Raw genomic sequence first — 72,089 nt, forward strand, 5'->3', positions numbered from 1 at the left:
AAATATTTTGTAAAACAACGAAAGGAATAGATAATAAAATTGCAAAAAGGAGAACTAACTAAAAATATTTGATTTTTCTTTTCTCACCCTCGTGGTTTTTCTATCCCCCTATTCAAATTTTAGGATTTAAAATAAGACGACTGAATTTACTTCTAGTATATATACTCCTCTAGAAGCCTATATGATAATGAAACTACTAGCTAATGGCACTAAAAATATATCCTTTGTATTCTTTGCAGAATAGAGTTAGGCACTGTCTTGCAAATTTGCAAGAATAGAATCTATAACTATGGTTTGGATCGATTCTAGACCTAACTATTTGGCTCAGGCGTTCACGACTAAGATTTAATCCCTGCTGCTTAATATATCCTCTTTTACCAGCAAGAAAAATAAGTGTTAGGAAAACAAACAAAAAAAACATGAACTGTTTGTACATCCCCGCTAATTTTCGTGTCTTCCCGCATTTAGAATCCATTCTAGATACTCCCTCTCTCACAGTTTATAAGGCACACGCGTACCCCTAGGTCGTAAATTTGATCAAGTTAGCATTAGTTATATGTTATAAAAATTATATCATTAGAAAGTTCGAATGTTCTATTTTCTAATGATATAATTTTTATATCATATAATTTAAATTATATAGGTTAAATTGGTGACCTAGGGGTACGCGCGCGCCTAATAAACTGTGAAGGAGGAAGTACAATCGATCCAATTTGCGGGAATAAAGCGCAATCGCCAAAGATCGGGCCAGCGCAAGTCCACGTTCAACTCCTCCTCTCAACCGTAGTAGTGATTGTGCGCCAAATCGTGTGTCATATGTGCCTGTCCTCGGTTGTAATTTTTTTTGCAACGGGTCAACTCTCCGCGCTGTTTTTTCTGAAAAAGTAATGGACAGGTTTCTAGCGCAAAAGCGTGTGGGGTGAGGTGTCTTAATCAATAATGCTACTCTTACATAGGTTGTTTTACGAACAATTTGTTATGGACACATCGCGCGACCGTGTAACTTGAAGTTCTCCCGCAGATTGGGAACAACGGTTGGGCCCTAAAATTTGTTCTCGACGAAATCTCATGCATCAGTTTGCGTTTCCTAACAATTTGTTCGTGTGGATATGTATGTAAACGTAGCATTAAATGTATTAGATATGATTTTACGAATTTCAAGATCATATTAGGCCATTCCAACGAATGCCGCAAAAAGGGACCACATTTCAGTTTGTTTCGGTCCGAATGCGACGGTCCACGAACATGAAAAGGCCATGATCCGAATGAGGGTGGTAACGGTCCCAATGAAGACCCGCATTTTCGTGTATCCATATGTCTATGTTCCCGGTTAACAGTCGCAATGGAGGGTGTAGCTGCTAACCGAAGGTTTGAGGCGCGCGGGAAACGGTTGCGTCCGCCGTTTCCCGCTGCGTCCTTCCCTCCCGTACCATCGCTTTCCCGCCTAGACCGTCGTTTTCCGCCACGGCCTTCCCGCCCGCGTAACCGAGTTTGCTGCCTAGGCCGCCATGCTATAAATAAGCTCATTCGGGACTCGGGCATTGCCACATTGCCAGCTCGGCACGTGTGGCAAAATTAGCAAGGCAGGTCTTAAGAGATACCCTCCGAGCCCCGCAGCGAGCGGTGAGGACGAGTGTGGGGGGAGGAGGAGGAGGATGAAGACGTTGGCGAAGACTCTCTTCGTTCCCCCACCACATCGGAGCAACGTGTCCTCTTCGAGTCCTTTTAGAGCGCGCAGAAGCACGCTCTTAAAGGACACGAGGAGCTCTACTCATCGATGCCACCATCATCGAGGTCTCCTTCCGGTCTGCGGCCTTGATAGAGCGCGACCGCCAGTTCATCACATAAGAACGGCAGGCGTTGTACGAGATGGAGGAGAAGCGGACGGCGGACGAGGTCACCGAACTGGCGACAACATGCCACCCTCGCCGCTACGCTGGAGGTGGAAGAGGCCACCCGCACGCAGCCAACCTTTGTCGCCGTGAAGGAAGCGGCAGAGCGCCTCCTCCCAGACAGAGCAGAGATAGCGGCCTGGCAGGCTATCATCCGACGCGGAGGCGACGGACGGCTATCACGGCCGCTCATGTGGCAGTGCAGCGTGTGGCAGCGGCGTGTATGCACCGGGAGGCCATGACCTTCGCGCGTGATGCTAGGAGGGAGACCACCCGTGCTAGGATGTGCGGTGGTGACGAGGGCCAACGTGGCTCCAGTGGTGAGGCGGGGGATGCGTGGAGACCGGCGACAACCAAGGTAGCGCGGGCCAGGCCGGCTACGCGGACGGTCGAGCGAATCCAATGTAGTTTAGCTTAGTTTAGTTTTTAATTATAAGTATGAAGATGTACTAATTAACTATGCTTTATCAGAGAAAAAACTATGTGGCCACTGAATTGTGGGCCAGCGACGGCTGCATCCTCAATCCGCGTGATATCCCAGCTATGGTAAACTTAGCCCAAATTTGAGCAGAGTTTGCTCTAGAACGGATGCGTCCGTGAGGCGCGGTCCAGATATGGCACGCTGTTGGGCCTCGCTTTCAGGCGCAGCGGACCGCGACGGATAGAATATGTCCGTATGCGACTGACCGTTTGGGATGGCCTTACTTCGTAGTATTGTTCTATAGTAATACTAGTGTGGTACTGGCTACTTGTATTATCCGTCAAAAGAGCGGAAATTCGATTGTCGGGTGCATAAACTCTTTTCTACCAAAAAAACATATTTCGAAGTGTTGAAATTTTTGATAACAAATTCTATATGTATATATCTACAATAAGTTTCGCGAAAAAACCGATATCTTTTGTGGTCTATGTAAAAAACAGAAAAAATATCTTGTAAAAAGCCTTATTTTCTAGCACCAATTTACTAGAATCCCTACTTAGTATCATACGCATGATACTTCTACATGATACTATGTATCGTGACTAGTCTAATTGCGAATGGTATGGTGCATGTGGTTATGGTCTGATGTGCTTGAAGAACTTCTGATGCGCCGGCCAATCAATGACGAGACACGTTGGCCGAATTAATTGCCGCACAACTAATTTGGTGTCGTCTACCAGCTGAATGCCCAGACTGCGAGCACACCAAACAACAGCTTCCACACACCATACTAATTTTTTGCCCATCAAGAGAGCACGACTCCATAAAGCAAGTCTCGATGTAGGACAGGCCCGGTCAGATCGACGTGTTGCGTGCTCAGGCGCCATCCGGAAGGCTATTAATTCGCGCCCGACCATGTTGCCACAACTCCAGTAGCAGTTGTCAGTAGCATCAGTAAGCAAGCTACACGTCGTGCGCCATGGCTGCCTCCTCGTCGCCGCTGCCCCGATGGGCGCCCACGCCGAGCCCCTCACGCCCGCTCTGGCGCTGGGGCGGCGGCACGCCTGACGCACGCAACGGCGCCGGCGAAGCAGGCGCGGGCTGGTCACTAGGTCGAATGTTCCCGTGGCAGCGTCGTCCGGCCGTGGCGGGGTTCGACGGCGTGGAGGTAGCGCCGACGAAGGCGCCTGCGCCGGCCCAAAGGGCGGGCACGGACGTCGTCGACGACCCCCGGGTGTTCCTGACGTGGGAGGACGTGTGCGTCACGGTGGCCGCCGGCGCCTACGGGGGCGAGCCGGTGAGCATCCTGCGGGGGATCAGCGGCCACGCGGGGCCGGGGGAGGTGCTCGCCATCATGGGGCCGTCGGGATGCGGCAAGACCACGCTACTGGATTCCCTCGCAGGTTCGCCTTCTAGCTCCATCGTCACCATTCATGCATGCGATCGATGCAATGTTCTTCTTCCTTCTTCTATGTTGTTTTCACCAAAAGTATGAGTATCTCTTAAGTCGATCACCCCTTGATCTGGAGACGATATTCCCCGCATAGGCCCGCTAAACTAGATTAATTTGTTAAAATAATTACAACTAATTTAACCAGTTTTAACTACGAAGCAGCGACTTACAAAAAAAAATCTCCATCCTCGATCATGCACGCAGTGAAGTTTTTTTTTTTTTTTTTTTTGAGAGGCGCAGTGAAGTTCTTTTGTGTTCTTTCTTTTGCTACGAATATACTATGCGGGCTACTGCAGAAATCGATACATCAAATCTTCTCCTTTCTATGAGGGCATGTACGATGCAAGATACCTAGGAGAGGTGCTTAGAGAAAAAACGATTTTTATTTAAACATGGATACTTATTTATACTAGGCAGATGCCTAACTAGCCACCGCGCGCTCATATATAAATAAACCCCGATGCTTGAAAATGCTTGATTTTTTTTTTTGGTAAGTACTCATCTAACCACCTTGCGTTGTAGATGACCTTAGAGTATTAGCTAGCTCTGGCAGGCACGCACTGCCAAGCATCAAGCATGTCTAGCAAAGAAGACATGCAAGATCGATTATATAGCGCACACGACTAAACTGAGCTAAAGATGCTTGCGAGTACTATCAAGGCAAGAATAGCTCATGCCCGCAATTAAGGAGTTAGTAGTTACGTGGTGCAGCACATTGGCGATGGGTCGGAGTGGAGTGGAATATTAGAGTCCATGGAAGCACTAGTAGGAAAAGCCTCATCAGTGGCGCACCAAAAATGGATTCTGTGGCGCATGGGAGGTGCGCCACAGAAACGTCGCCACAAAAATAAGGTTTCTGTGGCGCACCTTCCCATGCGCCACAGAATTAAGGTTTCTGTGGCGCACGTGTTCCTAGGTGCGCCACAGAAAAGCGTGCGCCACAGAATTGGTTTCAGTGCGCCACAGAAATTGCTTGTATTATACTCGATTTTGTGCTGCCTGCTATACACATGCAGTTTATATACCCACAGCAATATACAGAGATACAAGTTATATACAGAACATTCAGATATAATATAAATATCATGTACATTGCACAGATATAACATAGACATCATCATCACATTACTTAGAGCCCGATCGAGATACATATATAGTGGCAATTAAGTGTCAAATGTTTTGCATACAACTCTTAATTCATACAAATTTCACAATTTCGAGATACAAAGTAGTCTTCATCCGGTTCCTCCTTTGCTCCCTCATCTCTACCCACCAGGCTCGCTTGCATCGGGGTCTTCATATCCGAGTTCGTACTACGATGAAAATGGAAGAAAGTGAGACCAGAAAGTGAGACCAACAAGTCCGATGCACAAGAGAAATGGAATAAATGCCTCATACATTGTTGGTCAACACAAATATTAACATTTAGGGATGGCGTAAGTGAGACCAAGTCCGATGCACAAGAGATTGATATTTGTGCTATCTTACCAGGCTCACTTACGCCACCCCCAAGTGTACGGGGACCAAACATTTTAATCATCGGCATTTTGAAAATCTCAAAGCAAATGGAATGACAAAATGGAATAAGTGCCTCATACATTATTGGTCAACACAAATACTATGGTCAGAAACCATAGTTGCAGTATACACCGCAGTATACTTTGCAGAAGGGCCCCCTTTCCCCGGCCGCCGTTCCGTGAACGGGTCCTTAACGACACAACAACACTGATCTGCCTCTCCGGCGCAGAACCACGGCAGTCCCAGCCGCCTCCCTTGTGGCCGCGTCTCCTGCGCTCTTCTGCATGGCCGGACCACGATTGGACTCACCGGGGGAATAATGATAATCGCCATCAACACTATCGCCGGACTCCACGGGAGCATAGCAGTTGCAGCGAGATGCCACTTTTCTTCCCTCGCCGTGCGGTGAACGAGTCTTTGATGCAAAGACCGTGCCGGCCTGCCCGGAGGCCGGCACGGTCTTTGCATCAAGGACTCGTTCAGCGGACGGCGAGAGAAGAAAGCGGCATCTGCCGCAAAGTACTCTACACTGTGGACTCGACGATAGTGGTGATGGCGATTATCGTATTTCCCGGTGAGTCCAATCGTGGTCCGGCCATGGAGAAAGCGCAGAGCCCATTAGACACGGCCACAAGGGAGACGGCTGGGACCGGCGTGGTTCTGCGCCGAAGAGACATGTCGGCGTTGTTGTCTCGTCAAGGACTCGTTCAGCGAACGGCAGCCGGGAAAGGGGGCCCGTCTACAAAGTATATTGCGGCGTATAGGTGACCAAACATTCTAATCATCGGCACTAAAATGGAAGAAAGAGCCAAGTGGTATCTCAACTAGATATCATATGCCTCATACTTTGTTGGTCGAAAGAAATATTAACATTCAGGGATGGGGTCAGCGAGGCTAGGTAGGATGCACAAGAGATTGATATTTGTGCCATCGCACCAGGCTCAGTGGCCCCACCCCAGAGTGTACAAGTGACCAAACAATTTAATCATCGGCACTAGAATGGAAGAAAGGCCAATGCAATTAAGAAGTAGCTAGTATGAACTAAATGGAATGCCTCATACTTTGTTGGTCGAAACAAATATGAACATCCCGGGATGGCGTTAGTGAGGCCAGGTAGGATGCACAAGAGATTGATATTTGTGCCATCACACCAGGCTCACTAGCGACACCCCGGAGTGTACGAGTGATCAACCAACCATCTAATCATCGACAAGTACAAAAACACCACCAAACCAGCAACCATGGTGACATAAGTCAAGATGCTCAAACACACATAGCATGCATGGAGCGAGATGCTCCAAAGGGATTATTCATCACTTGGTATAGACCAACCGATGCTTGGCAAAAGAGAGGCCAATCAAGAACCGGTAAATCCGAGTAAGTGATAGATATGCCTAAACAAGCAACAACACATAGCATATCCCGGCTAACCGGATGAGACAAGTCTTGGTAGCCAACTGAATCACCTAGCACCACCTAGCCTTTTAAAACCATCGAAGCAGTCCTTTTTCTTCAAAGGATACCACGGTGGCATTCATTTACATGATCCCCTACTGTGGATATCTCTATTTTCATCAAAGCCAACAAGAAATAGAAATTTATCATTACTCGAGTTGAGTTCAAAACAAAGGCTGAGGTACCATAAGGGATTATTCATCACTTGGTAGTAACCAAGTGATGTCTGGCAGAGAGAGGCCAAGCCTGAGCTAGTCAATCCGAGTAGAGATGGATATGCATAAGTAAGCAAGAACACATAGCCTATCCAAGTTAACCGAGATAAAACCAACCTTGACGACCAACTTAATAACCTAGCATCACCTAGTCTTTTAAACCATCGAAACCAAGTGAAGCCTGGTACAAATGGCAAGGACCAGGAATTTGACCAACTCAAGTCACCATGGTTATGCCAACCAATTGAATAGTAGCATCTTCCAAATGGAACTAGGAAGGAAACCATCCCGAGATGATTTACCAAGCCAGCGAGTTCATGATCGCAAAGGCCAATTCAACCACCAAACCATCCAAACCACCAAGCCTACACACTTATCATTACCCAACAGGATTCAAAATGAAGCTAGGGTCCCCAACAATAGTTGGCATCCATCTAGCTTAAGTAAATACGATAATAGAATCATTACTGCAAAGTAGTTCATCTCAATTATCTACATTAACAAGATAAAGTTTCACAGATGATCAAGCATCATGCATCCATTCATATGCTTTTCAAAGCATAAGCAACCACCAGTACATGGTGAGAAGCTATACAAATCAAGCAACAACACAGTATATCAAGCAACATGCATAGATAGAGAAAGTAGTAAGTAATTATCAACCAATTGGTGATCAAATGATCACCGGAGCTTGCAAACACAAGCCATAGGGGCAGCGGAGGAGGAATTAAGAGGGAGAGGAGGGGAGGGAGAGAGAGCACCGATGACAGGGGTGGAGGACGAGCTTGAAGATGACGACAGGGGTGGAGGAGGAGGAGGAGGCGGCGGATCCTCCACCTTGCCGCGACGGCGGCCCCTCCTCGCGGCGGCCCCTCCTCGCCGTAGGGGCAGATTGTGCTGCAGGTGGCGGGGATGGGAGGACCGCGGCGGCATGCGCCCCTCGCGGAGGAAGGTGGCGGCGACGGCGGCGGCGACGACCATGGAGGATCCAGGCGACCACGGAGGAAGGCGGCGGCGGCGGATCCGAGCGACCACGGAGGAGAGGGGAGAGGGGAGGAATCCTCCGGGCGACCACGGAGGAAGGCGGCGGCGGCGGATCCAGGGCGACCACGAGAGGAGAGGGGAGAGGGGAGAGGGAGGGGCTCGGGAGGGAGAGGTGAACAGGCGGGGGAGGGCACGGGCGAGAGATGATATAAGTCCCTTAGTCCGTGGCGCACCGAAGCCGGTGCGCCACGAAAGAGTTATTTACGTGGCGCAGCACGACATGTGCGCCACGAAATACCTACGATAATAAATGGTGGTGGCAGGATGTGGGCCCCACATAGTTTCGTGGCGCACTACCCAAGCGTGCGCCACAAAATTAAGCTATTTACGTGGCGCACCGTTCTCGGTGCGCCACAAAATAAGTTCTACGTGGCGCATTCAGAACGGTGCGCCACATAACTAAGCTTCGCCTATAAGGGTTTTCCTACTAGTGAAGTAATTAAAAGAAAATCCTAACACAACGCGTATGAGTATCTCCGGCGTGCATGGTGAGGAAATCATCAAAATCCGCAGGCACCTCATGATCAACCTCCGTAAGAGGACCCTGACACTCATAGGGACCAACGTGTTTCCTGACCTGATTCTTACGGTCATCCTCGATGATCATGTTGTGAATGATCACACAAGGCTGCATCACCTCCCACATTTGACCGTGAGACCAGCTTAGAGCAGGGTATCGGACAATTGCAAATTAAGCTTGAAGCACCAAATGCCCGCTTAACATCCTTCCTGCAAGCCTCCTGTCGCGGAGCAAAGTGGCAATTCTTTTGACCTGGTGGAGCCGGGATTGTTTTGACAAAAGTGACCCATTTTGGATATATATCATCGGCTAGATAATATCCTTTGGTATATTGGTGGTCATTGATCTCATAGTTGCATGGTGGAGCATGACCTTCCACTACTTTGCTGAACACCGGAGACCGCTACAACACGTTGATGTCATTTGTGATCCCGCCATGCTAAAGAAAGAATGCCAAATCCACATGTCATAATCCGTCACAGCTTCAAACACCACACTTGCAATATATATGACGCCTTTTGTATATACCTTGCCAAGAAAACGGGCAGTTCTTCCATGACCAGTGCATACCATCGATGCTTCCAAGCATCCCGGAGAATCATCTCGCAGCATTTTGTGCCATGGTCCTTTCAGTCTCTTCTTCAGTTTGCCCTCTCAAGTAGTATTTGCCAAACTTTCCCACCACAGCTCGGCAAAACTTGTACATGAACTCAATAGCAGTAGACTCACTCATGCGAAGGTAGTCGTCCTGTGTATCGGCAGGTGCTTCGTATGCAAGCATCCTCATGGTAGCGGCGCACTTCTAAATCGACAAGAACCCGGCAATGCCTACATCGTCGTGATTCAGCTTGAAGTAGGGGTCGAACTCTCGAACGATGTAGAGGATATTCATGAATAAACCCTTGCTCATCCTATATCGGCGCCGAAAATTGTCGGCATGTGTTGCGTCATCTGCGAAGTAGTCGTTGTCCATCATGGTATGCCCCTCCATCCTCTGTCGGGGCTTCGACTTCTTACTTCCCGGCCTTGAACCTCTGCGGCGTGACCCCTTCCGCTTCTCCCCCTTGGCGTCAAGCATGTTCTAGAGGGACGCGATGATCGACAAATGCTCCCAATGGCTTGCTCGTCCTCCAACAGTCGGACAAGCATCTCGTCGTCGTTATCCATGTCTGAAGCAAAAATAAATTGTTAAAATTCAGGCGCGGCAGAGGAGACAACCAACATTGACCTATCGCGCCTACCTGACAAGGCGTTGAACACCTTTTGTGCACGGATGTGGGGCGGATTTGATGGCGCGTTCTGGGACGCGTTGGCGAAGCGGCGACCGCGAAAAATCTGGTGAGAGAGCCAGCCTCCACGACGGTGCCCAACTCAGAAGAGATTTGTCATCAAAACGGCCGGTAAATCGAGTGACGACGGAGTAGTAGGAGGCACGGGAGGGGAGGTGCGACAAGAAATAAAAGACGTGAACCAACCGTTGTGGATGTGGTGGAGCCAGTCTCGCTTTTCGTTGTGTCTGGCGTACCCGGAGCGTCCCCTGTGGACCGGGGACGGGCTCGGGACGCCGAACACCGTATTTGGCCGCGCCGGACGGAAGGAAACTTTGAGACGCGCGGCTGAGAACGAAAAATTATCCGGCGTGCTTCAAATACACCTTTAAAGGTAGCTTTGGGGAGCGTGGCTGGAGATGCTCTGAGAGGAAAACATAGAGAGTACACTAGTAGTAAAAGTATTGTTTCCGTTTCATATTAACTGTGTCACAAATTCATCGGATTAGCAGTACCCTACTGTTACGTGCAGTGCAACACAGTGCCATAATTAACTTTGTTAGGGTAAACGGACGCTGAGCGACCGTTTACGTCGGTTTTGACCGAAAATGCGTCTGTCACCCTCTCCAGCGGCGCGACGCAAAGTGACCAGTCGTCCGCGGAGACGCAAACCTGGCTCAAATATGCGTCAGGTTTGCGTCTCTGCGGACGCTGCGCGGACGAGCAAAGTGTCCGCTCGGTCCTCGCACGAGCCCGCCGGCAGCGAGTCTACATCGAGGGCACCGCTTCGGCGGTCAGCGCTTCCGCGTCGCGCCGTAGCCTTCGCCATCAATGGCGCGGCTGCCTGTTCTGTGCGCGCACTGGCGGGCGACGGCTGGGCTTCTGCGCCGCCTTCAATGGCATCGTATCCCACGCGCGGCCGCCCTTAAAAGTCCATCAGCCGTGTTCCTCCTTCGCCCACACCTCCACTCGCAACACCACCGCCGCAGCGCTATGGGGAAGAAGAACGACTTCGAGGCCTCCGGCAGCGGCAGCAAGAGGGTGCCGCTCCCCGTCACGGTGGGGAGGCTCATGCACGACAAATGGTTGCCGTACGATGAGGCCTGGTCTGGCGAGCAACTGCTTGGCGGCTGGCGGCTCAGCTGCCGCCGGGTGCCCATCCCTCCGGTCCTGCGCGCGAGCCTGATTGGAGCGCGGAGATCCGGCGAAGGAGGCGGTACCTGCCGCCGGACCTCCGCGCCGATCCGGCGTACGCCATTGATTCCCAAAGTTGGCGTACGTATCTGTCGACCGAGACGGATAGGAGAAGAAGGGCGGGCTTCATGGGCGACAGGGATTTTCCCTTCGCGGCTGCACCGCCGACTCGTCCACGAAGAAAGGAGGCGCCGACGCGTCGTCAGCAGACGTAGTACAACGACGACGACGGTCGTGACGACGACGATGACGACGCCTACGACGACGAGGACGACTACATCGAGGCGCTCGCGTACCATAACGAGGAGGTGAAGGACGACAGCGACGACTACGTCGCGGCCGTCTTCCACGAATGGCAGCAGGCCATGGCGGAGGGCCGCAATTTCGAGTTCCCGGAGAACATGACGGACGACGAGATGGCGAAGCTCGGCGTCCTCGTCTCCGAGAACGACGTGCCTGTGCAGCCGCCGCTGCCACGCTACGCGACCGGCGTCATGCCGCCGTGCCTGTCGGAGGATGAAGCCCTTCGATAGGCGCTACAGGACTCGGCGGCGCCACAACCGCTGCCGTACAACCCCTGGGCTCCTCCTCCACAGCCGCAGCCCTGGGCGCCTCCTCCACCGCCGCCATAGCCGTATCCCTGGGCGCCTCCACCGCCACAGCCGCAGCCCTGGGCGCCTCCACCGCCGCCACAGCCGCAGCCTCCTCTACCTCCAACACCGGCGGCGCGCCCGGCGTATGCTCCCCCGGATGGCTACTGGCCGTGAGTGATACCGGAGCTCATCGTGCTCGACAGCGACGAGGAGCGGCGGTAGGCGTTAGGGTTTTTTTTCATGTTTTAACTATGTAAATTATGTTTCATGTGTAAAAAAAATGATTCGGCCAAAAAATACGTCGTGCCGCTGGAGCCACCCCGACGCAAATGGACGCGCGGTCGACTTCGACCATTTCAATCGACGCGAACGCGCGCGGACGCTAAAATGCGTCATCGCCGCTGGAGATGCCCTTATACCTTTGCCACAGAAGAGAATTTGCCCGTACAGCTACCAGTTTTCGTCGACACAAAAGCATTAGGAGAGTAATAAATATTGCAATTGATAGTGGACGACGCTCCAACCACATTACATTTATAGCATTAGATTTTCGATAAGACCTAGGCACCAGAGTTGCAGGAGTACTGTAGCACCCAATGATTAACTAATTCATTCATGTGTCCTGTCATTTGACCAACTTAAAAAATCATTTGAAATTCAAATGTTACATTTGTAATGGTATAAATTTTATGTTATACTGTATAATTTCAGTTATTATATATTTTAAATTGACAATCTAGGATACACGCCATACTAATAAACCTGACCTGATGAAGTTGTTATACTCATGAAAATGTGCTTTATTTCTCACTCAAAAGAACAAGTGTGGTTTCTACTACAGCAGTCCATATCAACATGACGTATTCTGCCATTATCTTTCTCGAGAAAGGGGCCACGCGAACCACAATTTCATTAAGTAACTGGAGTTCAACACCAAAACACACAGTCAGTAGCACGAAGCAGAGCCGCCGGGTACAAGCCACCCAGCAATAGCAAACGCGATCGACGAAAACTAAGAACTAGATCGAGCTTGAACTACAAGGTTACAAGATGACTTTTCTTTATAGCACTTGGATGGATCACTGCTCATTATTACAAGGCATAAGAAAGCAAAAAAATGTACATAAACATCACACATCGCCAAGCCTCAAGGTGATGAGGCCCCAACTCAACTGTAGACCTCATGTGCCACCTTGACTAATTTCCTAGCCCCTGTTGCAAATTGCAATAGCCTTTGCAGACCGTCTCTCTGAAGTGTCACCTAGAATTCATAAGTGAAACAAGTAAAGAACAATATTTGTAGGATCTCCATGACAGAACATTGTGAAAACAAGATTATATTTATTTCTCTTTTGCATACTGTCCAAAACATAACAGCATTTCATAATATCAGCACATTTCTAGTATCTACGAGTTAAGGCAGCAAACCATTCCTGATACAGATCATCGAAAGATTCAGGCTTTGAATGTATTACCGGAGCTAGGCTGGAAACATTTCAAAATATATTTAGCTAGAGGAATGTTGGTTTCATTTTTTAGGAGACACAAGGCTTCAACTAAGAGACACATATGTCAAACATTGCAGATCATTATTGGGTTTTAACCATCAAAGTTAATTTCCTTACCTCGCAGGAAGGTTAGGGCCTGGAGTTACTGAAACCGGGTTGATTCTGATCAATGGCCGCCGAGAGAAGCTTGCCTTTGGAACCTCGGTAAGATAACTTATCAGTTCCAACTTTAAAATGTCTTGACGTGTAGAAGCACACTTCTCAGTTGTTGTATGATCCTGATTCTGTTGGGGACTGATCACTGAACTGAAGGCTTACGTGACCCAAGACAACGTGTTGATGTCCACGATGTCGGTGCGTGAGGCCGTCTATTACTCAGCGCAGCTGCAGCTGCCAGGGACGATGCCAGCGGCAGAGAAGCGCGCACATGCCGACGGCGTGATCCGGGAGATGGGGCTCGGGGACGCCATGGACACACGCATCGGCGGGCGCATGACCAAAGGCATCAGCGGTGGGCAGCGAAAGCGGTTGACCATCTGCGTCGAGATGCTCACGCGCCCGCGGCTGCTCTTCCTCGACGAGCCCACCAGCGGGCTCGACAGCGCCGCCTCCTACCATGTCATGAGCCACATCGCCAGAGTTGCGGCCAGGGAGGGCATGACTGTCGTCGCCGCCGTGCACCAGCCCAGTGGCGACGTCTTCGACCTCTTCCACAGCCTCTGTCTGCTTTCCCAAGGCAGGACCGTCTTCTTTGGAGCAGCGTCAGAGGCCAACCAGGTGATTACATTGCATACGTGCCTCTCTCTCCTTGCAGCAACATCGAATCCACTTTGGTGCCAAACGCCTAGTACAATTGAACTCCATGATTTCCCAGCAGAAAATGGCAGCATTAATCAAGAAAATATACTGCCACGCGTGGGCACCCTAATTGTTGCACACATTGAAGTTCAATTAAGATAACACGCATTCCTGATTCGTAGTTAATTTGATCCGGCATCAGGACATGATCTACTTAAAAGAAAATTGATTTTAAGAGTTCTTTTCGTATTCATTTCTTGTAGTTCTTTACTCAAAGTTGCTTCCCATGTCCACAATTGAGGAACCCATCTGACCACTTCCTGAGAACAATCAACAAAGATTTTGACGAGGTAACTATTATTTGTCATTTCCTTATATCATTTGTCGAATTAAAAACAGTTTTCTTTAGCTATGTGATCCCATATGCAGGAAATTGTTGAAAGTTCCAAAGCTAGGAGAAAAACAGCAGCTGAAGCAATAGACATTCTGACAGATGCTTATCAATCCCCAGCTTATTCAGAAAAAACAACGAACCGAATAGCTGAGATGAAACAGATAGTAAGTTATTTACAAACTCATTTTCCTGAAGAGTAAAGACTTCATTATTTTGGCCCAGACAATGTATGTGATTACAAAACCCACAAAAAATGTTAACTGCAAAATAATTATTAGAATTTTTTTACTCAGTGAAATACTCCCTCTAGTTCATGAAAAAGTGAAGTTCTCGACCTTGACAGTTAGTTTGAAATGCAGTATATGTACATATAATATACACAATAAATATAGGGAATATTTCCTACATGACACCGTTATTTTACGTCATTTGCTAAAACACACCGCCCAATTGTGTCTTTGCCAGGTACCATTACAATTTTGTGAAACATTTGCCAAAACACACCACCTACCCAAAAAGGGAAAGTTTTGCACTTTCTTCAAAAGCAGTCATAGCAAGGTCATCCCAGCCAAAAGTGCAAAATTTTACCTTTTTGGATAGGTGATGTTTTCTGTCAAGGTACCTGGCAAAGACATAATTGAACGGTGTGTTTTGGCAAACGCTAGAAAATAACGGTGTCTTATAGCAAATATAATATGATTCAAGTTTTGAACTTGAATATTTGGGAAAAAATACCATTCAAAGTTTTCAGAGTTCAACTAAAGTTATATGCAAAACTTCACTTTTGTGTGAACTAGAGGGAGTAAGATATTAATTCAGCATTTGTACAACGCGATGTCATTTTTGATTTCAGTGAGCCTGTACCAAACTTCTCGCCATGGAGTATATGGTGCTGAGTTAGCAATATTTACGCATTTAAGACCTAATCGTCATTGTAATATGTGCTACATTGTAGGGTGGAGCTCCATTTAGGAAGAGGGAACAAGCCAGCTTCTCAGCAAAGCTTTTTGTACTCACTAGAAGGTCATTTATAAATATGCACAGAGACATAGGATACTATTGGATGCGTTTGGGTATTTACCTAGGCATCGGCATTTGTCTTGGCACTATATTCTACCAAGTTGGCCACAGTTACAGTTCTATCCAGGTAAATTCAATAACATGATTTATTAGGCAACATAACATTTTATATACCACCAAAATTGATTTGTTCCCCTATTTTGCAGGCTAGATGTGAAGTAATAATGTATACGACCGCACTTCTTACTTTCATGGCAATTGGAGGATTCCCTTCTTTTGTAGAGGAAGTAAAGGTTGATTTCTCTCCCACCAGACTTAATATTTTCATGAGTATTTCTGTCCATACTGAAATAAAAAAATTGAGAGGTATACTGAAATTATTAGGTGGCATCAAGTAAAAACAAACAATATTACTTGTGGTTATCCATGAATTCTTCATCATTTATTTTCCTGACTAAAGTAGTTAACAATATTGCTGAAAGAGAGAAAGGGCTTACTTATCAGAGATACTAGTAAACTACATGATCATTCATAGATGTCAGCAATCAAGTACTGGATAGTGCTATACTGTAATCTTGTCTGGAAAAATATCTTGTTGAAGAAAATGTGCAGATTTGACAGTGTACCAACTTGTTTGACTTAGATATAAAAAAATACTTTCTCAGGCGACTTGGAAATAGAAGGTCTGCGCAGATACATATATTTTTTCCTCATGGTCGACGACTAACTCAAGAGTTGGTTGCACATATTTTTCTATTTTGCAGGTATTCAGAAGGGAGAGGCTGAGCGGCCATTACGGCGTGGCCGAGTTTGTCATCTCAAACACACTATCAGCCACTCCATATCTTGCAGTCATCACCCTGATCCCAGGCGCAATGTTGTACTACCTGACAGGGCTAACCAAAGGGGCTGACCACTTTGTCTACTTCGTCATCAACCTGTGCATGTGCACATTGCTGGTCGAGAGCATGATGATGATTATCGCCGTCATCGTCCCGGACTTTCTGATGGGGATCATCGTTGGGGCTGGAGTGCAAGGGGTGATGATGCTCAATGGTGGCTTCTTCCGCCTCCCCAACGAGCTCCCAAAGCCGGTGTGGAAGTACCCTTGCTACTACATCTCATTCCACAAGTACGCAGTGCAGGGGTTTTACAAGAACGAGTTCATCGGGCAGTCGTTCCCGAGTGACCAGCTTATTGAGAAAAATGTTACCATCAGTGGCATTCAAGTGCTCCAGGAGAAGCTGCAGGTGGAGATGGGGTACTCCAAATGGGTCAACATTGCCATCCTTTGTGGAATGATGGTGGTGTATAGGATGATGTTCTTTGCTATTGTCAAGATCGCGGAGGAAGTCAGGACAAAACGAAGGGGAGTGAAATGGAAATGGTGTAAATAGATGTCAGCTGATTTCACTTATTTTCTTGTCACGTACAAAACTGAAATTGGCTATACAAAGACGGCATGGTATACGGTTTGTTTGGACTGGAGCTTTCTGACAAAGCAGTCGTAGCTAGTAAGACCTGAGAAGCAGGTGAAGCTGGATAACCCGGTGGTACAATGTATTGTTTTTTTTTTTAATATATATGTAAATTATATTCCACTAAACGTGCTGCTCAGCAATGTTGCTGGCGAGCAAACTGATATCAAAGTCAGGAGCAGTGTCCATCCAGCTAGATGAGGGAGCACTGTCCTGGTAACCAAACTATATATGGGCTACCTTATTACAATCTCGGTGGTAAAATGTATTGTTGTAAATTGTAATGATGCTCTAGTATTATTTCATGATAATTGATTTTTCAAAACCGTTTAACTCTACATTAGTACGAGATTACCTAAGCGTATCAAAACCTATGTGTACCAAAACCGGTGCTGGACAATTGTACGAGAACCACTAGTCAGAGTACCTATCTGGCAAACATTCATGTTCTCATCTACCACCAATATGCAGATACCACGCAGATAAAAACATTGACTACCAGCACACTCATCTGAATCGATAACATAGCATGGCTATCATTGATAATGCTGCAGAGGAAGGAACCGCAGGTACCGGACCTACAGTTCGTCTTACCTGAACCGCCGGGGCGCCTCCCCCGCTCCTCTCATTGGTGGTCGCAGATGCTGGCTCCTTCTCTGGTCGTCGCGATTACTGGGCTCCTTCTCTCCCGTTTCCTGCCCGGACGGCGTCCTCTGGCTGATCTTCCACTCCGCCGGGCGGTTGCGCGGTAATAAGGAGGAGCATTGGGATAGAGGAGAAGGGACTAGTGGGAGAAGTAGGACTCAGGCGCCGGCGAGGGATTGGGGGTCGGCGTTGGCAGGAAACGAAGAGGAGGCGTCCGGTTCGCCTCGGCAGTGGAGCTCGCTTTAGGTGCGATAGACATACACCTGGTAGCACCCTGCTTGGGCTTCGGTTCACTTGGTGGCCCGGCCCATATTACACAGTGCACACTGCACTCTGGTCTGTGGTGTACGAACGTGTGATAGATCAGGGCATCAGGCAGTGAGCTTAGCTTTGGTTTTATTTACTAGGCTTTTCTTTGCATCGTGTCTCGGTTACGCGGTTCTCAGTTGGAGATGCCAAAATTAATATGCTGAGTAATCCACAAGGAGATCTTTGACGAAGTGGTGAATGGAAGATACTTAGAAGATTTTGTCAATAACCGCACAACACCAAGGTACAACACATAAATGCATCATGCAGATAGAGAAACGTCTTTCAGATAGAATATCAACACCACTTCGCACATATCTTCAAGATATGAGATATGTCATATCTTTAACATTTATTTTTCTTCAGGTCTTTTCATCCTCTCATCCATCGCTATAAGAGATGGCATAGACCATTTTGTTTGTGAATCTATTTTGTGTTATCGTACTATCCTTCTTTAGTGTGTATTACTTGAGACATGGGAATCGTCAACGTGACAATCCTACTATGCTTACTACTAGTCATGCCACTCCATTTGGTTCCTGGTAAACATTTTCTAAAAAACACCTGAAAATTAATGCACTTCCTCAATGTATGTTTAATATATGTTTTATTCATATCTGAAATTTATACTCCATGCTATAAATTCATTGTTTCACGTGAGAATATTGTAGCATCTATTTTTTCATGTAATGTATTGTTTATTGTTGTCTTGTAGGTTTGGAGGCCTACACTTGCAAAGAGACCAGTGAGACATATACTACTTCACACTGTGTTGAGAATGAATGTGGTGTGGCCTGCCACATGGAGGGCTTTAGAGAAGGGGAGTGTGGAATTGTTCACTGCATAAGAAGAAAAATTTGTCTACTTTGTTTTTGCAAGAAAGAGTGTTGAATAAAAATGTGCCAAAACTATCGCTGGATGTGTTGTAGCAGATAATAAAATTGTGTAGCCAGAAGAACTAATAATGATCAGTGGTAATTTTATTGACTCTACGAATGTCCTTGTGTTTTGGCGTAAACACACATAAAAATATCTAACTCATGCCACAATACTAAAATACACTTTAACTATCTATCACTTCAAAACAATTAATGACGACAAAGCAATGAGACATTGCATTCTTTTAAAGGAGCAAATATGATCAGATTTTGTATTTTTAAATACAGGAAAATTAATTTGGGATATGGATGACAATGTGAAAACTTAGTTCCGTGAGACTGGCCATGTAGGCACGTGGGCCCAAGTGCGCCTGCCACCTTATGGATTACTATTTTCACAAATTCAACCATATCACTTGAGAACACAAAAAATTTGGATGTGGATTTCGGGGCAGACTTAGGGGAGAGAAGCCCTTTGTCTCTCGAGAAATGCTAAAACCATCTGCTCCGTGTTTCCACCCGCAGAGTTCATCGTACTCATTGTCACCAACAACTCGGTAACATGGCGAGCATCATAACTACCCGCAGAGTTGTTGTATGACAAGAAGATTCAGAAGTTCAAACTACCCGCAGAGTCGTTGCCAGCATACTTCCAGAGGGGATTTTTGCGAGCTTGCAGATGCTGCACTCTAATCCTAAGGAAATACGCCGTGATTTGGATACCTGACAACTCTTGGCCACGAGTATTTTGAAGTTCGTGGATTCGAGTCATCAGTGCCTCTGTCGCCGCTTTTTCTTCGGCGGTAGCTTCTGCATCCCAGGATCGGCGGCGACAGATTTTTTTGGCTCCATCAAAGGGAGGAATGTTGTCTTCAATAGACCCATGGTTTTCCCCGTGGATATATAACCATTTTTTGCGCCACCCTTGAACTGAGTCAGGGAATTTGACATCGAAGTACTCGACATCAGGGCGAATGCAGATAACGACGCTGCCTATGTTATAGGCGATGTTGGCAGAGCCATTGTGGCGACAAAGGAAAAGGCGCTTCCATAAAGCCCAGTTAGGATGGACTCCAAGGAAGGACTCGCAAAGGGTGATAAAGATCGAGATGTGGAGTATGGAGTTGGGAGTAAGATGGTGGAGTTGCAATCCGTACACGAAAAGCAACCCTCGAAGAAAATTGTGAATAGGGGCAGAGAGGCCACGGATGAGATGATCAACAAAACTAACCCGATACTCCATTGGAGGGGTTGGGTAGCTTTCTTCGCTGGGGAAGCGCAGTGCGTCTTGCTTCTTGCTGATCCCCAGTTTCTTCAGCAAATTGATGTCTTGGGCGGAGATTTTGGATCTCTCCCACTCAGCCCTTCCCAGATCCGCGACAGCCATCGTGGATTCAGGAGTATTGTGCCTGGTGAGTCTGCGCGGTGGCATCAACAATGGCGCAGTAGCACAGTGCGAGCGTGGCGGAACTCAAAGAACTATGGGGCGCAAGGAAAGATTTTGGCAGAGGAGAGCAGAGGAGCGGCGCGAGCGAAAGTGTGGAAGGAGGAAGACGATGACCTTAAATAAAGGTGCGAGTGAATCGACGCACCGTTGGATGGAGAAAATGTGAGGTAGATGGTGTACACGTGGAATAAGGGTAATAGAGTAATTTCAGTATGAAGGCGTTATAGCGCGTTCGCCGAGGAAAGCGGAGGACGTGTGTCCCCCACTTGCACGACGTGTCAACATGGCGGGAAATTTGGACCCACAAGGCGGGGACAGTAGTACTCGAGTTTCCTGGATACAAAGATCGTGGTTATCGTTAGTATCGAGGTCACTTTGACCAAGGGGAAAATCTCGACAAGTATGAAATAAGAAGATTGGCGGCAGGAAAATTTATCAATTACTTCGGGAGCCTTTGATGAAATACAAGTTTTTGCCCAAATGCTCGAGTGCTACTTTGGAAAATAAGTAAAATTCGAGTATGACAATATAGAAATTGCGGGAGCCTATGATCAAACGCAAGCATTTGTTCATAGCCTCGGGGGCTACTCCCATCGGGAGCGCTGTTCGCGCACCCGATAGATATAAAAGTTCGAGAAAGAATGACAATATAGCGACACGACGCATTAAAGTGTTGTCAACACCCGGATTTTTAAGTCCGGATGTCTATTATGTCATTCATCGCAATCCCAGGAATATTGTTGTTGCGAGACATAACAGCTGATATCATAAGTCATCATTTATTACAAACCATCATTGTCTTACAAAAGGGGATCACATGATCCAATATTACACAAATAGTTGATCTATTGATCAACGAACATCACAGTAGCGGAAGCGTAATAAGCGTGGACTATCTATTTCACAGGCCAACGCTTGACGTCAGGCGACTCCTAGTTGTTGTAGACGTCCTGCTGACCGTCATCCTCATACTGCTGCTCTTCTTCATATTCTGGCCATTTGAATAGCCAGGGACACAGCCGTGAGTACTTTAAAGTACTCGCAAACTAATACTGAATCAATCACTATTTGCTTTTAATAAAAGGATACTAAGCTCTAGTTTTATTTGCATAAAGCTAATTTTAGTTCATAAGCATTTCATATGGACCATTCATAAATTAACTAACTCAAGTGGGAACATTAGTGTCATTCCCACAACTCAGTTGTGATTCACCATTATTCATCATTCATAAATTCAGATTCTAATACTTGGAAACTAGATGGCCTTTCCAACCGTCCGTAACCGTGGACACGGCTATTCGAATAGGTTTACACTCGCAGAGGTTGCACACTTGTGCCACAACATTTGATTCCATCCGTCGGGATTTCCCGAATCATCGTATCACGAGTACGCGGATCATCAACCATAACCTTTCATTTACTAACCCTAGTATGAGCACCTCTCCCCATGAGCTTGGCCTCCCAGTGAAGACCAACTGTCAACCTGGGAACTGCACAGGGCTTGGCCGGACAGTTCACCTTAATTTACATCATTTCTCATCAACGGAGGCAGCCTCGGCATAACCCCTATGATGTGTGTTCAGATGGAACCCATACTAAGATACATAAACTTCTAGTTAAGCCTTACCCATAATCAGGTATTGTGGGGGTACTCAATATTGGAAAGGTATCGCATCCAACCCAACATTAGATTTTTAATCAAAAATCACTATCTTCTCTTGGTCTTATTCACCTTCAACATTTCTTTCATAATTTCACCATCATCATCTCATATCACCATGTTCCCATCTAGAGTAGTCAATTTTAGGTACTTAGCACTAGCCACTAGTCATGAGGGGTGCTAACTTAACTTGCTTGCCATAGACTAGCTTTGATGATATTGTGCTAACCTAAACCAAGTGAATCATGAACCAAAAAGTAACTTGACAATAATGAAGTAGTAAAACTTGAAAGCATAACTTGTAATAAAACTGGGATAGGCTTAATAAAGATAAATTAAAATGGTGGGGTGCTTTGCCCTTGGGAGCTTTGCATTTTGCAAGGGTATTAGCTTGCCTTGATTGTTGTACTGATCAAAGTGGTCCTCCTCTCCTTGAGTGTACACCTCCTCCTCCTCGGCGTACTCCTCGGTACTAGCGTCTAAATACGAGTATGATACACACAATCACCACACAACTCAAATACTGAGCTAAGCACACATATGAATCACTCTTACTAAGCTGTCATAACACATGCTTATTATGTGAGTTGATTTAATTATTATTCTTAAGAAAAAAATAATTTCCTCTCATTATAAATATTAATTTGGGTTTCTTTTTATTTCTTGAGAGAAAATAATTTCCTCTCATTAAATCTTATTAAGATTTAATTTCCTCAATTAATATCATATGACCTAGGTTGACCAAGGTCAACCTCTTCATAATTATTATTTGGGAAAAAGATTTAAATGAGGTTCATCACCTCATGCCTTTTAATAACTCATGATCAATGATTTAATATCATCAACTAATTTAATATGGATTTAACATGACCATGGTGTCTTTCTCATATTAACTTAGTGTAGACAAGATTTAAATGAGAGAGATGCTCTCATACACATTAATAAGAAATAGGCTCATTTAAAAAGTACTTTAAATAGCCCTAGGGCCAATTTTTAACCAAGGACATGATCATGCAAACAATGATACAATATTTTTACATATTCTGATAGGTATATTGAAATGTGATTTTTGAGAGTTGGTTTCATCTTAAAAGCATTTTTATTCAATTTTTGATAATTAATTGAAGTGGAAAAAGGCCCTGCCTTGTTTATTTTCTCATATTTATTCGACAAATAATTTAGGGTTGGGACCAGTGTGGTTTTGTAGATATTTTCACAAGGTTTCCAAATATATAAAATTTGTCAAATTTGGTTTGGTAGATTTTATTCTATTTAAATTTGAACACAGCATCTGAGAGTAATTAACCAAAATTCGAAAATTCATGTTTGAATTAAATGGGCTGGCGGGAAACTAAACGGGCTGCTCAGGGGAAAAGAAAAGTGGGTCGGCCCAGTAGCGCATCCAACGCCACGGGCCAACTGACAAGGTGGGGGCCACCTGTCATTGTGTTTTAACACGCGAAACGGTACGAGGGACAGAGGCCGTTCGATCAGCGGCTGATCGGACGAACGACAGACGTCGTCGTCTCCGGCGAGAAGGGAGCTTACGGGCGGCGCGGGTAGGGGGTCGGAGAGCGCGTCGGAGCTCCGGCGAGCGTCTGAGTGGTGCGCGGCGACGTTGTAGTGGATGAGGAAGCGCCTGGAAGCAGTCTCGTCTCTAGGGGTGGCCTCCTCCTCCGGCGGGCTCCGTGTACTGGCGGCGGCGTCGAGCTCGCAATTGGGGCTACTCCGGTGAGAAGAGGTGAAATTGGATGGAGGAGAGTGTTCGGGGCGAGAGGGGAAGAGTTTGTGTGAAGGGAGGGAGAGCTGAGGGGCGCTATTTATAGCGGCCGATGGTGGCCGCGGCGTGCTGTGAAGGGGCAACCATGGCGACGCGGCTACAGGGCAGCTCGGGGACTGGCGATGACGCACGCGGATAGGCGACGTCCTGGCGGTGACGCAGCGCTTGACGGTGTTGAAAATGAGGCAGGGGAGAGGACAGGCGCGTGACGGAGGCTGGCAGTACCGCGGCGGACGTCGTCGGCGTGGGCGTGGCGCACGGCGTTCCCGCGGACCAATGGCGGTGTCTGGGCGGCTCACCGTGGCGTCGTGAAGCGCTTGGCGCTGGAGGCAGGTGCTGGGGTCAACGGAGCGAGCGGGGCGACGTGGTGCTCTGCCGTGCTCCGGTGCATGGCGATGCACGCTCTGGCGCGCGCGTGCTCATCTGGGCGTGTCTGGGCGTGTCTGTTCCGACGCGTCTGGTGCACCATTTGGGCAGGGCTTGTGTCCATTCGATCCAGGGAAGTGTGGAGCAGTTAGAGGACATGGTGGTTCATGGTGGGGGAGGCCATGAGCAGAGTTGGCATGTGTGTGTGTCATGCCATGCACGGCATGGCATGGTTCTCCAATATTTTGCATAATCAAGCTGGGTTCCAGTACTGCAATGATGCAAGAAGTCAATGAGGGTACTGAGGATGACCTAGGGTCGATGGTTGAGTCGATGGTCCACTGGATATTGCAATGTATAGGGTTGGCGATTCATGCACATAACTTCGTTCGACCAAATGGCCGCAAGAACTCAAATTTGGAATTTTCAAATGAAATTTGGAGGGTTTGATTTATATATCATTTGCAGTAGAGTGGTGGTGGTGGTGGTCAAAATGAAGGTTGTTTGCAAAAAATTTAATTGGGTATGATCTTCATATTGATATAAAGTCCTCACTTGTCACCTCTATTCTGGTCAACCTAGTCAACTCTAGCCATGGTGGTCAACATGAAAGTTCCTCACCTTGACCTGGTCTTGGATGACATGGCTTTGGTTGAACAAGTTTAGTGTAAGAAATGATTTAACCGGAGGGGTAAAGAGGGGATCATGTTATAAAGTGCATAATTGACCATCATCACATGTGAGATGGTTTTGAGTTCAAAGTTGATTCAATTTTGGTTTCTTTGATGCATTTAGGTTTGTTTGAGGTATATAATCATTCTAGAAACAAAAGATCAAGCCATGATGGCCTTTGGTGATGATTTGCATATTTGACCTATGTGTATGTAAGGGTTTTGGATCACACTTTGCATTTCTTTTATTTTTCTCAAGGAGTGGTGTGATGATCATATATTAGGGTTTAAATGCATGTGATAAGCATAACAACACTCATCTTGGCAAAAGTACCAAGGATAATCACTCATATGCATGAACTTGTATGTGACACACTATGCATATAAAAAGTTTTTGTTTGTTGCAAATTTTGAGTACTTGATCTCTCCTTGATTTTCATTATTGTTAAAAACTTGGGATGTTACAAACCCTTCCCCCTTACAAAAGATCTCGTCCCGAGATCTTAAAGAAAACTAGGTGCTAAAGAGATCTGGGTATTCCTTCTTCATGTCTTCCTCTCGCTCCCAGGTGTGGCTTCGTCTTCAGTGTGATTGCTCCACCGAATCTTCGAGAACTTGATACTCCTGGTGCGGGTGGTTCTGTATGCTTCTTCCAGGATACGAATGGGCACTTCTCGATACGTCAAGTCTGAGTTGATGTCCACCGATCTGTGATCGATATTCTTGAACACTTCAGTCTTCTCCGGTACTTCAAGGCACTTCCGGAGCAGTGAGATGTGGAACACGTTGTGCACAGCCGCCATTTCTTCGGGTAGTTCCAGTTGATAAGAGACTTCTCCGCGGCGACTCAGAACCTTGAAGGGTCCGACATATCGGGGCGCGAGCTTTCCTTTCACTTGGAATCTCTGCATTCCTTTGAGGGGTGACACCTTGAGATAAACAAAATCTCCAATCTCGAATGTCATCTCTCGGCGTCTCTTGTCGGCGTAGCTTTTCTGTCTTGATTGCGCGGTCTTGAGGTACTCGCGAATCTTGTGCACCTTCTCTTCGGCTTCTCGAAGAACATCCGGTCCAAAGACTTGGCTTTCTCCGACTTCTGACCAATTCAGAGGGGTACGACACTTTCTTCCGTACAGGGCTTCAAAGGGGGCCATCTGTAGGCTGGCTTGATAACTGTTGTTGTACGAGAATTCTGCGTATGGCAAACAGTCTTCCCATTTGGATCCATATTCCAGTACACAGGCTCTGAGCATGTCCTCGAGTATCTGGTTGACTCTTTCAGTCTGTCCGTCAGTCTGGGGGTGATAAGCAGTGCTGAAATTCAGCCGGGTTCCAAGTCCTTCATGCACTTTCTGCCAGAATCTTGAGGTGAACTGCGATCCTCTATCTGACACTATTGACTTGGGTGTTCCGTGCAGGGCGACTATTCGGGAGATGTACAACTCTGCTAACTTTGGGCCTTGATAAGTGGTTTTGACGGGGATAAAATGGGCTACTTTGGTTAATCTGTCTACCACTACCCAAATAGAATCATTTCCCCGGCTAGATTTGGGCAGTCCTGTGATAAAGTCCATTCCGACTGAGTCCCACTTCCATTCCGGAATCTGTAAGGGTTGCAACAGTCCGGCGGGTCGTTGATGTTCTGTTATCACCAGAATTTGACCAAGCCAGAGGTGGGCCGCGATCAAGATGGACTTGAAGATATATGCGTGGAGAAAGATGTGAATCGGCCTTGTGTATCAAGTTTGGGCTATTTAGCCCGTGTATCTTAATATAGTAGGCTACGTAGAAGTTAGAGTTTATCTCGTGCACGGTTTAGTGCACGCCCGCATTAGAGAGTCCCCTGGACTATAAATATGTACCTAGGGTTTATGGAATAAACAACAACCAACGTTCACCACAAACAAATCTCGGCGCATCGCCAACCCCTTCGTCTCAAGGGTTTCTCCGGTAAGCACCATGCTGCCTAGATCGCATCTCGCGATCTAGGCAGCACGAGCCTGCCCACGTTGTTCATGCGTTGCTCGTGCTGAAGCCTTTTTGATGGCGAGCAACGTAGTTATCATAGATGTGTTAGGGTTAGCATTGTTCTTAGTATCATACGCTGTCGTAGTGCAACCCTTGCGCATCTAGCCGTCCCTGTACCTCATCATGGGTGCAGGGGCGGCACCCCGCTTGATCGTTATTTAGTAGATCTGATCCGTTACGGTCGCTCCTTGATTCATCAAGGATTAGTTTAACATCTCGCAATAGTTAGGCCTTACAAAGGGTTGGAGGATCCAGCGGCGTGTAGGGTGTAGTTTGCTGGCCCTAGACAGGATGTTCCGAGGATCAACCTCGTGTTGGTTTTTAGGCCTTGTCTAGGATTGGCTTACGATCACCGTGCACGAGCGCGAGGCCCAATCGTGAGTAGGATGATCCGATTATGCGGTGAAAACCCCAGATCGTCGTGGATCTCATATGCTTTATCTTGATCAAGCGGGACCACCATATATTCGGCCACCTTGGACGAATCATGGGTGGATCGGCTCCATGAGCCGATTCACGAGATAACCTGAGAGCCGATCGAGGCTCGTATTTAACGTGTACGTGTGTGCCCTGCAGGAAACTAAGCGAGGCATAATCCACACCTTCCTGACCAGGTATAGGTCAGGTGGCACGCCCTTGCAATTTGCATCGGTGCGCGACCAGGAGGCTTTGCGGGCCGTCGCTCTGAGGGACTGGGGCCAGCCGCAGCCCTAGTTGTTCCCGGCTCTACGGTGTTGACCAGTCACTGCCCGCCGGTGGGTTTCTGACGTCAACACATTCTGGCACGCCCGGTGGGACAAATCTTCGACACCCACCACATCGCCATCTACATCTGAGATGGCGGAGAGCACTCCGGTCACCTACGAGGAGCTCACTGGCGAGCTCAAGAAGAAGTATGACGAGGTCAAAGTCCTCCTCGAAGCCGACCTCATCGGCTCTTTCCACAGGACCCTCTCCCATGGCATCAGATGGAAGGGGTTCTCACCTGATGGCGCACTTGATGGAGTGGACCTATCCACCCCGTCAGAGGAACGCACCAGGTCGCTGCGTCAGGAGATCAACTTCATGGTGGCTCATTCGCTGCACCGCCATTCTGAGAGCCTGGTGAATACGTTGGAGCGCGTCGCTCTGCGCGTGATCCAGGAGATCATGAGCCATCAGTACTCTCCGTCAGGACCAGCTCTAGGGACTCACCAAGGGGAATTGCTACTCCAGTCCCGTCCACCGCTGCCGTTCGCCTTGGCAGCGCCCGAAGCGCCGAACTCATCGGCCTACGTCGTCTACAAGATTGGTGGTGACCCCAGTGACTACCAATTCCTACATGACGCACCCAAGGAGATCCCGCACGGATACGCATGCGCCTACGTGCCAGACTGCAGCGCCTGGGCACCCTCGAACCAGGTTGCAACAGCGGGGACTTCTGGAACAACAGGAGGAACGTCGGAGGCAGACCCCGAGAAGCAGACGTGGCTAGCCAAATACGCCACCCCGACAAAACTCCAGAGCCCAGCTCCTGCAGTTGGCTCAGAACCGGAAAAACAAGCATGGCTGGTAAAGTACGCCACTCCGGCGAATCTCCAGGGTTCGGCACCTGCAGCCATCACCGCGGATCAGATTTGTACGATTCTGAAAGATCAGTTCGGCATGATGCCGAAAAGGAAGACGGTCGGCTATACCAAGCCGTACCCCAACGAGTACGAATTGATCCCGCTACCACCCAAATATCGGCTCCCGGAGTTCATGAAGTTCAGCGGATCAGATGGTCCCAGCTCCATCGAGCATGTGAGCCGATATTTGGCGCAGCTGGGCATGATCTCAGCGTCAGACGAGCTGCGTGTGAGGTACTTCTCACAGTCCCTCACAGGATCGGCTTTCGGTTGGTACACGTCGCTACCACCGAACTCAGTCCAGACTTGGAAGCAGCTGGAAGAACGGTTCCATGAGCAATATCACTCAAAGGCTTCCGAGGCTGGCATTGCCGATCTGGCACAAGTACGGCAGAAGCGCGGGGAAACAGTGTCAGAATACATCCAGCGCTTCAGGACCGTTAGGAACCGATGCTATTCGGTTCACGTAAGCGAAAAAGAAGCAGTCGAGTTGGCGGTGGTGGGTCTATCATCATCGATCAAGGACGTGGCCTCCCAAGCGGACTACCCTTCATTAGCACACATGGTGCAGAAACTGTCAGCGTATGAACAACACCACCCAGATGTCTACCAGGACAAATTCAAGCGCGTGGTTACCATGGTTGACACAGGCGAAGATGAAGTTGCCACGGGAGAACAAGAGGTCGCAGTGGCTGAGTGGACTCGAGCTGCAGGCCCAGTAACCTGCAAATGGGTGAAGCCACCAGGGCCTCCAAGAGGATTCGACTTCGACGTGACGAAAACCGAGCAGATTTTCGATCTCTTACTCGCGGAGAAGCATATAAAGATTCCCGAAGGCCACAAAGTTCCCACGGTGCAAGAGCCGAACGGAAAGCCATACTGCAAGTGGCATAACACGTTCACCCACACCACTAACGACTGCAGGGTGTGGCGTCAGCAGATCCAAATGGCAATAGAAAATGGGCGACTAATTTTTAACCAGTATGCCATGAAGGTTGACACACACCCCTTCCCCGCCGTCAACATGGTGGAGTTTACCCACCTTGGAGGGTGCCAGCCTGATTTCTCGGCCAACATCAACATGGTAGAGCTTGGACACCGCTCTGAGGAGGACGGGGATGAGGACAGCTGCTCTCAGAGCAAGGACACAGAGGGGGCCGCTCCATGCGATCGGCTCCGTCAAGAAGGCAAGCGCTACGTCACAGAGGGGGAAGTGAAGAACATAAGATATCAACGACCCCTCTCTGATCACCTCCTCAACAAGTATGTGAGTCGGTATGACCAACGCCGGCGACATGGCGACGATGATGAAAGAGATCGTCTGGCCAGAAACGACAGAAGGCATCGTCGGCATAATCACGATGAGGAGTGGCAGGAGCGCCACGCCAGGGAGCAAGACGACACGGGCAGGCATTGGGACTGCCCCTTCTTCAGACACTGCTGGGATTCAGGAATGAGTCGATTGCCCACGATCGGCAACTGCCCAGAATGCAACCAGAAAAAGAAGGAGGCAGCCAACGTGTCTGTATTTGAGCGCTTAGGGCCGCTCCCACCACAGAGCAGACGTGCTGAGACCCCTCGGTTAGAAGATCTCGAGGATTCAGAAGACGAGGGGGAAGACGAAGAAGACAGGTGCCACCGTCCAAGATGGTGCCCTGATGGTCTCAGCCATTCACAAAAGCGCAGGGTTCAGCGATCGCGCGGTCTGGAGGAAGCCGAAAGGTTATACTTGCATACGCTGAGGAAGGCACGACCTGATCTGGCTGCGAAAGTCCAGAGGACCCTGGATGAAGAGGGACTGCCACAAAGAAAGGAGTGGCGCCCCAAGCAAAGGAGAGCCGATGATGAAACATCGGCTGGCACAAACATGGTGCTCGTTCGTCCGGCGAATTGTAGAGCTCCACGATTGCACGATGCACCCGAGGTGGACAACAGCAAGCGCACCAACGTGATAAAGTCAGAGATTGGGCTGGTTTTATCCACCGACATGGACGAGTAGCAAGACTACGTCAATAAGCAAAGGTGGCGAGGCTGATCCTTGCGATCGGCCCTCCAAAAGTTTATGAAGGGATATTCCAAGACCTTCACCGAGCAAGCAACGTGGAGGCCGATTCCAGCAATCGGCCGAAATTATCCTCACCATCTATTTCACCTGGGATCAACAGTTGACCCAACAGGGACTACCTGAAGAGCCGATACCATCAATTCTCTTGACAGAATCGGCTCGGGGGGGCACCTAGATGGATAAAACATGAGGATATGAGATAAAACTATCAAGTATGGGGGCCGATACACAAGTCGGCCTAAAAAAGATTTTTGAAAAAAAATTCACAGCCGATGCAAGGGCATCGACTTTAGAATTGAGAAGTAGCCGATGCGTAGCCATCGACTCTAGTGGAATTATGTGATGAGTATCGAGTCTCCACCAAATTCAGGCCAGCGGTGGTGCCTTCTGTTGCTTCGAGGGGGTACGAAATTTCTTCAGCTGCTTCAAGCCGATCTGGGTTCCTGAACTTTTTTGTCGAGGATTTCCAATCTTTGGGGCTAGTTCAGGTAGTTATCGGCTGTCTGAGGAAGAACGGGGATCGGCTTGGCACAGACATTCTCGCCTCGAGTAAGGCTCGGGGGGCATCAGGCCTGGTGGACACTCTGTTTTGCCCTGTGTAAAGAGCCGATTGGGATACCATCGGCTGATCCTTCATTTCAACCTTCTTCACAAATGATGAGTATCGAAGAGAATTATTGGGTTTGGTGGGAAAAGTTCAAAAGGTTTTCCTGAAGATCCTGCATTTTCCTGCCAGGTTTAGAAAATCATCAGTTGAAGAAGGGGAGGACGAATTTCAAAGGACCGATGCGGTGCTATCGGCTCATTACGCATTGGCAAAGGGGACGAATCGGCAAGGTCAGTAGAAGAGGGAATCGGCTCAATCGAACTCAGAAGAAATCGGCAAAATCAAATTGGGGAAAAGTCCTTCATTAATAGGCGAGATTTCTTACATAAGGAGCTAGTTACTCTCAAAAGGAAATACTAGGGGATACATTGCCCCATCTACTACTACTGGCCCTATTCTAGAGGTCCTATCTACGGGCCATCACTGCCCTCGTCGTCGTCGTCGTCGCTGCTGTCGGCGCTGCTCCCGGCAGGCTCATCGTCGCTCCAATGGCCGCCGACCGGGCCCTCGTTGTCTTCGTCTTCTTCGTCAGCATCGTCTTCGTCGCTGTCGAAGTCGCTCAGGTTGCCCGGCCAAGGGCAGAACCGCTTGGCCGGCGGCTCGTCGGAGGAGCTGTCGTCGTCCTCCTCCTCCTCTTCCTCCTCCTTCACCCCATCGGAGGAGGTGAAGTCATCCCAGGAGAAGCGATCGTCATCGCTCTCCTCCTCCGATTCCCCGTTGGCGAGGAAGCGGAGGTCGCTTTCCCCGTCTGTCGAGGACTGGTCGTCCTCGGACCAGATGGAGAAGTCATGGTCTGACTCCTCCCCGGCCGCAATGGCACGGCGGATGTTGGCCGCGTGGACCTCTGTCGGGTTGTACTCCGGCGTCGGCTCGCGGGATGTGGAGGACTGGCTGGAAAGATCCGATGGAGCAGGGGAAGAAGAAGACATTGTGGCGCAGGAGGGTTTTTTGGAATGCTAATGCGAAGGAGATGAAGAGGAGAACTGTTCTTAGCAGTTAAATAAAAGGGGGATATAGTGGAAATTCAATGCCACAGCAGTTTCCGAGGAAGTGGTGCCAAAACTGTCAAATCGTGCGGAGAAGTTGAGAAGGCAAGTTATCATGATGAAGGACTCTGCGACGGTTCTGCTCTGCCACGACATGACCCAACGAGAGAAAAGCATAATGATTTTGGAAATGTCATTTCCAAAACCAGGGGGGCATGTGTTATCACCAGAATTTGACCAAGCCAGAGGTGGGCCGCGATCAAGATGGACTTGAAGATATATGCGTGGAGAAAGATGTGAATCGGCCTTGTGTATCAAGTTTGGGCTATTTAGCCCGTGTATCTTAATATAGTAGGCTACGTAGAAGTTAGAGTTTATCTCGTGCACGGTTTAGTGCACGCCCGCATTAGAGAGTCCCCTGGACTATAAATATGTACCTAGGGTTTATGGAATAAACAACAACCAACGTTCACCACAAACAAATCTCGGCGCATCGCCAACCCCTTCGTCTCAAGGGTTTCTCCGGTAAGCACCATGCTGCCTAGATCGCATCTCGCGATCTAGGCAGCACGAGCCTGCCCACGTTGTTCATGCGTTGCTCGTGCTGAAGCCTTTTTGATGGCGAGCAACGTAGTTATCATAGATGTGTTAGGGTTAGCATTGTTCTTAGTATCATACGCTGTCGTAGTGCAACCCTTGCGCATCTAGCCGTCCTGTACCTCATCATGGGTGCGGGGCGGCACCCCGCTTGATCGTTATTTAGTAGATCTGATCCGTTACGGTCGCTCCTTGATTCATCAAGGATTAGTTTAACATCTGCAATAGTTAGGCCTTACAAAGGGTTGGAGGATCCAGCGGCGTGTAGGGTGTAGTTTGCTGACCCTAGACAGGATGTTCCGAGGATCAACCTCGTGTTGGTTTTTAGGCCTTGTCTAGGATTGGCTTACGATCACCGTGCGCGAGCGCGAGGCCCAATCGTGAGTAGGATGATCCGATTATGCGGTGAAAACCCCGGATCGTCGTGGATCTCATATGCTTTATCTTGATCAAGCGAGGACCACCATATATTCGGCCACCTTGGACGAATCATGGGTGGATCGGCTCCATGAGCCGATTCACAGGATAACCTGAGAGCCGATCGAGGCTCGTATTTAACGTGTACGTGTGTGCCCTGCAGGAAACTAAGCGAGGCATAATCCACACCTTCCTGACCAGGTATAGGTCAGGTGGCACGCCCTTGCAATTTGCATCGGTGCGCGACCAGGAGGCTTTGCGGGCCGTCGCTCTGAGGGACTGGGGCCAGCCGCAGCCCTAGTTGTTCCCGGCTCTACGGTGTTGACCAGTCACTGCCCGCCGGTGGGTTTCTGACGTCAACATGTTCTGCCTTAACTCTTTGACAGATATCACACTTAGCTATGTAGCTCCCGATTTCTCGCTTCATTCCATGCCACCAAAATTGTTCCTTCAAATCTTGGTACATCTTGGTACCTCCGGGGTGGATAGAGTATAAGGTGTCATGGGCCTCCTGTAGTATGACTTGTTTCAATTCTGAGTCTGACGGCACACATAGGCGACCGTTGTACCAAAGTACTCCTTCTTCATCTTCTGTGAATCCCGGTGCTTTTCCTGCTGCCATTTGACTCTTGATTCCGGCAATGCTTGCATTTCCCTTCTGGGCTTCCTTGATTTGACCAATCAGAGTAGGTTGCAGCTCTATGCTGGCTAGGTACCCTTCACTAACTAGCTCCAACCTAAACTGTTCAAACTCTTCATGCAGGCTAGGTTGTTCTGCTGCGATCATGGAGTTCAGGTCGACACGGCTGTCTACTCAAAGCATCTGCTACCACGTTGGCCTTGCCGGGGTGATAGTGGATTTCCATATCATAGTCCTTTATCAGTTCCAACCATCTTCTTTGCCTCATATTCAGCTCTTTCTGTGTGAAGATATACTTTAGGCTCTTGTGATCTGAATAGATCTCGCATCGATTACCCATGAGGTAATGACGCCACACTTTCAATGCCAACACTACGGCTGCAAGTTCGAGGTCATGGGTTGGGTAGTTTTGCTCATGCTGTTTCAACTGCCGGGACAGATAAGATATCACCTTTCCTTCTTGCATCAACACACATCCAAGACCAATCTTAGATGCGTCACAATAGACGTCAAAGGGCTTGGTGATGTCCGGCATGATTAGGATGGGGGCTGTGGTTAGTCTAGTTTTAAGTTGCTGGAAGCTGGCTTCACATTTATCAGTCCATTCAAACTTCTTGTCTTTCTTCAACAGTTGTGTCATTGGCCGGGCAATGCTTGAGAATCCTTCAACAAATCTGCGGTAATATCCAGCTAATCCAAGAAATGCACGGACCTCGGTCTGTGTGGTTGGGGTTTTCCATTCTTCAACGGTTTTGATTTTGGCTGGGTCTACAGCAATTCCTCCTGCAGACAAGATGTGTCCCAGGAATCCAACCTCCTTCAACCAAAACTCGCACTTGCTGAACCTGGCGTACAACTTGTGCTGCCTAAGGGTTTCTAGGATAACCTCCAAATGCTGCTCGTGTTCTTCTTCGGTTTTGGAGTAGATAAGGATGTCGTCGATGAAGACAACGACAAACTTATCCAGGAAGTTCATGAAAATCTTATTCATGAGGTTCATGAAATAGGCAGGGGCATTGGTTAATCCAAATGACATGACATTGTATTCATATAACCCATATCTGGTGGTAAAGGCGGTCTTGGGGATATCCGATGCACGGATCTTCGACTGATGGTAACCGAGTCCTAAGATCAATCTTAGAGAACACCGTGGCACCGGTCAAGCTGGTCAAACAGGTCTTCTATCTTTGGCAAGGGGTATTTATTTTTGATGGTGACATCATTAAGTTTACGGTAATCCGTACATAACCGGTTGGCACCATCCTTCTTATCCACAAACAACACTGGTGATCTCCAAGGCGACGCACTTGGTCAAATCAGACCTTTGAACAACATATCATCCAGTTGCTTCTTCAGCTCTACTAACTCTGCTGGGTTCATGCTATAAGCTCTTTGGGCTATAGGTCCGGTCCCGGGGACTAACTCGATGATAAACTCGATATCCCGATCCGGGGGCATACCGGGTAGATCGTCCGGAAACACATCAGAGTATCGGCAGACGACCCTGATCTGATCCAGAGTTGGTTTGGCTACACTTTGGTTGCAGGTGAAATTTCTGGGTAGTTTTTCAGACACATGTTCTATGGTTATTCCGGTGCTACTAGTCATGGTGATGGCCTTCTTGGCGCAGTCTATCAATCCATGATGTTTCGCCATCCAATCCATACCCAGTACTACTTCCAATCCTTTTGTTCCCAGAACAATCAAATTTGCGAAAAACACTATTTCTTGAATTCTTATGGGTACTTATTTGCAAAATTTTCTAGCTTTAGTGGTTGATCCAGGTATTTGAACTATCATGACATGTTTCAGGCTGATGGGTTGAATCTTACTAGTGCTCACAAAATCTTCAGTAACAAATGAATGCGATGCTCCTGAATCAAACAACACTCTTGCTGGTATTGAATTAACAGAGAACATACCCAGCACCACATCTGGTGCTTCATGTGCTTCTTCGGCGTTCATGTGGTAGAGGCGACCTCCGCGGTTGTTCGGGTTGTTGGGGGCGAACTTCTTGCCGGTGGAGACACGGCGCTGCTGCTGAGCTGGTGCAGAGGTGTTGCCGGCGAGCTTGGCCAGCCTTTTGGGGCACTCGTTGGAGAAGTGTCCCACAACTCCACATTCATAGCAGGTGATTGTGGACTTGTCCTTGGTTGCGACAGGGATAGCATTGCTTCCTGTCCTGGGTGCAGTGTTGGTGTTGTTGTTGTTATGGTTGTGGTTGGGGGTGCGCGGCGGAGCGCGGTTGAAGTTGCTGTTGTGGTGTACATAGTTATTGTTGTGGTGGGGGCCTCCTGGCCTTGGGTTTCCTCCGCTCCGGTTCTGAAAACCGGGGCGCGACATCTGGTTTTGGGGCTTGGTGTTGCGGGGGTTGAAACCACTGTTTGAGCTGGGGCGAAACCGGGGTGTATTGCTGGGCCCACTTTGATTCATCATGCGGCGTTTGCGGTTTTCATTTGCCTGGTGCAGTTTGCCTTCCATCTGGATGGCAGAGTCCACGAGGGCTTCTAGGTCGGCGAAGGGGATGTTGACTAAGACTGTCTGCATCTCATCGTGCAGACCGTTGAGGAATCTCTCTTTTCTCTTCTCTGTGATGTCGGTTTCATCGGGGGCATACCTTGACAGGGTGAGGAACCTGTCGCGGTATTCTACCACCGACATTCTTCCTTGTTTCAGCTCCCTAAACTCATCCCTCATTTTCTTGATCAAACCTGGTGGCACATGATACTTGCTAAACTTGAGCTTGAAATCAGCCCAAGTCATCATTTGTCCGGCATTTAATGCACGGGCGCTTGTCCACCAAGCTCTGGCGGGTCCGGCTAGGTAATGCGTAGCAAACAACACCTTCTCATTTTCCTCCACTCCGGCTACCTCCAAATTGTTTTCCATGGTTTGCAGCCAATCATCTGCATCTAAGGGTTCTTCCGTTTTGCTGAAGACAGGTGGGTTAGTGTTTTGGAAATTCTTAAGTTTAGATCCAGGATGATCATGGTTTCCATGGCCCTGATTGGCGATCTGCTGCAGTGCTGTTACAGTGGCTTGGCGTTCAGCTCTGTCGGTTTCCCTGTCGGTCATCAGGGTCTGCAGCAATTGCATCATTGCTTCTGGAGTCACATTGCGATGCGGACGAGCCATCTGAACAGATAGATAGATCATGAGATGAGAGGGAATGTCTATGGCTTATTTTGGGTTAAGTTTAAACTTTAAAACTTGAAATACTTTCATGATGCACATAACACACATTTTATTTATTCACACAACATTACACATTACAGATTAACACACTAAGGGTTTTAAGAACCCTTCTTCCACAAACTACGATACATGGTGCGGGATATAACTCACACCTACGTAAGTGAAGCTAGTGAAACTACTACTCCTCGTCCTCATCAACATCGATGGGGATGATCCCATCCTCCTCGGACTCCAGAAACGTGTAGTCCTCCTCATCAGTGAACTCATCATCTTCAAAGTCGTTGTCGTCACTCAGGAAGTCATCGCCTCCCTGAATGTCATCTCCATCCTCCTCCATCTCCTGGATCTGGTCCTGCTGGGTCCGGACAGTCACCTCCAAAGTGCGGATCTTCTCGCGAAGACGGCTGATAGTGGCATCCTTCTTGGCGCGCTGCAGGCGGAGTGACTTGCGGTCCTTGGCGAGCATCCGGATAGCTTCGGCATGGTGAGCCAAAGTCATCTGGGCACGGTGGTTGTGAACACGCGTCAGCTCCAGTTCCTTCCGGGTCTCATGGAGCATAAAGTCCAGGTGCTGCACATGGATCTTGAGCACCGGGTGCGAAGAGAGTGCCATGGGTTCTCCCATGGTGTCGTGCCTGGCGAAGTAGGCGAAGCGGCTTCCACGGAGTGCGGCGATGTTCTGTCCGCACACCCGAGCAAGTCCCTCCTGAAGGGCGTGAGCAAGCCCGTCCGGCCAGTTGCATGCCTTGAAGGAGAAAAGGATCCTCTCCGAGATGGGAGGCTCCGAACTTCCCTTCAAGTCAGCGGTGATCATCCACTGTTGTTCCCCGGTGGGGGTGTCGTGGATCCGGACTCCATGGAACTGGGGAGGTGGGCGTTCGAGCTTCTCGGACACCAGGTACAGGTCACGCTCAAACACCAGACTTCCTCCGTTTTCCAGATCGTAGGTCTCCGTCTGGACGTAGGGCTCCATCTGAAAGTGAAATGGATGAGTAAGTTAGAGATGTGACTAAGTGTGACAACATTTTTAGATGAATTTAAAAGAAGGGGCATGGCTCATCATTTTTGAAAAGATCATGTAGAAGAGAACATGAGTAAGTTTTTCACAGATATTCATTTCCTTGGTTTTATAAACTAGATTTTTCAGAACGTCCATTCTAAACTAGGGTCTCCTAAGGTCAAACAATGGCTCTGATACCAACTTGTCAACACCCGGATTTTTAAGTCCGGATGCCTATTATGTCATTCATCGCAATCCCAGGAATATTGTTGTTGCGAGACATAACAGCTGATATCATAAGTCATCATTTATTACAAACCATCATTGTCTTACAAAAGGGGATCACATGATCCAATATTACACAAATAGTTGATCTATTGATCAACGAACATCACAGTATCGGAAGCGTAATAAGCGTGGACTATCTATTTCACGAGGCCAACGCTTGACGTCGAGCGACTCCTAGTTGTTGTAGACGTCCTCGCCGACCGTCATCCTCATACTGCTGCTCTTCTTCATATTCTGGCCATTTGAATAGCCAGGGACACAGCCGTGAGTACTTTAAAGTACTCGCAAACTAATACTGAAGCAATCACTATTTGCTTTTAATAAAAGGATACTAAGCTCTAGTTTTATTTGCATAAAGCTAATTTTAGTTCATAAGCATTTCATATGGACCATTCATAAATTAACTAACTCAAGTGGGAACATTAGTGTCATTCCCACAACTCAGTTGTGATTCACCATTATTCATCATTCATAAATTCAGATTCTAATACTGGAAACTAGATGGCCTTTCCAACCGTCCGTAACCATGGACACGGCTATTCGAATAGGTTTACACTCTGCAGAGGTTGCACACTTGTGCCACAACATTTGATTCCATCCGTCGGGATTTCCCGAATCATCGTATCACGATACGCGGATCATCAACCATAACCTTTCATTTACTAACCCTAGTATGAGCACCTCTGCCCATGAGCTTGGCCTCCCAGTGAAGACCAACTGTCAACCTGGGAACTGCACAGGGCTTGGCCGGACAGTTCACCTTAATTTACATCATTTCTCATCAACGGAGGCAGCCTCGGCATAACCCCTATGATGTGTGTTCAGAGGGAACCCATACTAAGATACATAAACTTCTAGTTAAGCCTTACCCATAATCAGGTATTGTGGGGGTACTCAATATTGGAAAGGTATCGCATCCAACCCAACATTAGATTTTTAATCAAAAATCACTATCTTCTCTTGGTCTTATTCACCTTCAACATTTCTTTCATAATTTCACCATCATCATCTCATATCACCATGTTCCCATCTAGAGTAGTCAATTTTAGGTACTTAGCACTAGCCACTAGTCATGAGGGGTGCTAACTTAACTTGCTTGCCATAGACTAGCTTTGATGATATTGTGCTAACCTAAACCAAGTGAATCATGAACCAAAAAGTAACTTGACAATAATGAAGTAGTAAAACTTGAAAGCATAACTTGTAATAAAACTGGGATAGGCTTAATAAAGATAAATTAAAATGGTGGGGTGCTTTGCCCTTGGGAGCTTTGCATTTTGCAAGGGTATTAGCTTGCCTTGATTGTTGTACTCGATCAAAGTGGTCCTCCTCTCCTTGAGTGTACACCTCCTCCTCCTCGGCGTACTCCTCGGTACTAGCGTCTAAATACGAGTATGATACACACAATCACCACACAACTCAAATACTGAGCTAAGCACACATATGAATCACTCTTACTAAGCTGTCATAACACATGCTTATTATGTGAGTTGATTTAATTATTATTCTTAAGAAAAAAATAATTTCCTCTCATTATAAATATTAATTTGGGTTTCTTTTTATTTCTTGAGAGAAAATAATTTCCTCTCATTAAATCTTATTAAGATTTAATTTCCTCAATTAATATCATATGACCTAGGTTGACCAAGGTCAACCTCTTCATAATTATTATTTGGGAAAAAGATTTAAATGAGGTTCATCACCTCATGCCTTTTAATAACTCATGATCAATGATTTAATATCATCAACTAATTTAATATGGATTTAACATGACCATGGTGTCTTTCTCATATTAACTTAGTGTAGACAAGATTTAAATGAGAGAGATGCTCTCATACACATTAATAAGAAATAGGCTCATTTAAAAAGTACTTTAAATAGCCCTAGGGCCAATTTTTAACCAAGGACATGATCATGCAAACAATGATACAATATTTTTACATATTCTGATAGGTATATTGAAATGTGATTTTTGAGAGTTGGTTTCATCTTAAAAGCATTTTTATTCAATTTTTGATAATTAATTGAAGTGGAAAAAGGCCCTGCCTTGTTTATTTTCTCATATTTATTCGACAAATAATTTAGGGTTGGGACCAGTGTGGTTTTGTAGATATTTTCACAAGGTTTCCAAATATATAAAATTTGTCAAATTTGGTTTGGTAGATTTTATTCTATTTAAATTTGAACACAGCATCTGAGAGTAATTAACCAAAATTCGAAAATTCATGTTTGAATTAAATGGGCTGGCGGGAAACTAAACGGGCTGCTCGGGGAAAAGAAAAGTGGGTCGGCCCGGTAGCGCATCCAACGCCACGGGCCAACCGACAAGGTGGGGGCCACCTGTCATTGTGTTTTAACACGCGAAACGGTACGAGGGACAGAGGCCGTTGGATCAGCGGCTGATCGGACGAACGACAGACGTCGTCGTCTCCGGCGAGAAGGGAGCTTACGGGCGGCGCGGGTAGGGGGTCGGAGAGCGCGTCGGAGCTCCGGCGAGCGTCTGAGTGGTGCGCGGCGACGTTGTAGTGGATGAGGAAGCGCCTGGAAGCAGTCTCGTCTCCAGGGGTGGCCTCCTCCTCCGGCGGGCTCCGTGTACTGGCGGCGGCGTCGAGCTCGCAATTGGGGCTACTCCAGTGAGAAGAGGTGAAATTGGATGGAGGAGAGTGTTCAGGGCAGAGAGGGGAAGAGTTTGTGTGAAGGGAGGGAGAGCTGAGGGGCGCTATTTATAGCGGCCGATGGTGGCCGCGGCGTGCTGTGAAGGGGCAACCATGGCGACGCAGCTACAGGGCAGCTCGGGGACTGGCGATGACGCACGTGGATAGGCGACGTCCTGGCGGTGACGCAGCGCTTGACGGCGTTGAAAATGAGGCAGGGGAGAGGACAGGCGCGTGACGGAGGCTGGCAGTACCGCGGCGGACGTCGTCGGCGTGGGCGTGGCGCACGGCGTTCCCGCGGACCAATGGCGGTGTCTGGGCGGCTCACCGTGGCGTCGTGAAGCGCTTGGCGCTGGAGGCAGGTGCTGGGGTCAACGGAGCGAGCGGGGCGACGTGGTGCTCTGCCGTGCTCCGGTGCATGGCGATGCACGCTCTGGCGCGCGCGTGCTCGTCTGGGCGTGTCTGGGCGTGTCTGTTCCGACGCGTCTGGTGCACCGTTTGGGCGGGGCTCGTGTCCATTCGATCTAGGGAAGTGTGGAGCAGTTAGATGACATGGTGGTTCATGGTGGGGAAGTCCATGAACAGAGTTGGCATGTGTGTGTGTCATGCCATGCACGGCATGGCATGGTTCTCCAATATTTTGCATAATCCAGCTTGGCTCCAGTACTGCAATGATGCAAGAAGTCAATGAGGGTACTGAGGATGACCTAGGGTCGATGGTTGAGTCGATGGTCCACTGGATATTGCAATGTATAGGGTTGGCAGATTCATGCACATAACATGTTCGACCAAATGGCCGCAAGAACTCAAATTTGGAATTTTCAAATGAAATTTGGAGGGTTTGATTTATATATCATTTGCAGTAGAGTGGTGGTGGTGGTGGTCAAAATGAAGGTTGTTTGCAAAAAATTTAATTGGGTATGATCTTCATATTGATATAAAGTCCTCACTTGTCACCTCTATTCTGGTCAACCTAGTCAACTCTAGCCATGGTGGTCAACATGAAAGTTCCTCACCTTGACCTGGTCTTGGATGACATGGCTTTGGTTGAACAAGTTTAGTGTAAGAAATGATTTAACCAGAGGGGTAAAGAGGGGATCATGTTATAAAGTGCATAATTGACCATCATCACATGTGAGATGGTTTTGAGTTCAAAGTTGATTCAATTTTGGTTTCTTTGATGCATTTAGGTTTGTTTGAGGTATATAATCATTCTAGAAACAAAAGATCAAGCCATGATGGCCTTTGGTGATGATTTGCATATTTGACCTATGTGTATGTAAGGGTTTTGGATCACACTTTGCATTTCTTTTATTTTTCTCAAGGAGTGGTGTGATGATCATATATTAGGGTTTAAATGCATGTGATAAGCATAACAACACTCATCATGGCAAAAGTACCAAGGATAATCACTCATATGCATGAACTTGTATGTGACACACTATGCATATAAAAAGTTTTTGTTTGTTGCAAATTTTGAGTACTTGATCTCTCCTTGATTTTCATTATTGTTAAAAACTTGGGATGTTACAAGTGTTGAGCCTACAACCAAGCACTAGTCCTTGGCTGTAGCCTCGGGGGCTACTCCCATCGGGAACGCTGTTCGCGTGCCCGATGAGATTATAAAAAAGAGAGAGAAAAAGAAGAAGAAAAAGGGAGAATATTTCGAGTTATAAAAATAACTCTACATATACTCCCATCGGGAGAGCAATATAAGTCATCCGTTGACTCAATAAAATGTGTTATTCCAACAGCCGAATAAGCACTCAACAATATATTCTCGAACGCCAAAGTTGCGAATAATTTCGAATGCCGCAAAACTTTGCGAAGGTAAGACCCCGGATCCGTTACGTGTGGCGTGGCGCCGTCTCCGACGTCGGTTTGCTACTTTTTTCGTATCAACGGATACGAAGAAAAATCCTAACGGACGCGTTAGGTACCCGATAAATATGGATCGGGACTCGACAGAATGGTAAGACCTTAAGCGGCACTCGTCGAAGTTTACACCGAGTATCCCGAGATCATGTCCAGGGACGTGATCTTGAAGTAGGTTTTTGCGGATTGCCACTAGAGCGGTTAACTAGTACCCGATCCGTCAAATGAACTAGCCCCAACTACCATTATCCCTGTACAATATAGAAATTCGTATGCAAAGATACGTGGAAAAGTTCAAAGTTATTGAATAAATATAAAAGTGGAGATTTTCCTTGACTCTACGATTTAAACAAAATCTCGGGGCTATCGACATAGGCATCCCCAATGGGTCCGCCGAAGAAAGTACCCGGGGTTTATTGAAGGCCCACGACCCGAAGGATAAGAAGATTCGGAAGTTCAAGATACTATTATGGAAAGCTAGAGTTGTAATAGGAAGTATTATTTGTAATCTTGCGGGACGGGTTAGAAACCCTCCCGGACTCGTAAACCTGTGCATCACGAAATCCCTCGGCTCCAACTCCTATATAAGGGGAGTCGAGGGACAAAGAAAGGATCGAATCATTGTTCTCAAACCCTAGCTTTTACATCGTCGAGTACTTTTCGACTGAAACCTTCGAGATCTACTTGCCCTCTACATCCAACGAAACCCTAGTCTACTACTTGTAGGCATTGATAAGTTAATCCCTTGTCACCTAGCGATAGCGACATGCCAATCAACCAGGAGAGCCGGTGACCCTGGAAGCTTAGAGCTCTTAGAAGATGGTGCGAGTAGCGGCCACACTCATGGCATGTAGACACCAAATACAGTTACTCCACTAATATGAGAAGAGGTGAATGATAGTATTACAAAACTAGTAAATGCAAACAATTGGGCCATGGAGGTGGGGCAGATCGCGGCTCTCATTGGCGAGAGGACAACGTCTTCGTCTTCGTCTCTGCCTGCTCGACGCGCAGGTGAGCGCCACGACGCCGGCGAGCCACGTCCCGGCCGCCAATATGGACCAGACGATCATCAACGACCGCCGAAGAGCCTATAAATACCTCGCCGCATCCTCCTATGTTCGTGTTCGTCATTTTTCCCCAATTTAGCAAACCCTAGCTCGCTCCGGCCATCTTCATCACCGCCGGTAGAAACCTCCCCAGGCCAATCCGTGACTACCATTAGCACCGCCATGGCCGACTTGCTCTGTATGCAAAGGGGAATCGAGCTCGAAAGCTTTCAACCACCGGAGAACCGACGCCCCCTTTCGCCGGTCACCTCCAGTACATCGACGTTCGCCGTCGATTGGGACCACCTCCGACCACGCCGTCTAGCTCAACACAATCACGGTGAGCTCACGCACCTCCTGGACTCCCTATTACATCCAATCGTAGCCCGTAGCTTCGCCGCGCCGTTCAACCGTGCCCGCCGCCGCAGAATCACGCCGACGGCCATGCTCCGGTGACCGTATTGGGTCGGCGCCGCCACCTTATGGTTCAGCGCATCGCCCTGGGTCAAGCTAGCACCCACGCGCGCCCACGGGAGAAGCCCAGCACCGGCGAACATCGGTCACTGGCCGTCGGCCAGCCATTCCCCTGCCACCTCGACGCCACGGTGGCGCCTGACGTGGACCACTGGCCCACTAGCCAGTGGCCATGGGTACATTAGCCGGGTAGATTTAGTTGTTTTTAGTTTTTAATTCAAATCCTATAAATACTGAAACTTTGCAAATAGTAATAAAATTCATATTAACTCAGAAAAATGAAAATAAAATGTCAAACTGTTCCTAAAAATAAAATCTATCCAAGAAAAATATAATATAGAATTTTTATTTTAAATAAAAATTTAATTAATTTAAACCCATTAATTAAGTCTTTTCTTTTAATTGAAAATTCAATTAAAATTCAATAATTAAGAAAAGTTTTTAAAATAAATAAAAATCAGTAAGTAAATAAAGAAAACTTTAAAACTAGTTTTCTTTATTTGTTATTTTGTTAAATAATTATTAGAGAGATTTAAACCTGATTAATAATTACCCTAATTATTAATTGTTTAAAAATAATAAAATGCCAAATTCAATATTATTTTATTTCAAGCTTATTAATAACTTCAACTTTATTAATGAAGTTATTAATCCAAGAACTATATGGTAATTAGGAAGCTCTAATTTTTATATTATCTAAAGAACACAACCTCATCATTTTATGGGGAATCCTAAAACCCTAACACCATTAGGAACCCTAACTCCATTAACCCATGTGAACCCTAATTTGATTCTAAACCTAAAACCTAGATTAGAACATGTGATCATGTTACTTCACTATCATCCATAGATTCATATTTAGTAACTCAATACTAGTTCATATTCACATAGAATATAAGAACCCTATCACTAATAATTATGTATTTCATGTTCACATCCTAATAAAACCAAATGATCAAATAGGATCAACCAAGTGTAAACCTTAGATCTTATTACCAAGGATCTCATCCTTAATTAACCTTAATTAGTATCATCACCATTGTGATGAACTCCAATAGCATCTATGCCCAATATTCGTTATTACATAACCATAGTCCACTAAACACTATAAAGTACTTCATAATTATGAACCATCCTATCTAGGAACCAACCATTCTTTACTTAGTGGATCCAATAACAAACCTAGACAATCTCAACTTTAATTGAGATACTTCTTATAACTTAAGAAGTGTGTTCTTCAAAAGTTATTATTTTGAAGAAAATAGAGAGTATTCATACACCGTACCTAATAGGATCTATACACCCTAGCTATAGTTATCACCAGCAAGATGAATCATCCTTGATCGCAACCATGTATAATTAATTGCTTAGGATGCCTAGGCTTAACTCAACCTTACAAGCCCTATGTGTCGATGAATTCAACATTGTTGTGATCCATCAACTCCTTACTCCAGAAATTAATTGGAACCATAGGAAACCATAGAATCCCACAAACCCAATTGTCATACATGTTCTCTATCAAAGAACATGTTCTTCAGAAGTTATTCTTTTGAAGAATATCACAAGTAATAATTAACCATGCCATATAGTACTAAAACTGACAACTGTTCTTTACATGTTAACATTATGCCAATTATGATTCCTTGTGTGCTACATTGATTACTATGCTTTATTATATAACTTGTTTATAATCCCAAGTAATCAAACCTTAATAAAGAACCTTGTTTGTGAATCACTCTAAAAGTGCAACACACTTTGAACTAATCATTATAACTCACTAATCCTAAATCATCGGGGTTAGGTCACGCTTAGAACGATTGCATCTCATACTTATGCATTATTGCATCCTTGCCAATCTTTTAAACATTGTCCTTACCGGATGATGATGCTATTTCAGAATTTGGAGTTATTGCCGTATCGAAGACCTTGTCTGCATAATCTTGCAGTCAAGAAAGGCAAGTTCATCACTTGCTCATGTCATTTGAGTATTTTTATCAAATTACTTGCAAAGTACTAGATTTATCACTTGTGCATAAAAAAGCAAAACCACTACTTTCATAACTATGAATATGACTATGTGGTTGGCAATGGAACCATGGAATGTGTTGACATGGTGGAGGTTACATTGCGAGGGTTTATATCCATCTAGGATGCAACAACAAATGTCGTCCAATGATTCTTGTGCCGTAAAACTCGTGTTAACCATAGGATCTGGAGTGGGACGGAGTAGTCAATCGTATTTCCACCTCTTCTACATCAACGGATGCGCTTTACCGTAGTACACTTGTATTCCAAGGGGACAAGCGGTGAGGCTGGGGGGCCCTAAGTCCCCACGGCATTGTCCGTAGTACACTTGTAGCCCGAGGAGCAAGCGGTGAGGTTGGGGAACCCTAAGTCCCCACGGTTATTGCGGTCTATGATGGGTTGCATCTCCCGGCGAAGGAGTTCATGGTAGTAAGCCCAGAACTGTTGTCGTGGTCGGGGGCCATCCTTAATTGGTATAAGAACATCGGTGAGGACCCAGGGTCGGAGTTTGCAACAACGGATGGGTGTATGAGGTAGCGGAGGAATATGATTGGCTATGACCTTATACCGGGCCTCACACCAAAGGAAGTGTGGACGAGAACATGACTCGGTTGGCACCAAGGTTAAGATCTCTTATGGGTAAAGCAACACACCTCTGCAGAGTGTAATGAATCGTGACCCGTCACTCCCTGTTCCGGGATATGGAACTGCGAACGCGGCCGGAAAGGAACTCCATGAAGTTCTAGTAAACCGGTGAAGGCTGACGGACATAGTTCTTCTGAATAAAAGCAACCTTTTGAAGAAATGGTTATGAAAACCTGCATTGGTATTAGACTTTACGGTCTAATGCTGTAGCTAGTGCATTAAACACCTCTTTCCTATAATGAACTTGTTGAGTACGCTCGTACTCATCCCACTCTTAAATCTCCTGCTTAGATATGGAGGCATCGAAGGAGGATCTACAGTACAACTCAAAGACCGAGGAGTCAACAACTACTTCAAGGGACAGGAACCTGCCGGAAGAGTCATATCCCACATCCACCATGGAGAAAACCTAGATTAAGCAGTAGAAAGGAACTAGTTTCCTAAACCTAGCTCCTATTTAGCTAGAATCTATTCATAGCCTCTATAGCTAGTTGTATACTCTACAAGTAAAGTCCGTGATAAGATTAGATCACGAGTCGTTCTTCAGGAGTTTAGTTGCAGTTTACCTCATTGTAAATTAGGAGGCTGTGTGGATCTTTTGTAAAGAATCAATGTTGTATTTCTATAGACATGCCTTGGACCCGCATATGTTTCTGTTGTACCACTCTGAGCGATGTAATACTAGTGGAACGGTGTTTCATTGGTGTTATGTTAGACTTGCATACTACATCATGCAGTGGTATGCCGGGTCACCACAGTTGGTATCAGAGCAAATGCTTTGACCCTAGGATTAAAACCCTTTAAAGGATACCTATAGGTTTTAGTACTATCTATAGGAAGTTGTATTAGCTAAGTCAACTATGCTAAACCAAATACTTCTTATGACTTGAGATGGATATTCACTTGAGAATAATCCTGACACATTTAAGTCAACCTTTCTTATCTATGTTTCCTAAGTAAAGTTAGTTAGCTAATCCCAAGTATGTAGCATACCATTAAGACCCTAAAATAATATATGAGTAGACCACTGTTGGTATACAATACATGGTAGTCCAAAGAGAGGATACAACCATAAGGAAGATATCCTATTGGAAGATGTATACCAACACATGTTATGATTAAGTAAGAGTTATCCAGAACTGTAATAGGAGTAATATCAAGTGATAAAGATATGTATATAAGAAGATATCCTACTAGAAGGTATAATCATACAAGTTATGGGTAAGTAAATTATCTGAACTTGTGAAACAACTGATAGTAAGTGATAAAAACAGGTGATATGTGGTAGTATAGACCATGATGAGTCAATCATGGGAAATAAGGAAGAGTGATAGGAATAATATATGTCTACTTACATGGTAGAGTTGTTTATCATATATGATTCACCTGAGAGTCATTATGTGAGGGATTAGAACATCATAAATACTTAGGAGGAGTACAATAAGAAGCCAAGTGTTAAACAATAGTGCAAGAATTATGTTCCAAAACCATGGGAACTGTGTCAAGTACACCAGAACCCTAGTCACATGGTAGAAACACTTGGAAGTATTGGAGCTATATTCCAATAGTTATGTGTTTAGAGTAGTCATTTTAGAATCTAGTGATACCATGTGAGGTAGTCCTCAACAAAAGAGAAGTTAAGTTAGTACTTCCAAAGAAAACTAGGTTAACCTTAACTATCCCAAATCACTTTGTTTCAAGTTTATCTCATTGCAAATGTGCAATTAAGGTAAATGTTGAGACAAATAGTAGAAGTCCACATATTTGTGCTAAGTATCACGATATAAACCTATCTTATGTGGTGTTATATACTACACATCAGAGCCTGATGTTTAGAGATGTCTTACTCAACTATTATATTCAGGCTTATGATGATGTGTATTATAAGCACAAAGCTGAATCTTCTTGGATCTTATTGGACTTTCATTGATTGACTAGATCCATACATGAAGTTTGACTTTGTTATGCAAATGCATGTTGCAATATCAAGCTCTTACTTGATGTTATAGATCTAGAGGGTAATGGTATAACGTGTGAGGAAGTGCCGAATTCTGAATATTCTCGAAGGCAAGATGAAGGTTCATCAAAAGAAGGAAGCAAAATTGTGGGAAGCAACCACAATACTCTGAAGGAAGTGCCAATAAAAATTCATGCTTTACCTCAACTGGAGAAGTACTTTAGTACATTAGAAGCATGAATGTGAGAAATCTGGTGATTATGGAGAAGTAGAAATAGAACCATAGTCATTATGGAAAAGTGAATGCATGGGAAATCACCTTGGATACTATATTTATAGTGGTTTTCTTGCAAAATAAACCCTAAAGGAAGGAAGATGACATATGAAACCACAGCAGTTATAAGATGACCACCGTTGGTATCAGAAGACCACAGTTGGTATAAGATCAATACTGCAAGATAAAGCAGAAGATGTCCAGACCAATTGATCAAAACCTATAATAGAGTACACTTTTAGATAACAAATAGCCACAATTGGTATCAAGTAATATGTAATTGGATTATCTGTACCAAGAAGTTGTGAACAAATAATATTTTGTCAGCCAAATAATTATGACCTATAAAACATTCAGTCGAAGGATTCATGTTGGATGTCCACAAGTTGAGTGGATACACCACAAACATTCTTCGCGAGACCTTAGAAGAAGTACAAACCATAAGTTAGAACCAGACCAATATTCTAACCATAAGCCCAATGGTTTGAAGAAAAGAAGTTGAAAACCATAAGAAAACTCTAAGGGGTAGAGTAAAGATTGAGTTGGATATACAATAACTCAATATTTTGAGCAAGATAGATGAAGAAGGTCTGAACTGAGAGGAAGTTCGATCTTATATTCATAAGATTGTTGAACAATACTTTCAGAAGGATGTCAGACTCGAAGCCGAGGTTTATACCTCGAGGAAGTAAGAAGTGGACTATAACTTGAGAAATATTTACTCAGAAGTATGAAAGCTCAAGTAAGACAAAGATAATGAAGTTGGACGAAGGAAATACCGTAGACAAAATACAGCTCAATAAGGCCAAAGACCAAAGGAGATTGACTATACCAAAATTAATGTCTATTTGAAAGGTTCCTTTCATGGAACCTAAAGGAGCCAAAATAGTTATAAGTATCAACCATAAACCACGATTGGATGGACTAAATGAGTCTAATTCATTCTTAGGGAAATAAAACATCACAACCATTTCCATGGTAAGTACCCTACTAAGTACCATTACTTTAGTTTTAGCTGGTAATGGGAAACAAAACCTACCTTAAATAAATCTTGCAGAACCAAGTTGTTGGATAACCAATTAGGAGTAAGTTTTCAAATTAGTCTTCAGTTAAGTTTATCAGCACCAGAAGAAGTCCCAATCATTGAATCTTCAAGGAGAAAGGACACAAGCTTATAATATAATGTTGGAAGAAACCATAGAATTAAATTAAGAAGCCACTCTTTAAAGGCAGACACTAGTGGATTCCAGGAAGAATCTGGACAAGGTATATATTCAATAATATCCAGTGAGAGCACCACGGAGTTCGAGAAAAGATGTAGTCCGCACAAGTCAGATCCACACTCCAAAACATGAGAGAGTTCAAACTTCGAGGACGAAGTTTAGTTTAAGGGGTAGAGACTGTAATATCCCAGTATTTGGGGTTACAAAAATAGAGGAAACAGATGTGTGCATTGCATTCATGCATAGAAAATCCGGGGAATTTTCGCGCTTTAAAGTAAAACAGTCACAGTAACTGAAGTTTCACTTGATCTTGATGGAATTGAAGTAGCTCATCAAGTCAAGCGCTATAAACCTCAATGTGACCTTTGTTAAAACCTTGTTTTGGGTAGAGAGGATTTGATCTAAGGGGGTTAGATCAAATGGGATTAAAACAAACACAACAACACTTTAATCAATGATCAATTGTTTGATCTCATCAAAGACCATAATATGGTATTCTTTTCCATAACATATGAACATCTATTCAACTACAAATCAAGTAACAATAAATGAAGAAACTACTCTTGACTTATCTCTTCCATGCCTTAACATAGTATATGTTCCTACCATGAACCTCATGGTATTCATTTTACTTCACTCTTGGAATTCATAACAAGGAGATCCACTCAAGAAGTATATACTCTTCTCTATTCCAAATAATTTTACATCAAACCTAGAGAGGTGAGAGTTCTATTTTCATTATTAGAGAAGCAGTGACAAACTTTGAGCTAAACCTTGGATATATATCCATGAATTCAAATCATCATCTTTAAGAGAAACCCTAGGATATTATTCAAGACATTCCCTAGAGAGAGAAACCATTTATGATAAACATAGAAATTGATGATCACATCATTCTCTATGGAGCCTAATATTAGGTTAGCATTGAAGTCCTTTCCTAATGAGAGAGACCATTCATACCAATCTTAGCTTTACCTAGTTAAGAATACATGACAACCATTGAACTAAAGTAATAGGAGATTAACCATTTCATCTTGGAGTGGTGAGATAACCTAATACCAAATGGAATAAGACCATATCCATGAATTAGTGAAATAAGGATAGGAATAATCCAACGAAGTTAGACAATTAAATCTTTAGCTTAGCTACCTAAATAAATATTAGGAGTACACCATAAACCTAGAATAACTATTCCTAAATGAGAGAGCTCAAGCTTTGGTGTTATACTCAAGATAGATGAGGCAACACTTGAAATGAAGGGAGAGAACTATCCATATATACTGATGATTAAATCCTCATTCCTTGAGAAGAATCATAAGTAATTATCTCAGGCATTCTCCTAGGATATAAATCTAATGAGATAACCATGACCATGTCCAGCCAAGGAATTATAAGAGAAGTACTATACCCTAGCTATTCAAGTCAACACTTGATATTGGGAGTGAGAAACCAAATTCATCAGAGATACCTTAGAAAGCCCAACCTTGATCATTATAAATTGAGTAGTGATCATAAACCCTAAGAACTTGAAGTAGAAGATATAAGCCCATAAGAAAATCTTAGAGTTAAAGCCTATAATTTATATAGTGAGAAACCATTCATCATTATAACCAAAGTTAACTATAAAAGGAAATATAGCTACTTTAGTTACTTTAACAATAGATTAAGGATATAATAGAAATCTATTGGTATAAGATAAAACCAATTCTCAAGTCCTTAGTAATTATGTATCACTATGGTGATCATAATATAAGCCCAAGCCATAATTGAGATTCAAACCAATTGCCATTAGGTGAATATGATTAGAACCCTAGAATTGCTCACTAAATCCTATACTTAATTATGGAGCATAAGATGAACCTAGTTTAAACCCTTTATTTAAAACCATATGAGGTGATCAACCACTTATCTTTGTAACCAAGATCAATAATGATGGACCCAATACCTACTTAGATACTTTCAAATATAATGATAATATTAACTTTAATAAGGGGGTTATGATAGAAACTATAAAACCCTAATACATTGGAACTCACATAAAATCATGTGCAAGTGACCAATTCCTCAAATATGAAGCCAAGTCCTCATAACAACTTCTAAAACATTTGGAATAATAATAATCAACTCTAATTATTCAACAGGGAGTTATATTACAAATGAGAAAGAAAATTAAAATGAATACCTAAATTCATGTCTAATTAAAAGTTGCAACAAGGCTCACATATAATTATGTTTATGCAAAAACAATACAGTAATACAATGATCCCTGTATTAGACCTCATGAAAACCAAATTTTTAAACACCTGCAAAACAGACCAGAATTCAAATTCGAATTAAAAAAACCAGAATTCAAAACAAGAAATGAAAACAGAAAAGAAAAGAAAGGAAGAAAAACCTACCTGGACTCACCTGGCCGTGACAGCCCACCAGCGCAGCCCAAAGCCCAGCGCCACGTCGCAGCCTAGACGGCCCACTTACCCCTTCGCGAGGATAAGACTGAAGACAACGTCTTCGTCTTCGTCTCTGCCTGCTCGACGCGCCGGCGAGCCACGTCCCGGCCGCCAATATGGACCAGACTATCATCAACGACCATCGAAGAGCCTATAAATACCTCGCCGCATCCTCCTCTGTTCATCGCCGCCAGTAGAAACCTCCCCAGGCCAAGCCGTGACTGATATGTCTCAAACATATCTATAATTTCTTATGTTCCATGCTACTTTTATGATGATACTCACATGTTTTATACACATTATATGTCATTATTTTGCATTTTCCGGCACTAACCTATTAACGAGATGCCGAAGAGCCGATTGTCTGTTTCTGCTGTTTTTGGTTTCAGAAATCCTAGTAAGGAAATATTCTCGGAATTGGACGAAATCAACGCCTAGGGTCCTATTTTTCCACGAAGCTTCCAGAAGACCTAGGGAGAGACGAAGTGGGGCCACGGGGCGCCGCCACACTAGGGCGGCGCGGCCTAGGGGGGGCCGCGCGGCCCTAGTGTGTGGGCCCCCCGTGAGCCCTCCGACTCCGCCCTTCCGCCTACTTAAGCCTTCGTCGAAGATAGTTCCGCACCGAGAGCCACGATACGGAAAACCTTCCGGAGACGCCGCCGCCACCAATCCCATCTCGGGGATTCAGGAGATCGCCTCCGGCACCCTGCCGGAGAGGGGAATCATCTCCCGGAGGACTCTATACCGCCGTGGTCGCCTCCGGATTTATGTGTGAGTAGTTCACCCCTGGACTATGGGTCCATAGCAGTAGCTAGATGGTCGTCTTCTCCTCATTGTGCTATCATTGTTGGATCTTGTGAGCTGCCTAACATGATCAAGATCATCTATCTGTAATGCTACATGTTGCGTTTGTTGGGATCTGATGAATATGGAATACTATGCTATGTTGATTATCAATCTATTATCTATGTGTTGTTTATGATCTTGCATGCTCTCCGTTGCTAGTAGAGGCTCTGGCCAAGTCATTGCATGTAACTCCAAGAGGGAGTACTTATGCTCGATAGTGGGTTCATGCCTCCATTAAATCTGGGGGAGTGACAGCAACCTCTAAGGTTGTGGATGTGTTGTTGCCACTAGGGATAAAACATCAATTCTATATCTAAGGATGTATTCGTTGATTACATTACGCACCATACTTAATGCAATTGTCTGTTGTTTGCAACTTAATACTGGAAGGGGTTCGGATGATAACCTGAAGGTGGACTTTTTAGGCATAGATGCATGCTGGATAGCGGTCTATGTACTTTGTCGTAATGCCCAATTAAATCTCACACTACTCATCATAACATGTATGTGCATTGTTATGCTCTCTTTATTTGTCAATTGCCCAACTGTAATTTGTTCACCCAACATGCTATTTATCTTATGGGAGAGACACCTCTAGTGAACTGTGGACCCCGGTCCATTCTTTTACATCGAATACAATCTACTGCAATACTCGTTTTACTTGTTCTTTGCAAACATCATCTTCCACACTATACATCTAATCCTTTGTTACAGACAAGTCGGTGAGATTGACAACCTCACTCGTCACGTTGGGGCAAAGTAATTTGGTTGTGTTGTGCGGGTTCCACGTTGGCGCCGGAATCCCCGGTGTTGCGCCGCACTACACTCCGCCGCCATCAACCTTCAACGTGCTTCTTGGCTCCTACTCGGTTCGATAACCTTGGTTTCTTACCGAGGGAAAACTTGCTTCTATACGCATCACACCTTCCTCTTGGGGTTCCCAACGGACGTGTGCATACACGCTATCAAGCATATTTTCTGGCGCCATTGCCGGGGAGATCAAGACACGCTGCAAGGGGAGTCTCCACCTACAATCTCTTTACTTTGTGTTTGTCTTACTTTACTTTTATTTACTACTTTGTTTGCTGCACTAAAACAAAACACACAAAAAATTAGTTGCTAGTTTTACTTTATTTACTATCTTGTTCTCCATATTAAAAACACAAAAAAATTAGTAACTTGCATTTACTTTATCTAGTTTACTTTATTTACACTACAAGAAAAGTTCTGATAGACAACGTCCCAAAATCGTCAACTAAGGGGCATTTTTCGTCGCCTATGGGCCTAACCCGACGATATGGGTTCCGTTGTCGAAACTGCGTCAGGCAAAGTCCAACGACGATTTTTTCGGTCCGTCGCGCTTGGGCGCCCTTCCGCCACGGAAAATCGGACCGTTGCGGAAGTGTTTTCGGGAGCCCGTTGACTGCTGACGTCATGCAAACTGACACGTGGCAGACGCCGTTAGCCGCGGTGACCGGCGTTAACCTGCCGAAACCCCGTGGTAGATGGTAGGCCCACACGAGGCCCGCCACGTCTTAAGCGGGCCGGCCGGATGACATAGTTTGACCGGTCAACTATATAGCTGGGCTGGTCCATTAGTTACGTGGGCCGGGCCTAACCTCTAAGGTTGACTGGTCAAAACTTAAATGGGCCGGCCCATTTAACATGTGGGGTCCACATTACAGCAACTGGGCCGGCCCAAGAAGCAAGTGGGCCGGCCAAAAACACAGGTGGGTCCCACTTTCCTATTAAAAGGCCGGCCCATATAGTGTGTGGGGTCCACCGTATAGCAAGTGGGCCGGCCCAACAAGCTAGTGGGCCGGCCAAAAACACGAGTGGGTCCCACTTTCCAGCTACGTGGTCGGCCCATTTAGTATGTGGGGTCCTCCATATAGCAAGTGGGCCGGCCCAACAAGATAGTGGGTCGGGCCAAAACACAGTGGGTCCCACCTTCTCGTTAAAGGGCCGGCCCATTTAGTATGTGGGGTCCATCATATAGCAAGTGGGTCGGCCCACCAAGATAGTGGGCCGGGCCAAAAACACAAGTGGGTCCCACATTCTCGTTAATGGGCCGGCCCATTTGATATGTGGGGTCCACCATATAGCAAGTGGGCTGGCCCGACAAGATAGTGGGCCGGGCCAAAAGCAAAGGTGAGCCCCACTTTCCTGTTAAAGGGCCGGCCCAATGAGTATGTGGGGTCCACCATATAGCAAGTGGGCCGGCCCAACAAGATAGTGGGCCGGTCCAAAAACACATGTGGGTCCCACTTTCATTTTAAAGGGCCGGCCCATTTAGTATGTGGGGTCCACCACAAAAGCAAATGGGCGGCCCAACTAATTAGTGGGCCGGCCCAGTTGTGGGTGGGGTCCTCCTTAAAGCAAGTGGGCCAGCCCAATTACAGTGTGGGGTCCACCGTAAATCAAATGGGCTGGCCCAATAAGTAAGTGGGCCAGCCCGTTTCGTTGCTGTTTATATGCCGGCATAATATGCGCTTTGGGATTTTGCGGGCAGGCACATATGTGATTTAGCTTAATTGGGCCGTTTAAGGGATGGGAATTCGTGATTTAGATACTGAGAATATTTACGCAGCATTGATTTCTGTCGGATAGCCCGTTTCATCTAACCACCTTGCGTTGTAGATGATCTTAGAGTATTAGCTAGCTCTGGCAGGCACGCACTGCCAAGCATCAAGCATGTCTAGCAAAGAAGACATGCAAGATCGATTATATAGCGCACACGGCTAAACTGAGCTAAAGATGCTTCAAGGCAAGAATAGCTCATGCCCGCAATTAAGGAGTTAGTAGTTACGTGGTGCAGCGCATTGGCGATGGGTCGGAGTGGAGTGGAATATTAGAGTCCATGGAAGCACTAGTAGGAAAAGCCTCATCAGTGGCGCACAAAAAATAGATTCTGTGGCGCATGGGAGGTGCGCCACAGAAACGTCGCCACAAAAATAAGGTTTCTGTGGCGCACCTTCCCATGCGCCACAGAATTAAGGTTTCTGTGGCGCACGTGTTCCTAGGTGCGCCATAGAAAAGCGTGCGCCACAGAATTGGTTTCAGTGCGCCACAGAAATTGCTTGTATTATACTCGATTTTGTGCTGCCTGCTATACACATGCAGTTTATATACCCACAGCAATATACAGAGATACAGGTTATATACAGAACATTCAGATATAATATAAATATCATGTACATTGCACAGATATAACATAGACATCATCATCACATTACTTAGAGCCCGATCGAGATACATATATAGTGGCAATTAAGTGTCAAATGTTTTGCATACAACTCTTAATTCATACAAATTTCACAATTTCGAGATACAAAGTAGTCTTCATCCGGTTCCTCCTTTGCTCCCTCATCTCTACCCACCAGGCTCGCTTGCATCGGGGTCTTCATATCCAGTTCGTACTACGATGAAAATGGAAGAAAGTGAGACCAGAAAGTGAGACCAACAAGTCCGATGCACAAGAGAAATGGAATAAATGCCTCATACATTGTTGGTCAACACAAATATTAACATTTAGGGATGGCGTAAGTGAGACCAAGTCCGATGCAAAAGAGATTGATATTTGTGCTATCTTACCAGGCTCACTTACGCCACCCCCAAGTGTACGGGGACCAAACATTTTAATCATCGGCATTTTGAAAATCTCAAAGCAAATGGAATGACAAAATGGAATAAGTGCCTCATACATTATTGGTCAACACAAATACTATGGTCGAAACCATAGTTGCAGTATACACCGCAAGTATACTTTGCGAAGGGCCCCCTTTCCCGACCGCCGTTCCGTGAACGGGTCCTTAACGACACAACAACATCGATCCGCCTCTCCGGCGCAGAACCACGGCAGTCCCAGCCGCCTCCCTTGTGGCCGCGTCTCCTGCGCTCTTCGCATGGCCGGACCACGATTGGACTCACCGGGGGAATAATGATAATCGCCATCAACACTATCGCCAGACTCCACAGGAGCATAGCAGTTTGCAGCAGATGCCACTTTTCTTCCCTCGCCGTGCAGTGAACGAGTCTTTGATGCAAAGACCGTGCCGGCCTGCCCAGAGGCCGGCACGGTCTTTGCATCAAGGACTCGTTCACTGGACGGCGAGAGAAGAAAAGCGGCATCTGCTGCAAAGTACTCTACGCCTGTGGACTCGACGATAGTGGTGATGGCGATTATCGCATTTCCCGGTGAGTCCAATCGTGGTCCGGCCATGGAGAAAAGCGCAGAGCCCATTAGACACGGCCACAAGGGAGACGGCTGGGACTGGCGTGGTTCTGCGCCGAAGAGACATGTCGGCGTTGTTGTCTCGTCAAGGACTCGTTCAACGAACGGCGGCCGGGAAAGGGGGCCCGTCTACAAAGTATATTGCGGCGTATAGGTGACCAAACATTCTAATCATCGGCACTAAAATGGAAGAAAGAGCCAAGTGGTATCTCAACTAGATATCATATGCCTCATACTTTGTTGGTCGAAAGAAATATTAACATTCAGGGGATGGGGTCGGCGAGGCTAGGTAGGATGCACAAGAGATTGATATTTGTGCCATCGCACCAGGCTCGATGGCCCCACCCCGCAGTGTACAAGTGACCAAACAATTTAATCATCGGCACTAGAATGGAAGAAAGGCCAATGCAATTAAGAAGTAGCTAGTATGAACTAAATGGAATGCCTCATACTTTGTTGGTCGAAACAAATATGAACATCCCGGGATGGCGTTAGTGAGGCCAGGTAGGATGCACAAGAGATTGATATTTGTGCCATCACACCAGGCTCACTAGCGACACCCGGAGTGTACGAGTGATCAACCAACCATCTAATCATCGACAAGTACAAAAACACCACCAAACCAGCAACCATGGTGACATAAGTCAAGATGCTCAAACACACATAGCATGCATGGAGCAGATGCTCCAAAGGGATTATTCATCACTTGGTATAGACCAACTGATGCTGGCAAAAGAGAGGCCAATCAAGAAACAGTAAATCCAGTAAGTGATAGATATTCCTAAACAAGCAACAACACATAGCATATCCCAACTAACCAGATGAGACAAGTCTTGGTAGCTAACTGAATCACATAGCACCACCTAGCCTTTTAAAACCATCGAAGCAGTCCTTTTTCTTCAAAGGATACCACAGTGGCATTCATTTACATGATCCCCTATCGTGGATATCTCTATTTTCATCAAAGCCAACAAGAAATAGAAATTTATCATTACTCGAGTTGAGTTCAAAACAAAGTCGAGGTACCATAAGGGATTATTCATCACTTGGTAGTAACCAAGTGATGCCGGCAAGAGAGAGGCCAAGCCCGAGCTAGTCAATCCAAGTAGAGATGGATATGCATAAGTAAGCAAGAACACATAGCCTATCCAAGTTAACCGGATAAAACCAACCTTGACGACCAACTTAATAACCTAGCATCACCTAGTCTTTTAAACCATCAGAAATCAAGTGAAGCCTGGTACAAATGGCAAGGACCAGGAATTTGACCAACTCAAGTCACCATGGTTATGCCAACCAATTGAATAGTAGCATCTTCCAAATGGAACTAGGAAGGAAACCATCCCGAGATGATTTACCAAGCCGGCAGCTCATGACCGCAAAGGCCAATTCAACCACCAAACCATCCAAACCACCAAGCCTACACACTTATCATTACCCAACAGGATTCAAAATGAAGCTAGGGTCCCCAACAATAGTTGGCATCCATCTAGCTTAAGTAAATACAGTAATAGAATCATTACTGCAAAGTAGTTCATCTCAATTATCTACATTAACAAGATAAAGTTTCACAGATGATCAAGCATCATGCATCCATTCATATTCTTTTCAAAGCATAAGCAACCACCAGTACATGGTGAGAAGCTATACAAATCAAGCAACAACACAGTATATCAAGCAACATGCATAGATAGAGAAAGTAGTAAGTAATTATCAACCAATTGGTGATCAAATGATCACCGAGCTTGCAAACACAAGCCATAGGGGCAGCGGAGGAGGAATTAAGAGGGAGAGGAGGGGAGGGGAGAGAGAGCACCGATGATAGGGGTGGAGGACGAGCTTGAAGATGACGGCAGGGGTGGAGGAGGAGGAGGAGGCGGCGGATCCTCCACCTTGCCGCGACGGCGGCCCCTCCTCGCGGCGGCCCCTCCTCGCCGTAGGGGCAGCTTGTGCTGCAGGTGGCGGGGATGGGAGGACCGCGGCGGCATGCGCCCCTCGCGGAGGAAGGTGGCGGCGACGGCGGCGGCGACGACCATGGAGGATCCAGGCGACCACGAGGAAGGCAGCGGCGGCGGATCCAGGCGACCACGGAGGAGAGGGGAGAGGGGAGAGGGGAGGAATCCTCCAGGCGACCACGGAGGAAGGCGGCGGCGGCGGCGGATCCAGGCGACCACGGAGGAGAGGGGAGAGGGGAGAGGGGGGGGGCTCGGGAGGGGAGAGGTGAACAGGCGGGGGAGGGCACGGGCGAGAGATGATATAAGTCCCTTAATTCTGTGGCGCACCGAAGCCAGTGCGCCACAGAAAGAGTTATTTCTGTGGCGCAGCACGACATGTGCGCCACAGAAATACCTACAGTAATAAATGGTGGTGGCAGGATGTGGGCCCCACATAGTTTCTGTGGCGCACTACCCAAGCGTGCGCCACAAAATTAAGCTATTTCTGTGGCGCACCGTTCCTGGTGCGCCACAAAATAAGTTTCTGTGGCGCATTCAGAACGGTGCGCCACATAACTAAGCTTCGCCTATAAGGGTTTTCCTACTAGTGAAGTAATTAAAAGAAAATCCTAACACAACTGTATGAGTATCTCCGGCGTGCATGGTGAGGAAATCATCAAAATCCGCAGGCACCTCATGATCAACCTCCGTAAGAGGACCCTGACACTCATAGGGACCAACGTGTTTCCTGACCTGATTCTTACGGTCATCCTCGATGATCATGTTGTGAATGATCACACAAGGCTGCATCACCTCCCACATTTGACCGTGAGACCAGCTTAGAGCAGGGTATCGGACAATTGCAAATTAAGCTTGAAGCACCAAATGCCCGCTTAACATCCTTCCCGCAAGCCTCCTGTCGCGGAGCAAAGTGGCAATTCTTTTGACCTGGTGGAGCCGGGATTGTTTTGACAAAAGTGACCCATTTTGGATATATATCATCGGCTAGATAATATCCTTTGGTATATTGGTGGTCATTGATCTCATAGTTGCATGGTGGAGCATGACCTTCCACTACTTTGCTGAACACCGGAGACCGCTACAACACGTTGATGTCATTTGTGATCCCGCCATGCTAAAGAAAGAATGCCAAATCCACATGTCATAATCTGTCACAGCTTCAAACACCACACTGCAATATCTATGACGCCTTTTGTATATACCTTGCCAAGAAAACGGGCAGTTCTTCCATGACCAGTGCATACCATCGATGCTTCCAAGCATCCCGGAGAATCATCTCGCAGCATTTTGTGCCATGGTCCTTTCAGTCTCTTCTTCGGCTTGCCCTCTCAAGTAGTATTTGCCAAACTTTCCCACCACAGCTCGGCAAAACTTGTACATGAACTCAATAGCAGTAGACTCACTCATGCGAAGGTAGTCGTCCCGTGTATCGGCAGGTGCTTCGTATGCAAGCATCCTCATGGTAGCGGCGCACTTCTAAATCGACAAGAACCCGGCAATGCCTACATCGTCGTGATTCAGCTTGAAGTAGGGGTCGAACTCTCGAACGATGTAGAGGATATTCATGAATAAACCCTTGCTCATCCTATATCGGCGCCGAAAATTTTCGGCATGTGTTGCGTCATCTGCGAAGTAGTCGTTGTAGAGGGACGCGATGATCGACAAATGCTCCCAATGGCTTGCTCGTCCTCCAACAGTCGGACAAGCATCTCGTCGTCGTTATCCATGTCTGAAGCAAAAATAAATTGTTAAAATTCAGGCGCGGCAGAGGAGACAACCAACATTGACCTATCGCGCCTACCTGACAAGGCGTTGAACACCTTTTGTGCACGGATGTGGGGCGGATTTGATGGCGCGTTCTGGGACGCGTTGGCGAAGCGGCGACCGCGAAAAATCTGGTGAGAGAGCCAGCCTCCACGACGGTGCCCAACTCAGAAGAGATTTGTCATCAAAACGGCCGGTAAATCGAGTGACGACGGAGTAGTAGGAGGCACGGGAGGGAGGTGCGACAAGAAATAAAAGACGTGAACCAACCGTTGTGGATGTGGTGGAGCCAGTCTCGCTTTCGTTGTGTCCGGCGTACCCGGAGCGTCCCCGTGGACCGGGGACGGGCTCGGGACGCCGAACACCGTATTTGGCCGCGCCGGACGGAAGGAAACTTTGAGACGCGCGGCTGAGAACGAAAAATTATCCGGCGTGCTTCAAATACACCTTTAAAGATAGCTTTGGGGAGCGTGGCTGGAGATGCTCTGAGAGGAAAACATAGAGAGTACACTAGTAGTAAAAGTATTGTTTCCGTTTCATATTAACTGTGTCACAAATTCATCGGATTAGCAGTACCCTACTGTTACGTGCAGTGCAACACAGTGCCATAATTAACTTTGTTAGGGCATCTCCAGCGACGCGACGTAAACGGACGCTGAGCGACCGTTTACGTCGGTTTTGACCGAAAATGCGTCTGTCACCCTCTCCAGCGGCGCGACGCAAAGTGACCAGTCGTCCGCGGAGACGCAAACCTGGCTCAAATATGCGTCAGGTTTGCGTCTCTGCGGACGCTGCGCGGACGAGCAAAGTGTCCGCTCGGTCCTCGCACGAGCCCGCCTGGCAGCGAGTCTACATCGAGGGCACCGCTTCGGCGGTCAGCGCTTCCGCGTCTGCGCCGTAGCCTTCGCCATCAATAGCGCGGCTGCCTGTTCTGTGCGCGCACTGGCGGGCGACGGCTGGGCTTCTGCGCCGCCTTCAATGGCATCGTATCCCACGCGCGGCCGCCCTTAAAAGTCCATCAGCCGTGTTCCTCCTTCGCCCACACCTCCACTCGCAACACCACCGCCGCAGCGCTATGGGGAAGAAGAACGACTTCGAGGCCTCCGGCAGCGGCAGCAAGAGGGTGCCGCTCCCCGTCACGGTGGGGAGGCTCATGCACGACAAATGGTTGCCGTACGATGAGGCCTGGTCCGGTGTGCAACTGCCTGGCGGCTGGCGGCTCAGCTGCCGCCAGGTGCCCATCCCTCCAGTCCCTGCGCGCGAGCCTGATTGGAGCGCGGAGATCCGGCGAAGGAGGCGGTACCTGCCGCCGGACCTCCGCGCCGATCCGGCGTACGCCATTGATTCCCAAAGTTGGCGTACGTATCTGTCGACCGAGACGGATAGGAGAAGAAGGGCGGGCTTCATGGGCGACAGGGATTTTCCCTTCGCGGCTGCACCGCCGACTCGTCCACGAAGAAAGGAGGCGCCGACGCGTCGTCAGCAGACGTAGTACAACGACGACGACGGTCGTGACGACGACGATGACGACGCCTACGACGACGAGGACGACTACATCGAGGCGCTCGCGTACCATAACGAGGAGGTGAAGGACGACAGCGACGACTACGTCGCGGCCGTCTTCCACGAATGGCAGCAGGCCATGGCGGAGGGCCGCAATTTCGAGTTCCCGGAGAACATGACGGACGACGAGATGGCGAAGCTCGGCGTCCTCGTCTCCGAGAACGACGTGCCTGTGCAGCCGCCGCTGCCCCGCTTACGCGACCGGCGTCATGCCGCCGTGCCTGTCGGAGGATGAAGCCCTTCGATAGGCGCTACAGGACTCGGCGGCGCCACAACCGCCGCCGTACAACCCCCGGGCTCCTCCTCCACAGCCCGCAGCCCTGGGCGCCTCCTCCACCGCCGCCATAGCCGTATCCCTGGGCGCCTCCACCGCCACAGCCGCAGCCCTGGGCGCCTCCACCGCCGCCACAGCCGCAGCCTCCTCTACCTCCAACACCGGCGGCGCGCCCGGCGTATGCTCCCCCGGATGGCTACTGGCCGTGAGTGATACCGGAGCTCATCGTGCTCGACAGCGACGAGGAGCGGCGGTAGGCGTTAGGGTTTTTTTTTCATGTTTTAACTATGTAAATTATGTTTCATGTGTAAAAAAAAATGATTCGGCCAAAAAATACGTCGTGCCGCTGGAGCCACCCCGACGCAAATGGACGCGCGGTCGACTTCGACCATTTCAATCGACGCAAACGAACGCGCGCGGACGTTAAAATGCGTCATCGCCGCTGGAGATGCCCTTATACCTTTGCCACAGAAGAGAATTTGCCCGTACAGCTACCAGTTTTCGTCGACACAAAAGCATTAGGAGAGTAATAAATATTGCAATTGATAGTGGACGACGCTCCAACCACATTACATTTATAGCATTAGATTTTCGATAAGACCTAGGCACCAGAGTTGCAGGAGTACTGTAGCACCCAATGATTAACTAATTCATTCATGTGTCCTGTCATTTGACCAACTTAAAAAATCATTTGAAATTCAAATGTTACATTTGTAATGGTATAAATTTTATGTTATACTGTATAATTTCAGTTATTATATATTTTAAATTGACAATCTAGGATACACGCCATACTAATAAACCTGACCTGATGAAGTTGTTATACTCATGAAAATGTGCTTTATTTCTCACTCAAAAGAACAAGTGTGGTTTCTACTACAGCAGTCCATATCAACATGACGTATTCTGCCATTATCTTTCTCGAGAAAGGGGCCACGCGAACCACAATTTCATTAAGTAACTGGAGTTCAACACCAAAACACACAGTCAGTAGCACGAAGCAGAACCGCCGGGTACAAGCCACCCAGCAATAGCAAACGCGATCGACGAAAACTAAGAACTAGATCGAACTTGAACTACAAGGTTACAAGATGACTTTTCTTTATAGCACTTGGATGGATCACTGCTCATTATTACAAGGCATAAGAAAGCAAAAAAATGTACATAAACATCACACATCGCCAAGCCTCAAGGTGATGAGGCCCCAACTCAACTGTAGACCTCATGTGCCACCTTGACTAATTTCCTAGCCCCTGTTGCAAATTGCAATAGCCTTTGCAGACCGTCTCTCTGAAGTGTCACCTAGAATTCATAAGTGAAACAAGTAAAGAACAATATTTGTAGGATCTCCATGACAGAACATTGTGAAAACAAGATTATATTTATTTCTCTTTTGCATACTGTCCAAAACATAACAGCATTTCATAATATCAGCACATTTCTAGTATCTACGAGGTAAGGCAGCAAACCATTCCTGATACAGATCATCGAAAGATTCAGGCTTTGAATGTATTACCAGAGCTAGGCTGGAAACGTTTCAAAATATATTTAGCTAGAGGAATGTTGGTTTCATTTTTTAGGAGACACAAGGCTTCAACTAAGAGACACATTCTCGCAAAAAAAAAAAAAAACTAAGAGACACATATGTCAAACATTGCAGATCATTATTGGGTTTTAACCATCAAAGTTAATTTCCTTACCTCGCAGGAAGGTTAGGGCCTGGAGTTACTGAAACCGGGTTGATTCTGATCAATGGCCGCCGAGAGAAGCTTGCCTTTGGAACCTCGGTAAGATAACTTATCAGTTCCAACTTTAAAATGTCTTGACGTGTAGAAGCACACTTCTCAGTTGTTGTATGATCCTGATTCTGTTGGGGACTGATCACTGAACTGAAGGCTTACGTGACCCAAGACAACGTGTTGATGTCCACGATGTCGGTGCGTGAGGCCGTCTATTACTCAGCGCAGCTGCAGCTGCCAGGGACGATGCCAGCGGCAGAGAAGCGCGCACATGCCGACGGCGTGATCCGGGAGATGGGGCTCGGGGACGCCATGGACACACGCATCGGCGGGCGCATGACCAAAGGCATCAGCGGTGGGCAGCGAAAGCGGTTGACCATCTGCGTCGAGATGCTCACGCGCCCGCGGCTGCTCTTCCTCGACGAGCCCACCAGCGGGCTCGACAGCGCCGCCTCCTACCATGTCATGAGCCACATCGCCAGAGTTGCGGCCAGGGAGGGCATGACTGTCGTCGCCGCCGTGCACCAGCCCAGTGGCGACGTCTTCGACCTCTTCCACAGCCTCTGTCTGCTTTCCCAAGGCAGGACCGTCTTCTTTGGAGCAGCGTCAGAGGCCAACCAGGTGATTACATTGCATACGTGCCTCTCTCTCCTTGCAGCAACATCGAATCCACTTTGGTGCCAAACGCCTAGTACAATTGAACTCCATGATTTCCCAGCAGAAAATGGCAGCATTAATCAAGAAAATATACTGCCACGCGTGGGCACCCTAATTGTTGCACACATTGAAGTTCAATTAAGATAACACGCATTCCTGATTCGTAGTTAATTTGATCTGGCATCAGGACATGATCTACTTAAAAGAAAATTGATTTTAAGAGTTCTTTTCGTATTCATTTCTTGTAGTTCTTTACTCAAAGTTGCTTCCCATGTCCACAATTGAGGAACCCATCTGACCACTTCCTGAGAACAATCAACAAAGATTTTGACGAGGTAACTATTATTTGTCATTTCCTTATATCATTTGTCGAATTAAAAACAGTTTTCTTTAGCTATGTGATCCCATATGCAGGAAATTGTTGAAAGTTCCAAAGCTAGGAGAAAAACAGCAGCTGAAGCAATAGACATTCTGACAGATGCTTATCAATCCCCCGCTTATTCAGAAAAAACAACGAACCGAATAGCTGAGATGAAACAGATAGTAAGTTATTTACAAACTCATTTTCCTGAAGAGTAAAGACTTCATTATTTTGGCCCAGACAATGTATGTGATTACAAAACCCACAAAAAATGTTAACTGCAAAATAATTATTAGAATTTTTTTACTCAGTGAAATACTCCCTCTAGTTCATGAAAAAGTGAAGTTCTCGACCTTGACAGTTAGTTTGAAATGCAGTATATGTACATATAATATACACAATAAATATAGGGAATATTTCCTACATGACACCGTTATTTTACGTCATTTGCTAAAATACACCGCCCAATTGTGTCTTTGCCAGGTACCATTACAATTTTGTGAAACATTTGCCAAAACACACCACCTACCCAAAAAGGGAAAGTTTTGCACTTTCTTCAAAAGCAGTCATAGCAAGGTCATCCCAGCCAAAAGTGCAAAATTTTACCTTTTTGGATAGGTGATGTTTTCTGTCAAGGTACCTGGCAAAGACATAATTGAACGGTGTGTTTTGGCAAACGCTAGAAAATAACGGTGTCTTATAGCAAATATAATATGATTCAAGTTTTAACCTTGAATATTTGGGAAAAAATACCATTCAAAGTTTTCAGAGTTCAACTAAAGTTATATGCAAAACTTCACTTTTGTGTGAACTAGAGGGAGTAAGATATTAATTCAGCATTTGTACAACGCGATGTCATTTTTGATTTCAGTGAGCCTGTACCAAACTTCTCGCCATGGAGTATATGGTGCTGAGTTAGCAATATTTACGCATTTAAGACCTAATCGTCATTGTAATATGTGCTACATTGTAGGGTGGAGCTCCATTTAGGAAGAGGGAACAAGCCAGCTTCTCAGCAAAGCTTTTTGTACTCACTAGAAGGTCATTTATAAATATGCACAGAGACATAGGATACTATTGGATGCGTTTGGGTATTTACCTAGGCATCGGCATTTGTCTTGGCACTATATTCTACCAAGTTGGCCACAGTTACAGTTCTATCCAGGTAAATTCAATAACATGATTTATTAGGCAACATAACATTTTATATACCACCAAAATTGATTTGTTCCCCTATTTTGCAGGCTAGATGTGAAGTAATAATGTATACGACCGCACTTCTTACTTTCATGGCAATTGGAGGATTCCCTTCTTTTGTAGAGGAAGTAAAGGTTGATTTCTCTCCCACCAGACTTAATATTTTCATGAGTATTTCTGTCCATACTGAAATAAAAAAATTGAGAGGTATACTGAACTTATTAGGTGGCATCAAGTAAAAACAAACAATATTACTTGTGGCTATCCATGAATTCTTCATCATTTATTTTCCTGACTAAAGTAGTTAACAATATTGCTGAAAGAGAGAAAGGGCTTACTTATCAGAGATACTAGTAAACTACATGATCATTCATAGATGTCAGCAATCAAGTACTGGATAGTGCTATACTGTAATCTTGTCTGGAAAAATATCTTGTTGAAGAAAATGTGCAGATTTGACAGTGTACCAACTTGTTTGACTTAGATATAAAAATATACTTTCTCAGGCGACTTGGAAATAGAAGGTCTGCGCAGATACATATATTTTTTCCTCATGGTCGACGACTAACTCAAGAGTTGGTTGCACATATTTTTCTATTTTGCAGGTATTCAGAAGGGAGAGGCTGAGCGGCCATTACGGCGTGGCCGAGTTTGTCATCTCAAACACACTATCAGCCACTCCATATCTTGCAGTCATCACCCTGATCCCAGGCGCAATGTTGTACTACCTGACAGGGCTAACCAAAGGGGCTGACCACTTTGTCTACTTCGTCATCAACCTGTGCATGTGCACATTGCTGGTCGAGAGCATGATGATGATTATCGCCGTCATCGTCCCGGACTTTCTGATGGGGATCATCGTTGGGGCTGGAGTGCAAGGGGTGATGATGCTCAATGGTGGCTTCTTCCGCCTCCCCAACGAGCTCCCAAAGCCGGTGTGGAAGTACCCTTGCTACTACATCTCATTCCACAAGTACGCAGTGCAGGGGTTTTACAAGAACGAGTTCATCGGGCAGTCGTTCCCGAGTGACCAGCTTATTGAGAAAAATGTTACCATCAGTGGCATTCAAGTGCTCCAGGAGAAGCTGCAGGTGGAGATGGGGTACTCCAAATGGGTCAACATTGCCATCCTTTGTGGAATGATGGTGGTGTATAGGATGATGTTCTTTGCTATTGTCAAGATCGCGGAGGAAGTCAGGACAAAACGAAGGGGAATGAAATGGAAATGGTGTAAATAGATGTCAGCTGATTTCACTTATTTTCTTGTCACGTACAAAACTGAAATTGGCTATACAAAGACGGCATGGTATACGGTTTGTTTGGACTGGAGCTTTCTGACAAAGCAGTCGTAGCTAGTAAGACCTGAGAAGCAGGTGAAGCTGGATAACCCGGTGGTACAATGTATTGTTGTTTTTTTTAATATATATGTAAATTATATTCCACTAAACGTGCTGCTCAGCAATGTTGCTGGCGAGCAAACTGATATCAAAGTCAGGAGCAGTGTCCATCCAGCTAGATGAGGGAGCACTGTCCTGGTAACCAAACTATATATGGGCTATCTTATTACAATCTCGGTGGTAAAATGTATTGTTGTAAATTGTAATGATGCTCTAGTATTATTTCATGATAATTGATTTTTCAAAACCGTTTAACTCTACATTAGTACGAGATTACCTAAGCGTATCAAAACCTATGTGTACCAAAACCGGTGCTGGACAATTGTACGAGAACCACTAGTCAGAGTACCTATCCGGCAAACATTCATGTTCTCATCTACCACCAATATGCGGATACCACGCTGATAAAAACATTGACTACCAAGCACACTCATCCGAATCGATAACATAGCATGGCTATCATTGATAATCGCTGCAGGAAGGAACCGCAGGTACCGGGACCTACGGTTCGTCTTACCTGAACCGCCGGGGCGCCTCCCCCGCTCCTCTCATTGGTGGTCGCAGATGCTGGCTCCTTTTCTGGTCGTCGCGATTGCTGGGCTCCTTCTCTCCCGTTTCCTGCCCGGACGGCGTCCTCGGGCTGATCTTCCACTCCACCGGGCGGTTGCGCGGTAATAAGGAGGAGCATTGGGATAGAGGAGAAGGGACTAGTGGGAGAAGTAGGACTCAGGCGCCGGCGAGGGATTGGGGGTCGGCGTTGGCAGGAAACGAAGAGGAGGCGTCCGGTTCGCCTCGGCAGTGGAGCTCGCTTTAGGTGCGATAGACATACACCAGGTAGCACCCTGCTTGGGCTTCGGTTCACTTGGTGGCTGTGACGACCCAAAACCGGTACCATGAGGATTCCAGCGATCCCGCCGAAATCCGCACGATATCGATTCAGAGACGCCCTCCGACACGACGTGCGCGACGGATCACACACGTGATGCCGGAGGAATTAACACGAGTGGTAGCATTACAACAGGATTACAATAGAGCCCACAAGAAACAGATATATTACAACAACGACTCCAATAAGTCAAGATACAAATATACAATACAAAGATCCAAATCATACAGAAGATCAAATGCGTCCGAGTACGGACAAGATACAAATTGGACTAAGAGTCCTGAAGATAACCGATGGCGTCCATAACCCTGCCCAGGCCAAGCCGGAAGGGTAAACTTGCTAACGTCGTCTTCATCACATCGATCTTCATACCTGCCCGGTTATGTCCCGTAGAAGCAGCAATAAGTACGGGTTCGTACTTAATAAGACTTCAAGACGTATAAGCATTCGTCAACCAGTCGTCCTTTGTACTTGAGGCACGCAGGGGACTTAGAGGACGCAAAAGAAACGTCATAGGCAATATGGTGGGGTTAAGCGGCAGCGCGCGAGCACTAAAAACCTATAGAGACACTCTACAACAGTCGTCTATTAGAGAAGGTGAGAGAGCGCATAAACTAACAGTTCTATACTCTGCAAACATAACACGACCGATGCGTTCCCCATCGCAAGGAGGTACTTACAAGGGCACTCACACGGTTGACAAGTTTTAACCATTTATTATTTAAGTTGCTCTATCTTACTATGCAAGTTATTAGAATTGAAACAACGGAGTGTAAGTTATCTATGGTCGAGTCATACAGCTCCAAGTCGTCCATAACCGCGGACGCGGCTTATCGATAAGATTTAACCACTGCAGGGGTGCCCAAATGTGCCCACACGCACCGATCGTTCCACTTACGACAGGTGGATATCACGGCTCGCACTCTCCTTCACGACAACAATGTCCAGGAAGCCACCTAACCAAGTTGAACCCGAATCGAAGTCCGGCAGTATCTCCGAAACGGACTTAGCTATTTGCGCCTACGGCTTCAGAGAGTCGAGAACACACCAGGGCGAATGACCCGCTTCAGCATCGATGAACGAACGTACCGCATCCTATACGTGCATACCAGAAACAAGGGATACAAGGCACCCAGGGGCTTCCCAAAGTAAAGAAGTAACAGGCTGGCTTGCACGCAAACAACAAATAGTAAAACATGCAAACTAGTTGTGGCCACTGGACAAAGCTGAAGATTTCGGTAGTGGTCGAGGGGAGACCCAATAAACATACCCACGTGTGGTTAGAGCGCTCAGTCTCGGAACGGATAACGAGAACTCGGGTCCTAAGCTTTAAAGAAACACAAGTGAGCCGTCATAAAACGAGCAACTGACTCACCGATGCCTCCGCTTAACAATTAAAGTAACCATGATACCCTTAACAGATATATCCATAAACCATGTGTCATAATCTCCCAACAGATAACCCGATAAGATAACAATAACGGTAACGAGATAAAACAGCACTAGCATGCACTATGACTCGCAAGGCAGACCCGATAACCAAACAACAGCTGTAGGAGGTTGGTGGTTGGTGGTGGCAATATGGCTGCTTGAGGTAACATGTGGAAAGGACACGTGACAAGAACGCAACTTAAGGATAGCATGAGGGAGAAGGCAAAATAAAATAGGTGAGCGACTCCTGCAGGGACAGGAGTATAAGGAAATGCTTGCCTGTTAAAGCTTGCTGAGGAACATCCGGAGAACTTGGCGTAGCTCGCATACTCAACGGCCTATCCGTGAAGAAGCAAAGCACTGGAACAAACATCGGATGCACAACTTACTACTACGGCAAAAGAATCGGCATGATCATGATATGATAGGCATGGCATGGCAAACATGATGCGATGCAACTTATCCATATTAAGCGGAATCGGAACCCCGAACAAACAATTATTAGGTTCGCATTATTTTTCTACCGGCAATATTAGATGTTGATTAGCATGGCAAGACATGGCATGGGTGCTCTAATTCAAAGTTAAACGGAGGGGGAAACCCATAATCGGTATCCGAAATACTCCGCATATTATGTGAGGTGAACATGCACGACTATCAACGTGCGACATGATGCGAGATGCAAACAGATGAATGGATGGCATATTCATGTTCCTTGCATTTTTCTGAACAAATTTCATATAAAATACTTTGAATTTCGAGTTACGGATTTAAAGATATGAATTTCACAAGTTTTAGAGCATTTGCAGAAATTTCAGAAAAAACAGAGAAAGGGAAAACGTTTTATACCAGAGAGGGCTAGCCACAGAGGCTGATGCGCGGGACCGGGGTTGCTGATGGGGCGGCTGACTGGACTGCAGCTTCTGAGACGTTTTGCACCGGAGAGAGGGCTAGCTCGAGCCAATGACGAGGGGGCCCCAGCTGTCAGGGAGCAAAGAATTAAATAAGAAAAAGGGATGGCTTTGCATGGCCTGGGGATTGAACACGGGATTGCACAGATGCTGTACAAGGAACGAACCAGTTGACCTATGAGGTAGTTCTGGCAAATGATTAGAGTGTGCCATCCTTGATGTTCTGCAGCGTCGTAGAAGTTCCTCACGGAAAAGATTAGCGGAGGCGGGCCGGTGTTCTGGTAGACCAGG

At 46.4% G+C, this 72,089-nt stretch overlaps 2 protein-coding genes across 2 annotated transcripts; both read left to right on the forward strand.

Annotated features, from left to right (window-relative positions):
* Nucleotides 1-3,264: 3,264 nt before the first annotated feature.
* Nucleotides 3,265-17,021, forward strand: LOC124691755 (ABC transporter G family member 1-like). Its single transcript, XM_047225028.1, has 8 exons — nucleotides 3,265-3,716; nucleotides 13,206-13,285; nucleotides 13,394-13,858; nucleotides 14,143-14,229; nucleotides 14,309-14,437; nucleotides 15,229-15,420; nucleotides 15,500-15,586; nucleotides 16,058-17,021. Exons 1-8 carry the CDS (start codon nucleotides 3,293-3,295, stop codon nucleotides 16,688-16,690), a joined length of 2,097 nt encoding a protein of 698 aa, XP_047080984.1. The 5' UTR covers nucleotides 3,265-3,292; the 3' UTR covers nucleotides 16,691-17,021.
* A 47,889-nt stretch (nucleotides 17,022-64,910) lies between these two features.
* Nucleotides 64,911-68,591, forward strand: LOC124689747 (ABC transporter G family member 1-like; the record flags this gene model as incomplete). The annotated part of the gene is made up of 7 exons (XM_047223225.1): nucleotides 64,911-65,006; nucleotides 65,115-65,579; nucleotides 65,864-65,950; nucleotides 66,030-66,158; nucleotides 66,950-67,141; nucleotides 67,221-67,307; nucleotides 67,779-68,591. Coding segments are annotated over 7 exons (1,689 nt in total), but the record flags the coding sequence as incomplete, so codon positions are not given.
* Between the last annotated feature and the right edge of the window lie 3,498 nt (nucleotides 68,592-72,089).

This window comes from Lolium rigidum, chromosome 2, assembly GCF_022539505.1.
Source record: "Lolium rigidum isolate FL_2022 chromosome 2, APGP_CSIRO_Lrig_0.1, whole genome shotgun sequence".
NCBI lineage: Eukaryota > Viridiplantae > Streptophyta > Magnoliopsida > Poales > Poaceae > Lolium > Lolium rigidum.

Excerpts from the sequence above, each read along its gene's own strand:
- LOC124691755 (XM_047225028.1), top strand. The coding sequence starts at position 3,293 with ATGGCTGCCTCCTCGTCGCCGCTGCCCCGATGGGCGCCCACGCCGAGC. Across the intron at positions 13,286-13,393 it reads AGCTTGCCTTTGGAACCTCG|GCTTACGTGACCCAAGACAA; the intron begins GTAAGATAACTT and ends ACTGAACTGAAG. Across the intron at positions 15,421-15,499 it reads ACAGTTACAGTTCTATCCAG|GCTAGATGTGAAGTAATAAT; the intron begins GTAAATTCAATA and ends CCTATTTTGCAG.